Source organism: Cupressus sempervirens, chromosome 6, assembly GCF_028749045.1.
Source record: "Cupressus sempervirens isolate cs-2001-9-10 chromosome 6, ASM2874904v1, whole genome shotgun sequence".
NCBI classification, from domain to species: Eukaryota; Viridiplantae; Streptophyta; class Pinopsida; order Cupressales; family Cupressaceae; genus Cupressus; species Cupressus sempervirens.
This window is the reverse complement of record NC_143123.1, coordinates 639,480,158-639,552,246: the sequence shown is the minus strand read 5'-3', so window position 1 is coordinate 639,552,246 and position 72,089 is coordinate 639,480,158.

Sequence of the window (72,089 nt, the reverse complement as noted above, 5' to 3'; positions counted from 1 at the left end):
ATATTCTGAACTTAGCTTAGAGAGAATACTAAGAATCTTTCTTTTCAATTCCACATTGCTTTAACTGCAGCCTTAGTGATTTCAATTTGGTGAAGAAATCTTGGATTGTGTTGAAATTCCCTGGACTCAAACTAATTAATTCATTTTCAAACATATGACCCCTCATTGAATCTTGTGTGCCAAATAGTGTTTCTAGCTTTTTCCATACTTCATTTGGTGTATCCAAAGACTCAATGTGAAATAGCAAGTCAGGAGAAATAGACAAACACAATGTTCCAAATGCCTTATCACATTTGTTAAACCACTTAGGCTTATCTTCATCTTTAGCAGGTTCAGTTTCAAGTCCCATAGTTATCCTATTTAATCCAGCTTTCCTTAAGTGAATTGTCATGCATGATTTCCACTCAAAGTAATTGTATGGAGTTAGGATGGGCATATTTGTTTGATCCATGATGAAGAAATGCAGAGAAGAAATGCTAGAAAGAAGAGAACCCAACCACGACAATGCCCCACCCCTCTTTACTCACTCAAAGAACCCCCCCCCCGCCCCCCCCAAAGAAATATGATTTGGCACTTTATTTTAGTGCATTTACAACTACCACTAGAAAGAAATACTTAGTGGTCTTGATTTCAATGCATTACAAACCCTCATGAAGAGCATATGCTAAAAGTGAAACTTGGGCACAATAATCAAAGAAACAAATAGCACCAATGCGATTTACTTGAAAAATTATGCACTTTCAAAAAAATAATCACCTCAATACGAGGTCGTATGAGAAAGTTATGATCCTCTGAAGTTTCCAAAACGAGAACTGTGCACAGTCACGGCTGAGAATCTGCAATTTCTGAATAATTCATGCATGAAAATCAAAAACCAACTCCGCTAGTGGATAGAGCACTAAAAAATAGCTAAGTTCATAACAAGATTCATCAAAATTGAAGTCCGTATGATCAAGAACGAGACATTTGAAAATTGCGTTCAAATCTGCGACTGCCAATGGAGAGGGGTATGGCTATAGCTTTGCATGCTCGATTCTACAAAATATCCAAATTTTATGCAAAATCTAAAAGCTACCCAGATGGTTTTTTGGGGCTGCAAACAAAACCCATAAACCGTTTTTCTTGCTGATGTACAGAAGATGTTATTGTAGTGTAAATCAGATGCCTTTAACAGTAAAAATTGGCTCCAAAAATCAAAAAATGACCCTAGCAACCAAAATATGACATGCAAATGCTGGATCAGCTTCTTAAGTCCATCAATGGCATGTTGGAACCTGCAAAACTAATTGAAAACTCCAAATATACCAGTTGGTTGTCAGATTTGAGATTGAAACCCCAGAGAAAAACTATTTTTGTCAAAACTTTTCTAATTCTCAGGATCATCCAAAGATGCAAGAGAAGAGCATACTTCATTTTTCAAAAAACTACAATAAATTTTATTTGCGCCCCCCCCCAAATAAGGAAACTAAAATCTACTCTTGCACATAGAAAAGCTCTGATACCATGTTAGAATCTGAAAAGATTAATAACCCAAAAAACTAGTGCAAAGAGTAAATATCTAAACTATGAATGCAAATGATACAAAATCAAACTAGCATCATAGAGTTAGTCTCTAGAGAGTAATGCAAATGCTGGAAGCAAAATAACATTAAGAGGATGCAAAAATAAGAGATACAAATATAAGCCAGGTAGCATGCTTATATAGGCTAGGAAGAGGGAGGAGGTGGCAACACCAACCAATAAGGAGCAACCATCTATCGGACTAAAGATAGCAAAGTATCTTCCCAAGATAGCTAATTGATGCTCACATGTAGGAAGGTGACACCTCACAACCATTCACCTAATAAGACATGCTTTATTAACCTAAGCGAGATTATTAAAAATGTAGGAAAAACCTAGCAAAATAGGAAAAATAAAAAACTACACTAACATAAATAAGATACATGCCAACCTTAGATAGTTATACTTTTGGGCAGGGATGAGGTGCAATGTTGCTAATTTTGTTTCTCAATGTATTGGTTGCTAGAGAGTGAAGGCAAAGCATCAGCATCTAGTGGGTCTTTTGTAGTTGCATACCATTCTAGAGTGGAAGTGGGATACTATATCTATTGATTTTTTCATAGGTTTCCCTATCTCATCATGATGACATGATTGTATCATGGTGATAGTGGACAAGTTGTCCAAGGTAGCACACTTTTCACCCATAAGAGCATCCTACACAGCTTCTTATGTAGCACATGTTTTCTTGGAGGACATTTTTTAGTTGCATGGAATCCCTCGATGGATTATCTTGAATAGAGATCTAGTATTTATTCATCACTATGGATATATCTCTAGCATGCTTTGGGTGTGTAGCTCTATTTTATTTTAGCTTACCACCTAGAGATTGATAGTGAGATAGAGAGGGCGAACCAAGTTCTAGAAGACATGCTTCACATGTATGTGATGGACAAGAAGGTGAAGTAGGAGGACTATTTGTACCTTACTAATTTTTCTTATAACAATGGGTACTATAGTTCTCTTGGCATGTCATCTTTTCAAGCCTTGTAGGGTAGACCATAGTGTACCCCTTTGAGTTGGGATTGTTTAGAGGATTGAGTGATTTTAAGTCTAGATATGCTTCAAGATATGGAGTAGCAAGTTGTTAGTATTAGAGAGCATTTGATTACTACTCAGGATAGGTAGAAGACATATGTTGATGCCTATAGGTTGGATCATCACTTTTCAGTTGGTGGCAGGATGTTTTTGAGAGTGCATATGAGGAAGAGCCAATTTGTTATGGGAAAGGCTCCAAATTCACACCACATTTTGTCAAACTATTTGAGATCCTCAAGAGGATCAGTCCTATTGCTTATCGACTAGAATTTCCACCTAGCTTATCACGCATCCATGATGTTTTCCATGTTTTTGTTTTGAGGTAGTAGATATTCCCAATGTGACCCATCTTCTTTATTGGGATACTTTGTAGGTGGAGGATGGACAGCTTTCTTTGGAGCCCATATGTATCCTTCAGCATTAGAGGCTGACCATTAGAGGTCAGAACATAAAGCAAGTAAGGGTTCAGTGGGACCTGAGTGATGAGACTTTTGCTACTTGGGAAGATGCTACCTAGTTGAGAGATTTTTACCCTTATCTATTTGTGAGCTTCCAGCAGTAATCCTATGCCTAATGGGGGAGGATGTAGTGCCTCCTGTGTTTCCATTTTGTACCTTATTAATTTGGTTTTGAGAGATACTTTAAAAATCATGTTTGAGGACATTTGAGATGACCTGATGGTCAAATACTTTATTTTGATTTAGTAGTATCATATATGTTAGATGTTATGTTGTTTAATTTGATCATATCTACATGATGATTCTTATTAATGTGACATGATACTTTATGATAATATCTGGTTATTTTTTATTTACACATATACTTTGTCTATGATTTTATGATGTACTTATTAGATTTTGGATACTTTGATTTGTTGTTATGGCTACTTCTTCATTTTTTCTTTGAGATGTTTTATGATGTAGTGAGTTATTTAAATAGATGGTTTTAATGTAATTTAATGCATTGATCACTTCAACTATATTATTATATGCAATTACACTTGATCATGTTGTTCAGTGTGTAGGATTTATATCCTTAGTAGTGGTACATGGAGATAGTGATTTGGTTGTACTTACCTAGCCAATTTCATCCTTGTATGGTCGATGTATCATGTTTAATTGATTAATTAAACCCTTTGGTGATTTAATAAATACAAACTCATTTGCATTATGTGTTTAAACTTGTGAGCATGGTTGTGCATTTAGAGGTTCGTATTTGTTGCAAAAGTTATTAAGGAGTTTTTTTATTTAATAGTTTAAGGGAATTTTGGACTTTATCTTATTTAATTTAATTCCTAGAAGCCTTGTCGTAGCTGAATTCCAATCACTTGGAATAGCCTAATTTTGTTTGGGTTGTTTTAGGGTTTAAATAGGTGATCTAGTTAATTACTCTAATCCTTCTATTCACTTGAAAAGTGAATATATATCCAAAAAGGAATTTTATTCCTCACTTATCACTTTTTGGAATAGAATTTTGAGTGAAAATTTCAAATCCTATTCAAAAGGAAATACTGTTATGTTCACTATAGGAGCTACGGGCATGGAATCATCATGAGGTTAGTTTTGTTGGATCCATCTTGGGGAGACCTTAGATTTTTGTGACTTTCAGTAGTTTCTACAAGGTTTTTATTTTACTATTTGAGTTCCCATATTTGCTACTACAGTGGCAGACCAGACAAATTCTACTACAAGAACTAACATGGTTAAATATGTTATAGGAAGTTATGAAGAAAGTTAACGTAATTTTTTAAGTGTGTTTTCAATTTTAAATTTTTTTAATAAAGTCATATGTTGTGGTGGCATAAAGGGAGGAGTGATTTGATAAACTCTCCAATTATAGCCACTTAGAACAAAGTGTTTTTCATTTTGATGTTAAGTCAATTTTCTTTAAGTTTGTTTTATGTGTTTGATAATTAAGCCAACTAGACAATCAACAACTATAGGAAGTTGGCGGCAATTTTCTAATTCCTTGTGATTCAAAAAATTGTTCTTGATTTTGGGACGATGTTTCATCTTCCTACATTAGAGATAGGAAAGTATTGAAAAGGCAGATTTTTGAATGTAACTAAGGAGAATACAACATAATGGAATAGAAAGTTTTGAGTTTTTTTTTTTAATGGATTTGTGATTCGAACGTATGAGTTTCCTTATTTTATTTGTTAAATCAAAAACCCTAATTTTTGAGAATATGCTATTGATATATTCATAGCTGAAAAAGTATTCATCTAGCTATGAATTCAAATTAAAGCTTTCATATTTGGAATTTGTCAACGAAAACCCAATTTCTAAATAGTGAATGTAAATTTGAGTTTTTTGAGAGTCGTATCAGTTGATAAAAATTCATTAAACTCTCTAAAATCTATTATGAGATCCTAGAAGAGTATGTATCATAGTGTTTTATTTTCTTTTGCTTTTGTTACTTTTGTTATCATTACATGCAGCCATGTGGAATCAAATCTATGAATCAAATGAATATCTTATGTATTCACCGATATGTTTTAATTGCATGGTTGTTATGAGATGGTGAGAAGAATAGAATTGAACCATAAAATGATAGTTTTGATTTATATATGGAATGTCATGTTCGATAACTAGTTCGAGTTTGAGTTTTGTATTTCACATGTAGACATATAGTGTGGATTTGAACACGATTTATTGTTGATTGTGAGTCAGTATGAATTTACTCAATTTTACTTTTGAAAGGAATCAATTTGTCCATGTGTTTCAATTCTAATGTGGAGGAGTCTAGTTGGTCTATGTTAAATTGGTGCTGAAAACAATTTTTTCTACAGGAGGTCAAGACAGTTTCTGTCACAAGACAATATATGTATTGGTATTAAGTAAAGTAAGTTGGTTAACAATTTGAGTAAGTTTATAATCATTCCTGAAGGTGTATGTACCCCTTGATGCAACTTATTTGAGTGCTTGATTTCCTCCTAAGTTATCCAAAGTGAGGCTTTGCATCATTATTGGTATCAGAGCTAAAGTTTGTAGATCCTTATTAATTTAATTCTTTAGATTGGAAAAATGAGAGTTGGAAACATTATGGAAGAAGAAGAAAAGAAAAAAAACTACAACCAAAGACATTCCATATTTCGAAAAAAGTGCAAGTGCAAGAACAAGTATGCAAAGTTATAGTTGACAATGGTTCCTTTGAAAATATAATCTAAGTAGAAATAGTTGAGAAAGTGAATCTTCCAAGAGTGCCTCATGATTTACTTTATAGAGCATATGGGTTAGGAGATGAACAATGGATTGATGTCCTTGAAAAGTCATATGTTTCTTTTAATATTGGACCATATTTCGATATTATTGAATGTGATATTATGCCTTTAAAAGATTGTCAATTGATTTTGAGAAGAGCTTGGCAATATGATAGGTCAACCATATATGATTGTAGAGAGAAAACATATACCATCAACAAGGATGGAAAAAATATGGTGTTGTATCCATTGAAGGATGATGAAACATAGAAGGAATCAAGAAGTTTAGGTCTTATTAATAGGATAGCATCCCCAATGCATGATGAAGTGAAAGAGGAAGTGTAATGAAACTATGGAGAAGGCATCCATAAACAATGTAGATGTATGTGAAGTTGGGAGAGAAATCTCAACAATGATAGATGTAAGTTTTCCTTTCGAAGGGAAAGAACATGAAGCACAAAAAGAACATAAATTGCAGCAAGAAGAAGTGCAACCAGTAAATGCTAATGAGAGGAGTAAAGAGGCAAGTCCTATGGGATTTGAGTTTGATAAAGTTGTGGTTGGAATAGTATTGTGTCCTTTGAAATTATAGAAGAGTACAATCTTGAAAGGTATTCCTATGAAAAAAATTGGAGGCAAATGATGAAGTCTTAGAATTGCATGGTGAGATGAAATTCCAAGAGGAATGACATGAGGATGAAGATAAAGAATGTGTAGCATCAACTCATAAGGAAGAATCTAATTTATGGGAAGAGTTTGTAGCCATCATAGGAGAACAGAAAAATCATGGTGGTAGTATGGAGACTCAGCATGAAGAAGTTTCCAAAGAAGAGATGTCTAATGATGTTATGGAAAAAAAGATGAGGTTGAATATGTTTATGACAAGGTAATAAATTCTTATTATGTTTATGACAAGGCTGAAGAAATTTAGATTGAGAAATCTGATTTGGTTCCAAGAGAAGAGACTATAGAAAATTTGGTTATGAGTTATGAAAGGGATCAAGTATTCTCTATGTATGGAGATATGGTATGTTTGTAACGACAAGAGAGAGGAATTCCATTGGAAAGTGTATTTGGTGGAGTTACAAATGTATGCAGTTGTAGAGGTGCTACATGTGATAAAGTTGTTATTGAAAATTAATGGTCAACAAAAAATAATTTTCATGTTACGAAAAAGAGACAAACCAAAGATTAAGATGAAGAAGGAAAGACAAATACAAATGAGTCAAGGCCAAAAAAATAAAAGATTGCAACAGGAAAATGATTATAAGCCTATGTAGACACCTAAATCTAATTACATCACTAGATAATTGTATTTAGTCATCTCCTAGGACAATACTGATTAAATATTTATTATTTAATTAATTAATTGTAATACCCTACTTAATTAATTAATTTAATTAATTATAGTCCAATTGATAAAATCAAATGATAACCCAAAATCATCTAATCAATTAAATCCCTATTCCTCTATTAAATTAAATATATTTAATTTAATCTCATATCCCCATTTTATTAAATAAATCATTTAATAAAATATCTAAACCCTTAAAACATCCATAAAACCTACCTTTATCCCTAATCCAACCCATTCACCCATACTAACCTCACTTAGCCTCCTAACTAACCCATCCCATCAAAACTAAGCCACTTGCCCCCTAACCCCCTTCCTAAGCTAATCCTAATCCCCCTCCTAAACATGTGCACAACTTTAAGCAAGGGTTAAGACTTGCTAACCCAAGCCAAAGTCAACAAGTCTTCATTATCCTCTTCCATCCCTATCCAAGAGCATTAATGGCTCTTACATGCCATTAATGTATCTTGCATTCCCCTTTATGACTCTTACATCCCTCTTACACACTCATCCTCCCTGATTACTCCCTTTGACCAACCCTTATCCCATCCCCTCACACTCATTCTCCTTCTAAACAAGCACAATCCATGTGCTTCCCTTTGAAAGCATCCTAACCCTCCCTCACCATTCTTCCATCCTTGCATCTTGACCCTCCATTTCACTACCACTTAGCCTATAAATAAAGCCCTTTCCTCTCACAATCCATCAACCACCTTCATGCAAACTTATAATGCTATTTTGAGAGCCTAAAACTACCAAAATACCATCATAATGCTTAAATCTCTCCATACCTCCATTGTTGAAACCTTCATCCATATGCACACTTGATAATCACCCATCCATTTGAAGCTTGAGCACACATCTCCATCCATCAAGGATATATCCACTTCATCATGGGTTATACCATAAGGAGCCTACCATTCTTGGTTTACCTTCTTGCTTGGCGATAACCTTAGTCCTATCACAAGTGTTGACTTATTTAGTATTGTTAATGATTTCATTATTAGTTAGTATTGAATTTACACTACTAGATTAGGTGATACATTTTGGAACACCTGGTGGGACCCCACACTTGAGTCATCATAATTATGCTTGTTTCTTGTTTGTTCTTGTTTTTGTTAAACTAACCCACCTAATATTTTGTGCTTGTTTGTGAAGACAGTTGGTGTTCTAACATTTCTTACAGGCACCAAAATCTCTTATCAGGAATCGCACTCCCAACCATAGGAGAAAATTCCAACTTAAGTAGCCTTTTCAAACCTTTTGTTTGTGATCTTGCAAGCACAAAATCATGAACCCACAATTGCGGGATCACTTACCAAACCAGCGAGAACACGTACCCACAAAGGCAGGAACGCTCTTTGTTCTACCACATGCCATTAAAATATATCTTTCATTCTCACTAACCTTATTCCTACAAGAACGCTAACTTCTCTCTGTGGGATCACTATTAGAAACCTACAGGAATGCCTAGAGTTTTTGTTTGATCATTATTCCCAAATTCTTCACTCCTCTGTCAAACCCGCAAGCAAATACTTCCTTGGGAACACTCCCTCATAGACCTACAGGATTGCATATTTCACAGGATTGCTCTATCTTTTTTTACCCACGGCCCATTTTTTTGTGGTTTCACCAGTTCTCCTTGTTGCAATCCTATTGCCCCTCAGCCTTGTTCCTACACCACAGGAATGAGTTCTAAACCCACAAAATCATTTTTTATGTCTGTCGGATCGTAGGTTTGACTTTATTTTTTGCAAGTATCTATTGGAGCATAACACTAATAAGTTTTTGTAGGTTTCCTTAAATGTTTTCTATAAAATGCATCTCTTAATGCTCTAAAATAAACAATTTTAGCTTTTTTGTGGAATGCATGCCTAGATTTTAGAATACTTTTTCATTGGAATGCTTGGATAGTTTAATAAAACAAATATGATCTTCAATTCCAAGTACTTAAAATTCAACCAATGTGATGAAAACTTAATTTAAAGGCATAAATGAACATTATGTGAAAACATCTTGAATTCAGTGCTTAAAATAAACTCATCAAATCTTGAATGCCTTAAAGATAGAACTCGCTCTTATTCCCTTCCTTTCAAAGCTTTCACGTGTGATTTACCTTTTGTTGACTTGATTTCTATTTTTTGACCATTGTTGTAAAGTTGGAATGAACAATTGAATGCTATGCTCACGTGTGTCTTCAAAAACTAGCTTGTTAGAATACATTAAGGTGTCCAATTAGAAATGAATCAAGTGTCTTGCATGTTTTGAGATTGTGCCCTCTAGCACATCTTGGTCTTCTCTCTTTTTGCATCTTAAGACCTTTAAAGTACATGAAGCATGTACCAACAGTTGTTAGCAAGATCATCTGCAACAACCTAGGTGTGCTTCTAGTGAGTTCAGCCACCTCTGGGAAGTGCATTCCCTTTGGTGAGAAGCTCAAACTAGTAAAAAGTCTTGCTAGTAGATAAATGAGAGGAAAGGTAAACTTTCTCACTCTATCACCCAAGTTCAGGCGGTCTATTTTTGGGGATAGCCTAAGGTGGGAAAACTTTCCCATGATTTTAGCATGTTTGAAATAGATTCTTAAGTGGATCACATACGTAACAACTATTTGGTAAGATTCCATAGACCCATTTACAACCCTTTTTAGTCAAAATTCTTAATTTTTTCCATACTATGTTCATTCATGGTGTAAGGAAAATGGCATCCCTCAAGATTACTCACCATTGTGCTCCCCTAGTAGAGGCATAAGGCCACTTGGGTTTCATCTCCAATAGTCATTATTCTTACAGAAGGGGAACTTATATTTGTCATGCCTTGAAGATTCTTTGATGCGTATCATTTGTTGATCGACTCTCGTATCGACTCACCTCTTCAATTAGAGGGACATATTGCACTAGAATCAAGAGACACCAAATTGTGGGCTATTAAATAAAATATTGCAACCAAAAATTTGACCTTAGGGATAAAGAGTGTGTTTTAATTGTCTTACTTGTGCTCAAGACCCATGAAAAACATTTGTAAAAACATACACAATTCTATGGTTATTATCAAATCCTTTTGCTAAAGAGATAATTTGTTTGTCTTTCTCAAAGTTGCTTTGTCCTTTGAGAAACTATTTGCTCATAAATCCTTGACATCAAAAAGATCCCATCTTTTGATATTTCAAAGAAAATAGTTGTTAGCAAGTCCATTCACAATAACTTTTGTCTTGTTGGTTCAACTTTCCCTTTCCCAAAATTATATTTGTTCCCTCAACAACAAACTACTAGGCAAGATCTAGTTACAAATCTTTTTTTCCTTAGTCCAAAGTTTGTCCCTTTCAAAATATCCTTGTTACTTATCCTACTTGATTGAAAATAACACATTTGTCTTCAAAAAATCCCATCCTTGTTATTTCACAAATAGTTGTTAGCAAGCCCATTTCCAACAACTTTTGTCTCATTGGTTCAACTTTACCTTTTCCAAAACTATACTTATTATCTCAAAAACAACTAGTAACAAAATCCAATTGCAAGCAAACCCTTTTCTCCTTAGCCCAAATTTGTCTCTTATAAACTATCCTTGTTACACTATCCTAATTGACCGAAAATAACACATTTTTCTTCAAAGTAGGTGCTCCTTACTTTTGTCCAATAGGATTGTTACCAAGTTCATTCACAACAAATCCTAAGCCTAGTTTTCCCCACTTCACTACTTTACCATTTCTAGAAACTTAGCTATTCCTCAATTGATTTATGTTTCCAACCCAAGGTTAAAAGGTATACTTAGCATAATCACTACCTATAAAACCCCATAGTTCAGATCAAATCCTTTAGAATTATCTCATGTTAGGCCAAACCAATACTAAATTCAAAAAGGCTAAACTTCCACAAATATTAGTTTACAACAGAAAAATATGCCAACCCAAAGATTTCCAAACAAGACCAAATTGAGAAAGACGGTGTAGACATTGCACTACAAACTGAGTGGGATTACAAAATTAGAAACCTAACTCTCCGAAGAGGTGTCAACTATAGCCTTATCAACAACTCTAGTGTTATGCACTCTTATTAGGTCCTTCTTTTTCCATACAAACTTGTGCACTTATCTCTTCATAGGTTTAGTCTTTCACATAAAACCACTATCCCATACAAGAATTTAAAATAGAATCACCTCCTCCCATTTTCACATCAACCTTAGGTTTCAAGAATCCTCCACATGCATCATTAAGACCTAGCACCCTACACCATTTACTCACCTACTTGGAAGCATTTAGCATCACTTCATTAAGCTTTGTTTCACTAAAAATAGCTTCTTTCCATCTCACCATCATAATTATCCTTGAAACTAAGCATTATCTAGGATAGGCTATCACTTGTGTCCTACATCACCTTGAGTCAAAGGTTGGGTTACACACTTGATCCTTCTTTATCATTCAAAAATAGACATTAGGCTACCTTAGGGCTTAATATCACCATCACATTTTAAGGTTCACACTTAAGGGAAACACAATATCCTTCACTTAGTACCATATCATTTAGGTCCCTAAACACATCATTAAACACACTTGCACCTACTCTTTGTATTTTAGGGAATCAATCCACCCTAGTCACACTTAGGAGAATCACCTTTTCACACATACTTGGCATCATCCTTCTTGCATTTCATCCTTAGGGAAGTTATCCTTTCATGCCACCCACCACACATTTTGGTAAGAACATATGGAAAAACAAAGACATGTATCCTAGTCATAGTAGTAGCATAGCTTGAGCTTAGCCATACCCCATAATTTACATGACGCCACCAGACCCACCATTGCAAACCCCAGAAGAGACAAGTTCTTCTATAAATATTGATTCTTTCATGAACCAATCTTGCCATGTAACCATTGTTAATGCCATCATAGATTGAAATAAGGCAACCATCATGGCAAATTTCTTAAGGGAAAATGTTGGTATCTTTGAGTTTGGATACCCACCACCTACCAACATGATAGATCTTGCACATCCTCTATTTGGGTGGAAACAACCATTTGTAGGGTCATCTATACCTCATGATCCTTTCTCTTCACCCAATAGTGGGTACCAACCACCACAGATAGAACTAGTAAACCCAAATATACCCTCAACCTAGGTGACTACTCCCATTCTACAAAACACCCATCACATCCTCACTCAACCCTTAGTACATACCACATCTCAACCAACCACAAGTGTATCATGTAATGCCCTGCCCGAAGATCCTCGGAACAAGGATGAAAAACAAGCCAGAATATTTTTATTTTTTTTTCCAAGTGTAAGTGCACATGACAACAACATACAGGGATCATACAGATCGCAACAGAAGACATAACGACCATCCTGACACCCAACGGATCTCCAAACGTCACCACTAACCAAAACACAACCAAGAAAACATAAGAGATTGACCAAGCTAAAAGATCAAAACAAACTCCTAAAAAATGGCTAAGTCTGAATTCTGAAGCCCTGAAATTTCCTAGAATCTTAATCTTAGCCCGTTGAGGTCTGAAACCCATCTCAAATGAATCATTGCATATATTAAAATATATCTTAAGTATATATTTCTTATACTTAAATGATTTATTTTAAACCCTGAAGGACTACAACAAAAACCCAAAAATTGAATTTCAAAAGAAACCTCCTGCATTCAAAATGCAACAACATAGGCTTGAAGAATGCCCAAAAGGGTATCCAGATCAACTCTCAAAATGATCAGAACACTAAAAAAAGTGACTGCTGGTGGCACGCGCAGGTTTTATCCAAAGGGCGTGTGACACTTTTTACTAAGGGAGGGTGACACTTCTCCCTTAGTGCGTGCAACACTTCTCAAGAAGGCGTGCGATACTAGAAAAGTATCGCATGACATTTCTCATGAAGTCGTGCGACACTCTTCCAGTGTCGTGCGATACTTCTCCAGTAATGCATGTGATACTTTACAATATCATACGACATTCTTTATATGGGCATGCAATACTTTAACAATGTCGCACAATGTTGAACAAATGTTGCCCATACAAAACCAAAAACACTACCAAAACTCAAAAATGGGGAAAAATGACAAAAGAACCTCCACACCGGGGAGTACCGGATCCACATCTCGAGGCCAGAACACTCGAACTAGAATTGAGTAACTAAAATACAGAAAATGAAATCTAACCATCTATCAAACAAAGAAGGGAAAGTACAGAAAGGAAACATCACAACAACTGAAATAACATCGCAATGAATAGAATAACCAAGTATGTACGCGGTTCCTCCCAACCATCAATGGCATCATAAGACCATCTTGGGCCCTAGCCATCCCCCGTGCATAAATCCCAAGTCACTGATCAGATTATTGATACTATCATGATAGGGACATCACTACTAAACATGCTACAATATAAGTAAATGAAATCTAACATGCTAATAGTAACATAAGATAACCCTGTAATCAGATAACATCATCTACTATATGCTAAACATCATAACAAGGAATGCATAAAGCCAACATCATGTAAACATGGAACACAACATCCCAATGAAAGCATAAATCACTAGAAAGCATACTCCACAAATCGAACTACCAAGTGACACATCCAGCAACGATCACGCTAGAACAATAGACAGTCTTTGTACATCGGTCCCTAGCAGTGGTGAAGGTAGCTATGCCTCCCAACCACGTGGCACCCGTAGGTCCACACCCATCGTGCTGATGGAGATAATGATCCAACCACACACACACAAAATAACAACCATGGCTAACACACATGCTAAGCAATATGATGACTGAATCCAAGACAAAGACAATGCATAAACTACAGGTCCTAGTCAAACACCTCAATGGGCTACTATTTAGGGACTGACATCATGGAGAGTCACTTGGCATCAAAAGCCCAAGCTCGGATCTGTGTAGCTCAACTACCTCAACGGAAGGCCAATACACAAAAGTAACATTTATTATCTTTAATGTTATTACCACCCCAAGTTTTAATTTAATTATCACTTATATAAAACTTCCTCTGCCAATTGGGAAGTAGTCACTAAGTTGCAGGATAGAAGCCCCCTCCATATGCTACCCTACCCTACCCATGCTCATCCAACAATGAGTGCTCGAAGGCATGCAAACTCCCAATTCAACCCCAATGATCACAAATTTCAAAAGTACCACGGAAGGTCAGGCCTCGCAAGTCACCTAACAATGTACACATGTATGGCGCACCACCATCATAGAGATCATACACAAGGACAGGATGAGAATGCAAATAGAAGTCAATCAACCGAACCAAAATCGAGATGACGGATGCTACACACATCCCAAAGTAATGAAAGATGCAAAAGTGTTTTGACTGGTATCCAAACAAATCATCTAGGTCCACAAACAACAATGTGCTGAGAAACTCGAGAAAACAGGGTGGCAACCAAAATGAGGTAAAAACCCCAAATTTTGGAAAAATTCCAAAATTAAAACCCATTTGGCCTTTGGGTTCAAAAGCCCCAAAAATCCAAAAATAATTGAAAATAGACACCGTATGCAAAAACGGCCAGCATAACGGCCTAAAAACCCAAACCCCCATTTCAAAAATAGGTAAAATGTTCATACCTGACCAACCGGGCAGAACTAGCATCCAGAAATGGAGGGGAACACTAGTTCATAGCCTCCTAACATAATGCTACAAGAAACGGAAGTAGAAACAGAGTAAAAACATTAAAACGGGAAGGCCCTACCTGACAGCAAAAGGGCTCGAACCTGAAACCCGTAGAATAAAATAAATACTACGCTGAAACTGCTGAAACTGTTGACAACGTGAGAACTCCTCGAGCTGAATCCAACGAGACCAACCTTGTAAAGATCCCATGCTCATAGCTCCCGCAACGAGCAAAACAATAATCCTTTAGAAAAAGATTTCCAAATTTGCTCTCCAAACTCAATTTTCCAAAATGTGGGAAGTGAATAATGAATTCACTTTTCCAATATTTATTCATTTTGAGTGAATAGTTGATAATGGAAAATAGCTAGCTGGAGTAGTTAAACTCCAAAACAACCCAAACGAAAATAGGTTATTATCCGTAATGGAAATTCACCTAAGGCAAAGCTGCCAGAAATTAAATCCAAAAGATTAAAACCCCAAAAACCCAAAATTAAAGAAAATCACTTAACACTTTCGTGATGAATGCGAACTTCTAAATGCATAGACATGTTCACTAGTCTAATCACATAATTCAACTGAGTTTGAATTTGCTAATCACTAAAAGGTTTTAATATAAAACAACTAAATAAGGATACGTCGACCATATAGGAGCGACATTGGCAAAATATGAACAGTTGGATCACTAACTCCATAGGCCACTACCAGGGATATAATTCCTGCACACTAAAACACACAATCAAGTGCAATTGTATATAACATAATAGTTGAAGCAATTAAAGCATTAAATAACTCATTAATCCATTTACACCACTCACGTTCGCATTAATCATAAAAGACGAGAATGAAGTAAATAACCATAGCATAGAATCCATCTCATAACATAGTCAAAAAATAGGTCCAATACATCATATAACCAGATAATCAGTTATCATAGATCTATTGTCATCTCAAAATAACATCAACATGAAAATATGATAAATTGAACAGCATAGAAACAAAGCATCTATGGTACGGAAATCAAAATATAACATTCGACCCTTAGGTCGTCTCAAGGTACAAATATCAAAAGAGTATCAAGTATCTCTCGAATAAAAAATAGACAAGGTACAGATTGCAAACACGAGAGGCACTACATATCATCCACATCTACTTCCACCACCCACTTCCACACTTCACAAAATCCCCCTTTTATAGAAAAGAGCACTGCATTTTCCCTTCCATCTCAAAGCACATCAAATACATTCACTACTAGAATACCTCCACTATAGTCAAAGACCTCATCTTCCATCCCACCCAACATCACTATCAATCCATTTGTTACTAGCCAAAGTACTTTAGCCTCATTCCCTTTAGGGCCTTGGAGTATTGGTATGACACAAGGGCCTACCACTAGCATCCCTTCAATGATGCATCCATGTCCATACCTTAGTTGCTTTCATCCTCCACTCCTCAAGTCTATTCATTACACCCATGAACCACTATTTTTCTATGCCACCCTTAGGAAATAGCCAAATCACCTCTCTGCTACAATATCCTACTATGAACACTTTTCCTCACATTAATTACCTTGCCCCTATTTAATACTCAATTTCTCTCTCAGGAAGGAGCACAAACAAAATATATTGGGCAAAGTATACATTCCCAAAGCATGGCGCAAGCATTGTCGACGCTACCATGTTTTCAGCTACAATCATCACACCAGCAGTATGCCTAGATATCTACATAGAATTATCTAGTAGGGAAACAACCTCGTACTTACCCTCCCCATCAACAGTCTACCTAGAAGATGCAGCAATATGCACAAACTACATTCCAACAACCCATAGCATCCATCCCACTAGTTGTGCAACCTATTTTTCCACAACCACCATATGACAATCAAGGTTTCTCGTATCAACCTTCAACATCTACTACATATCCCACAATGGGGGCACCTACACTAGGGTCACTCATTACCCTGCCTATAAACTCTAAATGGGAAGAGATGAAAAATTCTCTCAAAGCCCTCAAGGATGGGATAGAATCCAAAACTTTTAAATTCAAAAATGATTGTCCATATCTATTTGACAAAACCATCACAATGACACCTTTTCCTAAACACTTTGAGATCCCCAAGTTTGATAAATTTAGAGGCAAAAGTGATCCAGTCAAACATGTCAAGGAATTCTATATGTATTTCCAAGAAGTGGCTTATAATGATGTAGTCCTCATGCAACTTTTTTTGAAAAGCTTGGGGGGCCTACCCTCAAATGGTATCATCATATACCCCAGGGTACCATTAAAACCTTCACTAATCTATTTGAAGCCTTTGTGGCTCAATATGTTCATCTCATTAAGACTAAGTTATCTGTAGTAGACCTAGTCCATACCAAGAAAAAAAGAGGAGAAAGACTTGCAGAATACTTACAATGTTGGTAAACTCTCACAACTAGAATCTCATGTACTATCCCCGAATGCTACCTTGTCAAAATGTTCATTAACAATGCACATCCTAGTATTTCCCATCACATGGTTATGAACTATTTACAAACATATAAATACATCAAGGAAAAGGGGATGGGACTTGAGCAAGGTCTCATCAAGGATGGTGTCATCAAAATTTACAAAGAAAACACATAGGACCAAGGTCCAAGCAATGACAAACTATGATATTGGAATAAAAATAAGAATATCATTATCAATGGTGTTACTGACACTCGACATATTCATGTCATTGGAGTAGCCACTCACATGCCTACCACATTTTTTCAATAAAAATCTTATCAGCAACAACCACCAATCTATCAGTAACTGCCTATGTAGAACAATCAACACAATATCCAAATACCTAGCCATCACAATCAAAATAATGCTATCACACTTTTAGCTCAACCTAAACTATGTGTTTAGAAACAGCCTCATGTATATACCCTATTGGGGTAGCCCCTTGATGCTATATTTGAAAAACTAGTCAAGGATATCCACAAACACAACCATTGGAACCAAATCAATCTAGGGCATCTTGGTATAAGGATAATAAGTTTTGAAAATTCCATCGTGTCAAAGGACATACCACCCTCAAATGCACACAACTTAAAGACTATGTCCAAGACCTTATTGATCAAAAAGAGATTATAGTGGGAACACAAGCCTCACCAAATGCCAGATTACTAATATACCAAAATGTTTTTCCTCCCCATAACATGAACAAAAGTAAAGGACCTACAAACACTCCTATCAACAAACCCAACAATACTCAAGACAAACAAGGGGATAACCGAGACAAGTCTCAAAACTATACTTTAGTGTACTTGGACTATGGAAGCCTTATTGGGTGCATAATCAAAGTTGATCCTTCTATCAATGTTATAAACATCAAAGACCTAGATGCCCAATGTGTGGTTGGCTCATCAATATAGTTGGCTCATCTATATCTACACCATCCCAACCACCTCAATCAAGACCATCTTCATCAGGACCACCCCCATTAGGACCACAATATAATTTCTTGGAGCACCTTGGAAACACGCTAGCTTAGACTTCCATTCTAGATCTCTTATGAACAAGCCCACTTTATCAAGAGATCCTCAACAATACTCTCCATGAGTCACATGTCCCCACTAACATAAATGCCACCAAGTTTCACAACTTGGTCAATCACCTTTTTGCATCATTTTCTTTGTCCTTCAAGACCTATAACATCCTAGTAGTTGAACTTGATCATATACTTCCACTTTGCATAGCTATCATGGTTTCTAACTTTGCAATTAAATGGGTCATGATAGATAATGGATCGGCTTTAAATCTATGTACTTTAAAATTCATCAAATAGGCAGGATACACTGAGGTAGATATTATTAATGAGGTATTTACCATCAAAGCATATGACAACTTGGAGTGCACCACTGAAGGAACCATCTTGCTTCCTCTTAGAGTTGGCCCAGCCACTTAAGAAATAGTTTATCACATAGTTGATCTTCACCTTCTAGACAACATCATCCTTGGCCAACCATGGATTCATGTCATGAAGGCCATTCCATCCACATAACATCAACGCATCAAATTTTTGCATAATGGCACTAAGGCAACCATCCATTAAAATCCTGAACCCTTTTCTTATTGCAATGTGGTTGAAGCTTCATACACCAACCATTGTCCTAGAATCAAATTTGGCCACACCACAGCTAGTTCCTCTAGTACTTGCCATGATCTGAATACCATTTTAGCCTCCACTCTTTCATGGTTAAGATCAACTACCAAGGTTGTGGCAAGTACAGTCTCACAAATGCTTTTGTTTTCAGTGCTCCACCACTTGATCTGCATACTCAAGGGTTCCCAACACATCAAGGGCCAAGGCCAACTACCACCTCTCAACTAGGCTCTACCACATTTATTACCAAAGGTATCCTTGATGGAGAGGAAACCAGTCTAGACATTAGCACATGGCTATATAAAGAGCCACCTCCAAAAAGTGAAGAACTTCTTAATCACTTTAAACAAAAATATCCCTCGTCACATCACCTTGCCATTGAGCAATGGGATTATCAAGGAGGTGGTATGGGCCATCTAGAATCAAGCATTAGGTAGCTTGTAGAAGAATACCAAGGAAATAAAAATAAAGGCTTAGGCTATGAACTCCCCATAACTAGGGGCACTATAAAATAAAGCCATGCCTTCACAAACATCAAAAATAGTCCCATTGAGGTTGAAGACATTCTTGAGGAGGTAGAAAAGAAATCCTACAATGATATTTTCCTTGACAAAATTATCCTAGGAGCCTCTATGCTCTACCAATTATCCTTAAATCTCATAGACCTACCACTCACTCACTCCAAACTCATTGATTGGGACCAACCAAGTGTTGTCCATGTTGACAAATTCTCTATAGAGCACGGACTCCTTAAATTCATGGGGGTAGGAACACTACATAAATAGCCACCACCACCATCAACATATGTCTACAAACTAGATCTAGTAGGTTACTTTAGGGAGGAGGAAATCTCCAATTACAAAATTGAGTTGAAAAATCAAATAAAAAAGGAAAAAAGAAAAAGAAAACCATCCTCTAGTGAAAACTCCTCTGGAGCACCATCGAATGATTCAAAAAATGAAAATAAAATAAAGGACACATCCAATGGTGAAAACATCTTAGAGGCACCCAAAGATGGAGATTTCATCCTCCCCCCATAGGATCATAGCTTAGGCCTACCATATCATCAATCTTAACAGAAGAAACTAGACCGATCAATATCACTTTGACTAAGATACCACAGATCATATATATTGTCGCATATCTACCACCTAAATATGCAGACCTTCTCATCGAAGTCCTCCATGAAAATGTTGGTCACTTTGCAAGGTCCTATTAAGACATGTCAAGGTTGGACCCCAAGCTAGTAGTACACCATTTGGCTATGGATCCAAAGGCTAAGCCTATCAAGAAAAAGCTCTGAAAGATGCACCCCAAAGTTGCTTTATTGGTTAAAGTAGATATAGAAAAATTGCTAGAGGCAAAGATCATTCACCCAATTGACTATTCTGAATGGATCTCTAACATGGTGCCTATCACGAAACCTTCTAGTGATATTTGGATTTGCACAAACTTTAGAGATCTCAACAAGGCTTGTCTAAAGGATGATTTCCCATTACCAAACATAGATAGGATTGTTCATCTCACTATAGACCATGAGCTCTTATCACTCATGGATGGTTTCTCTAGATTCAATAAAATCTAGATAGCAGAGGTAGACCAACATAAAACATTATTTACTAGCCCTTGGGGGACATTTTGTTAGAAAATGATGCCATTCAGTTTAAAGAATGCCAGGGTAACATATCAATGTGCCATGTTGGTTATCTTCCATGACCTCATCCATGAAACTCTTGAGGATTATGTGGATGATATTTTAGTCAAATCTCTTAATGCCCTTGATCACTTGTCTCATCTCAAGGAGGTGTTTGATTGATTGGCTAAATATTGTCTCATGCTCAATCCTAAGAAATGTGTCTTTAGCGTTACCTCAGGAAAGCTCCTAGGATTCATTTTATTATAGTGTGGTATTGAGATTGATCCTAAGAAATTCAAGGCCATCATGGATATGGCTCCTCCTAGGACACTTAGATAGCTTTGCTCTCTTCAAGCCAAACTACAATCAGTCAAATGGTTCATCTCGCAGCTCATTGACAAGTGCCAACCATTTACACATCTACTCAAGGATCAAAATTTCAAGTGGGACCCCATTTTCCAATGCAACTTTGAACTAATCAAGCAATATTTGGCTCATCCACATATTTTGGTTCCTCCAATTGTAGGTCATTTTCTCATACTCTACATCATAGCTACCCCAATAGCACTAGGTGCTCTTCTAGCACAACTTGATGATGTAGGCAAGGAAAGGGTTGTTTACTACATTAGTCATACTCTAGTGGGATATGAGCTCAATTATACACCAATGGAAAAGGCTTTCTTAATTGTAGTCTTTTCTTCTCAAAAGTTGCATAATTACATGTTAAGCCACACTATGCAACTCATATCCAAAATTGATCCTTTAAAATATATGTTGTCACGTGTGATGCTTATAGGTCATCTGGCTAAATGGTCATGCATCTTAGCAAATTTGATATCTAATATATCAATCAAAAGGCTCTCAAAGGATAAGCTATAGTAGATAACTTGGCAAATGCACCATTAGTTGTAGATCACCCCCTCATTATGGGATTTTCAGATGAGCAACTCTACTTAATAGATGAAAAATGCTCCTAGAAGTTATACTTTGATGGATATTACACATCCCATGGATTTAGAGCTGGCATACTCTTTGTCAGACCTCAGGGAGACTACATTCCTAAATCTTTTAAACTATAGTTTTAGTGTACCTACAACATCTCAAAGTATGAGGCCCTTATTATAGGACTCAAAATAGTAGTCGAATGGAACATCACAAAGTTACAGGTCTTTAGAGACACACAACTCATCATCAAATAGGTTCTAGATGAATATCGAACCAAAGATGACAAGCTACAACCTTACAAAGAGTTGGTAGATCAATTGATGGAACATTTTACTCAAATACAGTTCATACGAATACCCCAGTAGCAAAACAAAGCTAGAGATGCCATTGCCACTATTGGTTCACTTTTAGAGATCCCACAAGAGGCTACATAGTATGAATTCTTAGTTGAGGAATGATGAATCAACATGGGTGTGCATATTTGTTGGCCCCAAATCCCCATGGTACCATGAAATTCACACTTACCTACAAAATGGTATCATATCTCCCCACCGCACACAAACCCAATGCCAGAACCTTATTCATAGAGCTTCCCATTATACTATCATCACTCAAACCTTATATCATCATGGTTATCATGATACTCTCTCTTGATGTTTAGACCAAAATGAGGCCACAAATGCTCTCAAGGAGGTACATGCGAGGCTTTGTGATGCTCAAATGAGTGAACTAGTTCTAGCTAAGCAAATCCTTTAGGTTGGGTATTATAGGCCTACTCTAGAGCATGATGCATGTAACTTTGTGAAATGATGTCTACCTTGTCAACAACATGCTAATCTCATCTGAGCCCCAACTTAGGATCTACAACCTATTGCACCACCATGGTCATTTTCCTATTGGGGGTTTGATCTTGTTGGTGTTATCGCACCTCTCTCTTTAGAAGCACACAAGTGGATAATCATCGCCACTAATTATTTCACTAAGTGGGTAGAAGTATTCCCCCTTGTCACTGCCATAGGCTTTCAAGTGTCCAAATTTATCCTATATCATATCATATGTTGCTTCAACATCCAAGCTACCATTTTCACTGACCATGGAGGTAATTTTGAAAATCTCAATATAGAGGAATTGTGCACTTCCCTTCATATCCATCACTATTTTTTCTAGCCCATACTTCCCACAAGGTAATAGTCAAGTAGGGACAACTAATAAAACCCTACTCAAAATCCTAAAGAAAGTTGTTAATGACTAAAGCTATGATTGGCATTTATAGATTAACCCTGCCCTATGGGCCTATCACACCTCATTCCATACATTCACAGGCACAACTCCATACTCCCTAGTTTATGGTGTTGAAGTAGTATTACCTATTGAGGTTGAACTCCTATCCCTTCATATTTCTTTATAGGGCCAAATATCAGATGAAGATTACAAAGTGGCTAGACTTAACTAGCTCAATTTACTTGATGAAATAAGGCAACAAGCCTATGACCACCTCATGGTCTACCAAAATCACCTCAAGTGTAACTTCAATAGGAAGGTCCATCTACACCACTTCCAAGAAGGATACATGGTCCTCAAGGAAAATGTGAAGGTCCAAGGTAATTGAGAAAAGAAAGGCAAGTTGGAGCCCATGTGGCTTGGTCCTTATGTGGTTACAGCATCTTTTGTCTCAGGGGCCTATTAGCTATCCACACTTGAAGGTGAAATCCTGAATGATCCCACCAACATCATTCACCTCAAGAAATTCTATGCCTAAAGAATCCTCAATGTATCGTACCCCCTTTTAAGAAAAAAATTAGGTAAAGAAAAATGAGCATCCAATGGTGAAAACTTGGCAATTCAAGCACCTTGGATAGGTACCCTAGTGAAAACCTAGAAATTAGGCACCAAGTGTACTTAGCCTTTTTATTATCTATCCATGGAATACATCTACCTCATCACCCCTTCACACCTTATCACCCATCTCCCCATTTTTCCAAGGTGTTCCCCATAGTATCACTTTTACACTTCCACATGCCTCATGGTATCACCTTTCAGCATCCATCAGTTTGAACACCCTACCTAGATCCTATATTATATATGTAATTCATATATCTATCCTATCCTTGTATTCTGCCATATGTATCATATACTTGTAACAATAGCAATATCATATGTATCATATCCTTGTAACAATATAAATATCCATTGTATCATATCCTTGTAATAATAGTACCCTATGTATCATATTCTTGTACCAATGATAGTCCTTTATGTACCATACCCATGCAACAATAATTGTATTATAGTAACGTTATCTCCTCCTCCTAAGCTTTCCCCCATCATACACATACCCACTACTATATTATATCATATGTTCCCAAGTCACCCATTGTATAGTCATGCCTATACATTTTTGAGTCTTATATCAAGACCTCACATCCTTGGCCAAGTCATCTGTAGGAAAGTATCATTGCCAATTTGTGTTACCATCCTAACCATATTGTTGCTAAATCCTTACAGAATGCTTCCTTCCTTGTCCCAAATATTGGCCCATCAATATCTATTTCTCCTAATCTCTTTGGAAAAAGGTTACTTTATTTTGGATTTTGTTCTTTCTTCTATTTTTTGGTTTTTTCTTGTATATTTTGGTAGGTCATGTCCAAGTGATTTAGTTGTTCCATCCTCATGGTCACCATGGTCTTCCATATCATGGTATGCTTTGACTGGGGCAACTCAAAAGCATGGTTTTGACCATAGTCTTTTTATGCCTATGAGTGAGTTGGATATCATCCTTGCATATTCCAAAAATGTTTTCATTTATGATCACATGATGTAGGTGGGAAATATTATTTTCTTGTGGATCACCTAGCATCATTTCCATGCTAATTTCTTTGGAACTCGTGTGTGATGTTGGGGCAATCCTTCCATGCTTGTATGGGTCAGTCCTATGTAATGTTGGGGAAAAGGCCTTGATGTTCTTAGTAACCTTGGCAGATCCCTAATATTCCTATATCAAATAAATTTCTCACACTACATGGTGGTACTTCTTTATGAAGTACCCCACTCTCAATCTTCTAGTATATCCCCTCACTCTCACCATTTTGCCCCATATAAAGAATTACATGTTCATATCACACCTATGCACATATGTACTGACCCCCTCCTACACATTATCTTAGCCTCCTATCCTCTCTACCCCTACTCCCTTGCAATTCTTATCCTCCATGACCTAACCTTTCCCTGCCATCTTGATCTCCTACTCATTCTCATCCCCTTGAGTCTTCTACACATGTCCTATTTAAAGTTGTGCATATTGTTGCTATCCCCTAACCAAGGTCATGACTGATCAATGATATGCTACACCATTCCCCTATCCCCCACATCTATTTTCCCATCACCCTACTTACCTTTTATATCATAACCCCTCATCATTCCTACCTTATCATCTTCTAATCCCAATCCATTCCATCATTAGAATCTAACATTGAGCTATCTTCATTATCATACTCTTACAAATTTTTAATCCCTAAGCTAAGGTTTCACCATCATATTACATTCTTTATCATAGTTCACTATCCTAGCTCTAAGTTCAGCTATCCTATTTCCTATCATCCTGACTATGAGTTTGTTGGTTAATCATTTTCCAATATCATATTCTTAAGATTCAATATCTCTTATATTTTAAAATTCATTCTTTATCATAGATCATTATCCTAGATCAAGTTTTGTTTATACTTTCCCACCATCATAAATTTTCTTGTATCTTATTTTTAACCATCATTACTTATATCTATTTGTTATCTCCTCACATCCTAGTGTTTAATTTATTTAGCCTGTTGTATTATCATAGATTGAGTTCATTTTCCCTTATCATAATTTGGCTTTATCTTATCATACTTCCCCATCATAGGTTTATTTCTTTCATCACATGTTAGATATATTTCTCATGTTTTATCATCATAATCTTTAGTTCACTTCTCACATGTTCTCCTCAAAATGTTGGGTTTAGTTATCACATTTTTTTGGTGTTCATTTTTAATTTATGCCATCATCATAAAACTCACATTTATTTTATCTTTGTTTGTGTTCATTTTTAATATGTGCCATCATCATAAAAACTCATAGTAATTTTATCTTTGTTTGTGTTCATTTTTTATTTGTCATCATCATAAAACTCACATTCCTTTTATCTTCATTTTTGTTCCTTTTAAATTCTATGCCATCATCATAAAACTCACATCCATTTTATCTTAGTTTGTGTTCATTTAGCTCATAAGTTATTATCCTAGTTTATATTCATTTTATCATCTTTTTATCATAGTTTAACATTTCTTTTTAACATACTCATTATCATAAGTTTTCATCTGTACTATCAGAAAAAATCAAATCATCAAATAACATCATATCCTGCACTATCAAAAAAAATCTCATCATCAAACCACATCATATCCTGCATCATAAATATATCAGCACTATCAAACCAAATCTCATCATCACAGCACATCATATCCTGCACCACAAACTGTCAACAAAATATCATATCTCTCATCACACATCACATCCTACATACAAACACATCTCACTCTCATCTACATCTAATCATATATAAACATCCAAATCATCAACATAATTGTAACATCATAAGTCCATACATCCATATCCAACCCCAAAGAATGATCCAATCTATACCTCTCATCCACAAAGAATAATAAATAAATCACCCCCCTGCAAAAATCCTAAAGTCAATCATAGTCCATATATCTAGTATCCATATCATACATATAAATACATCATATATGTGTCTGCAAAAATACATCCAAAAGAATAATAATAAATCACAAAAATACCCAACATAACACTGGTCTCCCTCATTAGTTTCTTCCTCATCTTGGCCCTCATCTATGTCCCTCTCTACCCCTGGCGCTACTAGTGGTGGAGGTGGTAGCCTCATCCATCCTCCTCCCATACCTGAGCTCTCTACCTCATCCCTCCTCCAACCCATCCCTGTGTCCCACCTTTGGCTCTACCCTATCCTGGGGCTCTACCCTATGCACTGGGACCCACCTTTCCTCTCTAATCCCCCCATGCTCCATCCACTTCCCCCCTCCTCCCTACATCTTGGTGTAGGTCCCAACTATCCCTAATCATGTTGGCAACCTATAATGTGCAATCTGATCTACTAGGACCACTACATGATACCTCCCCCAATAAAACTTGGCTCTCTCTCTCAACTCCTCCACCTCTCCTCACAACCTCCTCAACTCCTCCATCCCTCCATAGACTTTCACCTATGCTCTCAGGGTTGCCACCTCCACCACCAGTCTATCCTACTCCTACTATATGGCATCTAGCCTCACCTATACTACCTACCTCTCTAGGCTCACCACATCTAACCTCCCCTTCATCTACCCAACCTCCACCCATAGTGTCCCCACCTCTATCCCTACTCTAGTTGCATGTCCTTGTGCCATATTACACTCTTATCATAGTTGATCCCTCTCTATCCTACATTGATCTCTCTCCTACTACGTGTCATGCAGCAACTAGCTGGTAGCGTCATGTGTCTGCTGCAGGGATGTGTATCAGGTTGCCCATCCATCATCCCCTCCTCCTATGGATGAGCCACCTCCACCACTCCCATCTCCCCCACCTAGGAGCCTATGTGGCCTTTGCTTCTCCTCTGCCCACTATACCCTCTTCATCTCTAGCCTCTCCTCTTGCCACTCTTGTCTCCTTCGCCTTTGCCTAACCAACCCCTCCTCCTGTGCCACCACCTTGGTCCACTATCATAACCCTCTTGCCACATCTTTGGCTTCTCTAACTACTTGGGTTATCTCCCTTGCCACCACCATAGCTCTAGTCATCTATGCTCAACCTACCAGCCTTGGCTACTAGAATCAAATTTGATACTCCTATGTGGAGCCTACATCTATTGTCCTACCAAACCAACTCCACTACTATCGGTCTAACTCCCACCAAGCCTTAAGTAACCCATCTCTTTGTAGTTCTAGCCCAAACATTGATATTGGCTTGCATGTGACTCACTAATACTAGTTTGGCTCTCTGGGAGCCACCTACCTCCATCTAAATTATCACAACACCCTATCTAGTTGATACTGCTTAGCTATGTACTCCCACCACCCAAAAATAAAACATGGTGAGATATTATATGGTAGATACTATCCCTCCTCCACCCATGTATGGTCTCCATACCCCTTCCCTAATCTCATCTACATGGACTCGCCAGTAGTCCACATCCTTCATGTGGTGATATGTCAAGGGCTCTCCCCAACTATACGCGACTGGCTCCTCTACCTACCTTGCCCTTTGTCCAATCAACCTGAATGTCACAATGTGGTCCCATGCCCAAACCTATAGTAATGTGGGGAATCCTATGCTCCTCCCCTATCGTTTGGCTCCCTGATAAACAATCTAATGCAGATCCTGATATAGCTCTACTAGCATCAAAGATCTCCAACCTACTAGTACTCCCACATCCACTATCCACATAATCATTGGTATCAGTGCCAAAGTGACTCCTATCCCACCTATATCTAGGGCAACATACCCTAATACTAGACCACATACATAAAAATAGATTTTCCTCTCTACGGCTACCCAATATAGATGTTCATCCAATGCAATCTGCCCCTGACAGATCTGATACACTACTCCTAGCCCTACTAGCCTTTGCACTACTACCTTCCTAGTCATCTCCCTCATCACCATCATTGTCATCCCTATCATAGGTAATCTAAAGATCTTGTACACATCCTTTAGTGTAACTTTCATCTTCCCTATAAGTAAGTGAAATGTCCAAATCTCACTGTGTCATCACTTGCATAAGGTCATCACCATCACCATATATGTATGTGTGTGAGGTAGTCTCACTAGGTACCCTAAGCCACTGGCATCTACCCTCACCCAGTCCATTAGTGTAAGCTGCTCTCTAGTGTGTAGTACAGCCACTCGTCACTCATGTGATAGCAACACATCTAGGGACCACTGTACACAAACTAGCCACATGTTAGGTTTTTTTTTTCATATTTTCATTGCATAACTTCTAGTCAACCCCCCCCCCCCCCCCCCCCACCCCCCTTTTGCCTATGCCTTTTTACCTAAATCCATGTTCTTGCTAACACATTCTTGTAAGCCTATGAAACTTATGATCCCATTGACACATGTTACTACAGGATTGATGTTTGACATATTGTCTCACTCACAACCCTAATTTTTTTCCTTCTAGTGTGTTCATACATGCATAGGTAACTCACAATCCTACTAAAATAGAATCTCACAAGATCACTATTTGACCCTTTGACATTCCTCGGACCTGAATCTACATCACTGTGCACATGTTCCCACACAACTAAATCCTAGCAATCTCATTGACACATCTCACTGTAAGATCGCATCTGACTTACCTCTCCCGATCAACCCCAACCTATTCCCACATTGACCCAAGTTATTTAGCACGATCATGCCACCAAGCTAAGTGCATTCTTCCTCACAAGATCATGATCCCACTACCCTATCATCACTCCTACGAATAATGTCTACCAAAATTTGTGATCTCACAAACTATTTTTTAGGGCCTATTTTTAAACCCTACAACAAGCCATTTTTATAGGATCACAATCCCACTGGACCCATGTCCACAAGATTGTGTTTTAGTCATTATGGGAACACTAAAATAGACATAAAGTAAAATTGGAAAGTTGGTTTTTGACCCTACCAATCAATCTGATTTCCACCACACTCGTACTCACTTTACCACATCTACTCGATGCTTTGGTTGTCTAAGCACAGCCATCATATCTTCCAACTTAGAGCTCCCAACAACAATATTTCCTCATCTATATGAAACTAAATAATCCTACTTAGCCCCCCTTAGGCCCCTTATAGGCCCCCTTAGAGTGGCCTATCTTCTTTTGTACTTCCTCCCATGCCCTCCTTGTCCCCCAGCATTATTTCATTTTCCTTTTATCCCCCTTTTTCCACCCATTTTTTATCCTTCTATGTCCTCCTATTCCCCTTGGCTCACTGCAACTTTTCAAGAAGTCATCAGGCCTTGCCTTCTTTCCTCATTGCCTTGTTAAGGGGGCATCACCTAGTCCATTCTATCCTATTCTAATCAAAACTTGGGCAACCATGTTGCTTCAAAAAGTCTTCTTCGCATTGTTTATATCTGAACTTCTCTGAAATAGTGTTATTTTCAACACTATGTCAAAGAAGGGAAAAATGTAGACACCTAAATCTGATTACATCACTAGGTAATCATATTTAATCATGTCCTAAGACATTAATGATTAAATATTTATTATTTAATTAATTAATTGTCATCCCCTAGTTAATTAACTCATTTAATTAATTATAGTCAAATTGATAAAATCAAATGATAACCCAAAATCAACTTATCAATTAAATTTCTATTCCTCTATTAAATTAAATAAATTCTCAAATCTATTTAATTTAATCCCACATTACCATTTTATTAAATAAATCATTTAATAAAATATCTAAACTTTTAAAACCTACATTTATCCCTAATCCAACCCATTCACCCATACTAACCTCACAAAGTCCCCTAACTAACCCATCCCATCAAAGTTAAGCCACTTGCCCCCAAACCCCCTTCTTAAGCTAATCCTAATCCCCCTCCTAAACATGTGCACAACTTTAAGCAAGGGTTAAGACTTTCTAACCTAAGCCAAAGTCAACAAATCTTCCTTATCCTCTTCCATCCCTATCCAAGAGAAAAAATGGCTCTTAAATGCCATTAATGTCTCTTACATTCCCCTTTATGACTCTTACATCCCTCTTACACACTCATCCTCCCTTATTACTCTCTTTGACTAACCCTTATCTCATCCTCACACACGCATCCTCCTTGTGACAAGTGTCACTTCCCTATTGGATCTAAACAAGCACAATCCATGTGCTTCTCTTTGAAAGCATCCTAGCCCTCCCTCACCATTCTTCCATCCTTGCATCCTAACCCTCCATTTCACTACCACTTAGCCTATAAATGAATCCCTTCCCTCGCACAATCTGTCAACCACATTCATGCAAACTTATAATGCTATTTTGAGAGCCTAAAAACTATCGAAATACCATCATAATGTTGAAATCCTCCATACCTCCATTGTTGAAACCTTCATCCATATGCACACTTGATAATCACCCATCCATTTGAAGCTTGAGCACACCATGAGCACACATCTTCATCCATCAGGGACATATCCATTTCATCATAGGTTATACCATAAGGAGCCTACCATTCTTAGTTTCCCTTCTTGCTTGGTGATAACCTTAGTCCTATCACAAGTGTTGGCTTATTTAGTATTTTTAATGCTTTCATTATTAGTTAATATTGAATTTACACTACTAGACTAGGTGATACAGCCTAAAGTAAAGATGAAGAAATATTTTTCTTTTCTAATATTTATTTTTGCAGATGTTTCTAAGAAGACTTGAAGGAGACAATATACTTAGTATCTATTAAAATGGAAGAACAAACCCGTAACAAAAGATATTCAAATAGATGAGAAACAAATCAAAAAGCATGGTTCATCACTACAACATCTAATCTCAAGAGGACTTGAGATTCATTCTACAAGTGAGTATGTTGCAATGGCAGACCAAACAAATTCTGGTACAAGAACTAATATAGTTAAATATGCTACAAGAAGTTATCAAGAAACTTAATGTAATGTTTTAAGTGTGTTTTCAATTTTAAATGTTTGTAATAAATTCCTATGTTGTGGTGGCATACAAGGAGGAGTGATTCAATAAACTCTCCAATTATAGCCACTTAGGACAAAGTGTGTTTTATTTTGATGTTGAGTCAGTTTTCTTTAAGTTTGTTTTGTGTGTTTAATAATTAAGCCAACTAAATAATCAACAGCTATAGGAAGTTGGTGGGAATTTTCTTATTCCTCATGATTTTAAAAATTGTTCTTGATTTTGGGATGACGTTTCATCTTCCTACATTAGAAATAGAATAGTATTGAAAAGGTAGATTTTTTAATGTAACTAACGAGAATACAACATAATGGAATAGAAATTCTTGAGTTTTTTCCTAATTTTGTGGATTTATGATTCAAACATATGCTTTTCCTTATTTTCTATATTAATCTAAAACTATAATTGTTGAGAATATGTTACTAATATATTCATAGCTAAAAAAGTATTTATTTAGTTTTAAATTCAAATTAGAGATTTCAAATTTTGAATTTTTCAAGGAAAACCAAATTTCTAAATAGTGAATGTAAATTTTAGTTTTTTGAGAGTCATATCAGTTGATTAAAATTCATTAAACTCTTTGCAATCTATTCCGAGATCATAGAAGAGTATGTATCATAGTGTTTTATTTTCTTTTTCTTTAGTTACTTTTGTTATCATTGCATGCAGCAATGTGGAATCAAATCTATGAATTAGGTGAATACCTGATGTATTAACTCATATATTTTAATTGCATAGTTGTTATGAGATGGGGAGAAGAATAGAACTGGACCATGAAATGATAGTTTTGATTCATGTTTGGAATGTTATTTTGATAACTAGTTTGGGTTCAAGTTTTGTGATTCACATATAGACATATAGTGTGGATTTGAACATGATTTATTGTTGATTATGAGTTAGTTTAAATTTACTCAATTTTACTTTTGAAAGGAATCAAGTTTTCCATGTGCTTTGATTCCAATGTGGATGAATTTGGTTGGTCTATGTTAAATTGGTGCAAAAAAAATGTATCTACAATAGGTCAAGAAAGTTCTTGTCATAGGTCAGGTTATGTATTAGTATTAAATAAAGTCAGTTGGTTAACAATCTAGGGAAGTTTATAATTGTTCCTGAAGGTGTATGTTCCTCTTGATGCAACTTAATCGAGTGCTTGATTTCCTCCTAAGTTTTCCAAGGTGAGGCTTTGCATCATTTGCCCTTATGGTTGTCATGTAAAGCTCTCCTGTTTTACTATTTTAACTCTATTTCTACTTTTATTTTTAGTAGTTGTTTGCTATGAGTTTGAGAACTTCTAGTTGCTAGTTCTACCCAGTTAGGCAGGCATGAGCATTTCCCTATTTTTTAGGATGAGGGCTTTGGGTTTTGCACTGTTATGCTAGTCATTTTTTTCTTGCAGACTCTAAACCCAAATTTTATTGGATTTTTTTGGCTTTTGTACCCATAAAAAAAAGGTTTTAATATCAAATTATTGACTTTTCAAGTTTTCACCTTGATTTTTGTGTTGACTAATTTCTTGGGTTTTCTTGTCATTGTAATTGGTTGTGAATCTAGATTATCCATAATGATATCTTTCTAATCCATGTTTTATTTTATTACATTAGGATTCATGCTAAATCCAAACTCCTAAATATAGGCTAGTTAAGGATTTTTTTTTCTTCTGTCTTTTTGTTTCTTATCCAACCCTTTTTATTTTGATCATTGGGTGTGCCCACAAATGAGAATTTGAGAATACACTTTTCAACTTCTTGTGAAACTTGAGCTCCTAGTTGTTGTCAGTTGAGTTATGTTCATTGGGGTTGGGTTGGAAAATTGCATGTCTACAAATACGTATCATGTGATAGGCATGGGTATGTAGGGTAGGCTAGTGTGGAGGGGCTTCTCTTGCAACCCCCAGGTCATGTTCTCAATAAGGTTTACATGGAGAAGTTTCTAACTAAGTGATAACTATAATAAGATAAGAAAAATACCATATTGTCTGCATGGTTCATGTGGGGATGCATCATGTTGGCCTCCTGAGAGGTAAGGTCTATAATGATATTGAACTTGTTGGTACTAAGAAACCTACTCTCCACCTAAGTCCCTACATAGCAGACCCATAGAGTGTCTAGCCATGACCTATTGTATTGCAATATCCCATAATCTTGGTTTCATTCCTTTGTACTATTTGGCATGAATGTTAGCCATGGATGATTGTCTTATGTGTGTTTGAGGTTGGATCACTCTCCACTAGTAATATAGGAGTGAACCTATAGGTTCTATGTGGTTGGGAGGTGTGTTGTGATTTGGAGCCTATTCAGACTTGGAGGTTTATTTGGTAGGGTTTTCTTCCCATATTATTCTCTTAGGGATTTTCAAGGGCATCACCCTTGAAGTGAAAAAATGACCTTATATTGTAAAAGGCATCAGCTACTATTTTCCTATTATACAACTTATTCTAGCCCTAATTTTGTAAGTAGCAAAGGCTTGTATAAAAAAAGGTTAAGGGTTAGGGATTTCATAATGTAATTGTGATATTGTAGCTTCTTGTAGTGGTATTGAGCTATAAGGGATTGCAGATTGTAATAAATAGATAATAATAATATTGGACTTATTGTTGATGGACATAATCCAGGGATTGAGTGAACTACATTAAATCTTGATGTCTTGTGTTCTCTTCTTTGTAGTCTATTATTTTTTGATATTGGTTATATTTTCATGTAACTATTATTTTCATCTGAGGTTAACCCTAACAAGTGGTATCAAAGCTAGATGGTCATCATTTTTTTTAGCCAGACGATTTTCATTTTTTTTAGTGATCCTCTCCAAGAAGGTCTCACAGTTGAGTGGGAGTCTCATGGTTAAGTGGGAGTGATGGCAGATGAGGGTAAGCTAAAGGTGGAGAATTTTAATGTGCAGAACTTTTAGTTATGAATAATTCAAATGGAGGACTATATCTATCAAAAGGATTTATGGAAATCATTGGAAGGAAAAATAAAGAAACAAGGAACTATGATAGATGAGGACTGGGAATTTTAGACAAAAAGGCACTTGGAAGCATTCAATTAGGCTTCATACCATTGGTGACATTTAACATTGCAAAAGTGAAGATGACAGAAGAGTTGATTAAAACCCTAGCGAAACTATATGAAAAGCCCTCCACTTCAAACAAGGTATTTCTCATGCTACATTTATTCAATATGAAGATAACAAAAGGTGGATCTATTGTAGATCATTTAAATGAGTTTAATACTATTACTAGTCAGATATCTTCTATGGGTATTAATTTTCATAAATAAATTAGGGCTCTCTTGATTTTGTGTTATTTGCCAAAAAGTTGGAATGACATGGTAACAGCTGTGAGTAATTTTGTTTTTGGATCTAATACCCTAATATTTGATGATGTGATTGGTGTTATTCTAAGTGAGGAAACTTGTAAGAAAACCTCAGGTGGATCTACATCAGGAAGTGTTTTGAATGCAAAAAGAAAAGGCAGAATGACTAAGAGAGGAAATAATTATGAAAATCATGAGAAATCAAGAGGAATAGGTCTCAATCCAGAGGACCAAGAGATTGTTGGTACTGTGAGAAACTAGGGCATAAAAAGGAATATTTTTGGACTCGATGTTGAAAATAAATTGATACAAGTATGATAAATGTATTTTGATCATTGTTTTGCCACTAATGTCAAACCTGCTACTTGTTGGTAAGACAATTTCTTATATGATTTAAGTACTATCATTTGTTTGATTGATGAAGAGGATTTGATAAAATGAGGTAAAAATAGCACCTAGAGGAAAGGTTGAGTTATGATATGAAAAGAAATACAAGAATCAGTTAAGACAGTGATATTATAGTGCATTGATAATCTACTTAAGGTTGCAAAGGTTGGTTACACTGAATAAGTTTAGAAGAACAAGTTAAACAAAGTTTTTTTCCAAGACTAACATTTGTTATAGGAGGTGCCAAGAAAATTTAGTGCAATCCAAGCAAAAAATTAGTTGGAACTGAGAAAATTCAATTTCATTGTATGCTAAGTGAAATAGTGTAAGCTGAGTAAAGTTTAGTTGATGTCGAGCACCAATAAACTTTAGTTCATGTCAAGTGATTTGATAGAGGATTTTGAAAAATATAGTAGTTGTTGATAGAGGGAGAGATTTCAATACAAGGAATTATTTTCTTTTTGGTATTTTGTTGGTTGTACTAATTAAGTCTAGTCAGTTTGGATTGCCATCAATGCTAAAGAGGGAGATTGTTGAAAATGGATTGACACAAGTATTATAAATACATTTCAATCATTGTTTTGTCACTGACATAAAACTTGCTACTTTTTGGTAAGATAATTTCTTATATGATTTAAGTATTATAATATATTTGATTGATAAAGAGGATTTGATCAAATAAGGTAACAATAGCACCCACAGGAATGGTTGAGTTGTGATATGAATAGGAGTACAAGAATCAATTAAGACAATGATATTATAGTGCATTGATATTATACTTAAGATTACAAAGGTTGGTTACACTGAGTAAATATAGAAGAACAAGTTAAATGAAGTTTGTCTTCCAAGCTTGACCGAGTGGATAGTAGGTGCTGAGAAAAGTTAGTACATGTTGAATAAAAAATCAGTTGGAGCAAAGCAAAGTCAATTTTAGTATAAGCCAAGTAAATTTTAGTTGATGTCAAGCACTAGTAAACTTTAGTTCATGTTGAGTGTTTTTATAGTGGATGTCAAGAAATGTAGTATGTGTCAAGCACTGGAAGCCAGTTAATAACGAATGTCAGCATTATGAGAAAGAAATATAATTCGATGAATCTGAGCCAACAAGTTTGATTTCTTAGATTGTGTGAATCATGTAGAAGATAAGATTGATAAGTTGGTGGCATAGAATTCATGGTGAACCATTTTAAGGAAAATTCAAAGAGGATTAAAGGAGAAGTTTCTAGAAGGGAAGAAAATAAAATGAGGGGTAGATTCATTGAATCCTACCTAATCTAACCTAACCCTAAAATGTACAATGGAGGTTGAATGATAAAATCTTAATTCTCTATTTATAGAGATGGTTGGTCAAAAGCAAGGGTTGTCATGTGTGAGAACCTAAGGAAGACAAGGAGTCTAGGGTATTGCTTCATTCAGTAACCTAAGAGAAGAGGTTGTATTGGAAACCAAAGTAAGAAGGCTTAAGGGTATGGATGCTTGAAGGGTGAAGAAGCTATCAAAGTTGAAGTGTATGAAAGGAAAGAAGAATGATGGACTAAAGCAAAGATCTGTAATCTACAAATGAAGTTGTAAGTTATTGTCAAATCAAGCCTTATTGTTACTCTCTAATCATTGTATTAGTCTAGGGTAAATCCTTTGGATTAAGGTTGACCTAATAGTCATTTGTAAATCCTTTAACCAAGTGGCATTCTAAGTGAATCACCTAAATTCCTCTAACAAAGCTCACTCCTAACAGGGTGATTGAAATCCTTTAACCTGTTCACATTTAATAGTGTGCATTATAACCTTTAACACGGTTGGCCTTTCACAAGGCATCACTTCATAAAAGTGAGAATGAGTAGCATGTTACTGGTGTCTTTTTCCCAAATTTGGTTTCCATGTTAAATCATTGTGTCATATTATTGAATCTGTTGTGTTTCATGTTTATAGTTTTACAAATTGATTTGATAGTAACCTACAAGTTTAAGTGATTGCATAATCTTATGGATGCATGCATGATGAAAATATTTTATGGATATGATTTCACTAAGCTATGAAAAGTTTTATTTGTACGTCTAGACCTCAAATAACTAATTTACCCCCCCCCCCCCTCCCCACTCTTAGTTATTCTAAATAATTTCAACACTTGGTATTAGAGCCATCTGCTTAAGAGGACTAGTTTGAAGGTACTAGAAGCACAAAGATCAAGATGTCAAAAAGAGAAGTACCCAAGCTTAATAGAGATAACTTCCCTACATGGAAAAGTTTGATAAAGCTAAACCTCAAGGAGATCATGCACAATCTATCATTTTTTTGAGAAATTCATCCATCTAAAGCCCTAACTACTGAAGCTATGAAAAAGAAGAAAGAACACAACTAGGAAATGTTGGAGATTTCCTCTACCCCTAGCTATGTCGAGTTTGATGATATCAAAATTCTTGACAATGTAAACAAAATGTGGAATGCTCTACACATTATCTATGGAGGTGATAAGAATGTTCTAAGAGCCAAAGTTAAAAGTATGAGAGGTAATTTTGATGACATGAGAATGCAAGAAGGTGAGAATCTTGCTCAATATTGCTCTAGGATAAAATATGTTGTTAATGTAATAAGAGGAGCTACTGGTAAAATAGATCAAGATACTATACTAAGAAAAGCTTTCAAAGCATTGTTACTCATTTATGATATTAAAGTTTCTACAATACAAGAACTGAGATGTATTCCAAGGAATGATCTAACTCTTGAAGGTCTGGTAGGTAGGCTCACTACTTTTGAGCTATCTAACTTTGATATTTATAGACCTAAAAATATTGAATCTACTTTCAAAGCTAAGTTTTCATTAAAGGAACCTAATGAGAAGAAGAAGAAAAAGAGACAAAATATGTGTCTAGTGATAGTAATACTAATGAGGAAGATGTAGATCAACTTCAAGCACTATTAGTAAGGAGATTTCATAGAGGTAAAGGAAATTTTAAAGGTAAGTTACCTATCATGTGTTTCAATTGCAATGAGGTTGGTCATATTTTTGCTAGATGTCCAGAGAAGAAGAATTATAGAGGTTGTGACAAATACAAGATTAGAAGAGACAAAGACAACAAAGACTACAAAGACAAAGGCAAGAAGTCTTGCTATATTGCTAAAGAGGAAACAAAAGATGGATCTAAAGATCATGATGATGAAGTGGTGTATGTTACAATGAAGGATGAATCTGAAAAGGATGATGCAACTGCACTAGTGTCTTCTGTGAACAAGAATGATAGTTGAATCAATAACATTGGGAGTTCACATCATATGACTAGAGATAAAAGTAAGTTCATTACCTTGAAATATTATGATGGGAATAGTGTAAGGTTTGGTAATGATGCACCATGTTTGATAAAAGGAAAAGAATCTATCAAGCTCATAGAAAAGATTTCATGTGACAATACTTATTATGTTAAAGGACTTAATTATAAATTTTTGAGTATGTTACAACTAAATAATTTGGGTTGTAAGGTTGATTTTGAGAACAATATTGCTAAGATATATGATATTGATGGAAAACTAATTGGAAAAGGTGATCAAACTAGAGGTAATCTATTCTACCTTGATATAGAGGATGCTACTTGTTTAGTCATAGAATTGATGATGTATGGTTATGGAAAAAGAGGTTATGTCATGTTAATTTTGATAAATTGGTTAGTATCAGTAACATGAGAAGAGTCATAGGTTTTCCTAAGTTGAAAAAGCCTGAAAATATAATTTTCAAACAATATCAGTTAGGAAAAATGACAAAGTCAAGTTTCAAGAGTAAGACTCATACCTCTAAAGAAATATTAGAGATTGTTCATATTGACTTGTGTGGACCAATTGAAGTGCAAAGCTACCAAGGGGATAAGTATATTATGTTTTTTGTTGATGATTATTCTAGAATGATGATTATTATGTTTCTAAAATAGAAATCTAATGGTTTCCAAATGTTTAAGTGGTACTTAGTAAGAGTTGAGAAGGAAATGGGTAAAAGTCAAAAATGTTTGAGATCTGACAGAGGAAGAGAATTTACATCAAATGAATTTGAGATGTTTTGTAATGAGAAAGGAATCAAAAGACACACGTCTACTCCTAGAACCCCTCCACACATCTGCTCCTAGAACCCCTCTACAAAATGGAATTGTTGAAAGGAGTAATAGGTCTATAATAGACTATGCTAGGACACTCATGATGGAATAAAAATATTGCTTTGAAATACTAGAGAGAAGTTGTAAGTACAATTGTCTATACCTTGAACTATGTACAAGTCAAGAAAGGTACTCATTCAACACCTTTTAAACTATGGTATGGATACTCACCTAATGTAAAATCTTTTAAGGTATTTGGAAACAAGTGTTACATTCTTGAAGATTTTAGTAATGGTAAACTAGATGCAAAAAGTGAAGAAGGTATATTTCTTAGTTATTCTACAAGAAGTAAAGCTTATAAGTGTTTAAATACTAACACTAACAAAGTTGTGGAAAGTGCAAATATAAAATTTGATGAATACATAGAAGTATATGAGGTTGAAAATATGAAAGAAATAGAAGAATACAAATCATTTGTATACTTTTATGAAGGTATGCCTGCTGAAGAAGATATTGTAAATCAAGTTGCAAACCAACAACAAGTTTTAGTGAGTATTGGGTCACATATTATGAATGTCAAGTTGCATTCAGGAACTGAGCTACATTCATGTGTTGAGTTATAGAATGAAGATGAGATACATTGTGATTATGAAATTAGTGTACATGAAATAGATGTTGAACTACCTAACAGGGAAATACATAGTGATTAAGAAGTTGAGAGACCAAATGTAGTAGCCAGAGCTAAACCAAGATTGTCTAAGTATGTCAAGAGACATCATCCTACTACATAAATCATTGGCGATAAAGATGCTAGACAAATGACAAAAAAAAAGGTTGAGAAATGACACATGTTTGATGAGCATGCAAGTTAGATGAAAATGGTGAAGTTGCAAGGAACAAGACAAGACTAGTCTGTAAAGGATATGCACAAGAAGAAGGGATGGACTATGGAGAGACATTCACTCCTATTGCAAGACTAGAAGGAGTAAGAACTTTTCTTGCTTACTCTGCATACAAAGGTTTCAAAGTTTATCAAATGGATGTTAAGTCTATATTTTCGAATAATATATTGGAGAAAGAGGTTTATGGAGAACAGTCGACAAGATTTGCTGATGCTAACAACAAAAACATAGTATGTGGACTACACAAAGCTCTTTATGGTTTGAAGCAAGCACAAGGAGCATGATATGAGAGACTTCATAATTATCTTGTGAAGATTGGATTTGAGTGGACTGACGCTAATAGAAATATGTACTTAAAGATAGAGAAAGGAAAAGGTATTTTGTTATATGAATTTTTTTTTGATGATATCATTTTTGGAGGTCAAGGTACTTTATGTAATGCTTTTGCAAATGAAATGAAGCAAGAATTTGAGATGTCTATGTTTGGGGAGATCAAGTTCTTTGTGGGTTTGCAAGTACATTAGATGAAATATGGTATATACATCACTTAGTAAAATTATGTTAAGGAGATACTAAAAACTTTTGGGTTGGAAGATTCCAAACTAATAAGTACACCTATGGTGATAGGACATAAATTGTCAAAGAATGATGATTCTTTTGAGGTAAATCAAACATTATATAGGTGTATGATTGGTAAATTATAATATGTAGTACATAGCAAACCTAATATTGCATTATTTGTAGGGATAGTTTTAATATTCTCTACTACTCCCAGCGAGAATCACTTGATGATAGTAAAGAGAATAATGAGACATCAAAAAGGAACAGAGGATTATTGTCTATACTACAAGAAAGATGAGATATTTGAATTGAGAGCCTATGTTGATGCTAATTAGGTTGGAAATATTGATGACAAAAAGAGCACCAATGGAGGAGAATTTTTCTTAGGCAAAAGGTTGGCTACATGGACTAGCAAGAAACAAAACTGCATTTCTCAATTAACTATTGAAATTGAATATGTTTCCACTGCAATAAATTGTACAACCATTGTATGGATCAAATAGCTACTCAAAGGAATGAAGAAATAAATCACTGAACCTATGATACTTTATTGTGATAATACAAATGTTATAAATATATCAAAGAATCTTGTGATGCATACAAAGACTAAGCACATTATAATCAAGTATCATTACTTGAGAGAATTAGTTCAAGATAAAGAGGTGAAGATGGAATATGTCAACACAAAAGAGCAAATAGTTAATATCTTCACAAAAGTATTACCTAAGGATGCTCATGAATATCTAAGAGGTAAACTAGACATGATACCCCTATCAAAGAATATCTAAAAAGCATGAGGAGTGCAATGCATCAAACAAGTTGATTGACATATGTTACATATTGATGCAGTGCATCTTACTTTAAGAGTTGTATAAAGTAATCAAAGAGCTAGAACTACAAAGCATTGTTTTGTCACTAATGTCAAACTTGCTACTTGCTAGTAAGACAATTGCTTTTATGATTTAAGTACTATCATTTGTTTGATTGATGAAGAGGATTTGATAAAATGAGGTAACAATAGCACTTAGAGGAAAGGTTGAGTTATGATATGAAAAGGAGTACAAGAATCAATTAGGAAAATGATATTATAGTGCATTGATAATCTACTTAAGGTTGCAAAGTTTGGTTACACTAAGTAAGTTTAGAAGAACAATTTTTAAAAAAATTGCCTACAAAGCTTGACTAAATGGACTCTAGGTGCTAAGAAAAGCTAGTGCAAGATGAGCAAAAAATTAGTTGGAGCCGAGAAAAGTTAATTGCAGTGCAAGCCAAGTGAAATAGTCTAAGCCAAGTAAAGTTTGGTTGATGCAAGAACCAGTAAACTTTAGTTCATACAAATTTTTTTTATAGTGTATATTGAGCAACGCAATATTTAGCAAGCATCAAAAGCCAATTAATGTTGAGTATTAGTATTATGAGAAAGATTGAGAATTTGATGAATCTGAGCTAACAAATTTGATTTTTTGGATTGTGTAAACCATGTGAAGGATAAGATTGATGAGTTGGTGGCACAAAATTCATGGTGAACCATTTTGAGGAAAATTCAAAGAGGATTGAAGAAGAAGTTTTTAGAAGGGAATGTCAAAATAAAATGAGGGGTGGATTCATTGAATCCTACCTAATATGACCTAACCTTAAAATGGATGATGGAGGTTGAGTGGAAAAATATCTTAATTTTCTATTTATAGAGATGGCTAGTCAAAAGCAAGGGTTGACATATGTAAGAACCTAAGGAAAACAAGGAGTCTAGGGTATTGCTTCATTCAGTGACCTAAGAGAAGAGGTTGAATTGGCAAGCAAAGAAAGAAGGCTTAAGGGTATGGATGCTTGAAGGGTGAGCAAGTGATTAGAGTTGAAGTGTATGAAAACCAAGTAGAATAGAGAATTGAAATAGATATCAATAATCTACAAATGAAGTTGTAAGTTGTTGTCAGATCAAGCCTTACTATTACTCTCTAATCATTGTATTAGTCCAGGGTAAATCTTTTGGATTAAGGTTGACCTAATAGTCATTTGTAAATCCTTTAATCAGGTGGCATTTGAAGTGAATGATCTAAAGTCCTCTAAAAAGGCTCACTCCTAATAGGGTGATTGAAATCTTTTAATCCGATCACATTTAACAGTGTGTATTGCAACCTTTAACAATGTTGGCCTTTCATAGGGCATCACTTTAGAAGAGTGAGAATGAGTAGCATGTTAGTGGTCATTTTTCACAAAGTGGGTTTCCACGTTAAATCATTGTGTCAAATGTGTTATTGAATCTATTATGTTTCATTTTTACATTTTTGAAAATTGATTTGATAGTAACCTACAAGTTAAGGTGATTGTATAACCTAATGGATGTATTCATGATGAAACTTTTTATGGATATGGGTTCACTAAGCTATGAAAAGTTGTATTTGTACATCTAGACCTTGGATAACTAATTCACCTCCCCTCTCAGTTATTCTAAAGAATTCAAACACTTGAAAGAACAATGAAGAAGATAAACCAAAAGGGAACAAGGAGGAAAATGCAGTAAGTAACAAATCCAAAGACAATTCTTTGCTTCTTTCTTTAGAAAGTATTGATGATTCGTGGGTTTTAGATTATGGTGCTTCATTTCATGCTACACCTCATAAAGGTTATTTCATTTATTATGTCCAAGTGGATTTTGGATTTGTTTATTTGGGGGATAATGAACCCTATCAAATTGTATGAATCGGAAAAGTTAATATTAAGTTGCAGAATGGGAATCATTGGCTAGTACATGAGGTAAGACATATTCCAAGGCTGAGTAGGAATTTAATTTTAGCAGGGTAACTCGGTGATGATGGTTGTGTAGTTACTTTTAATGATAAAAATTGGAAGGTTTCAAAAAGTTTCCTTTTAGTAGCAAAAGGTGTGAAAGTAGGCACCTTATATCTTTGTATAGGTCATATTGTTCCATCTACTTTGATTGTTTCAAAGAAAGATGAATGTTCAGGAATAGTTGCTACAATTGAATAGGGTGAACAAAAAATTGTTGTAGATTCTAATATAGTTCTATGGCACCACAGACTTGGGCACATGAGTGAGAAAGGTATGAAAGTACTTTATTCAAAAAAAAAATTGCTAGATCTAAAAATGTGTTAATATAGATTTCTATGAAAGTTGTGTGTATGGAAAATGTGTGTGTGTGTGTGTGTGTGTGAGAGAGAGAGAGAGAGAGAGTTTTGTGATGAGTGGGAAAGAAATGAAAAGTGAGAGATTAGAGTTGTGCATATAGATGTATGGGGACCAGCTTAGGTATCTTCCCTTGGTGGCTCTCATTAATATGTTAGATTTATTGATGATGCAACTAGAAAAGTATGAGTTTATATCCTTAAATAGAAATCTAATGTATTTCAAACTTTTAAGAAATACAAATTCTTAGTTGAAAATGAGACTAGAAAGAAATTAGAATGTCTCAAATTTGATAATGGTGGTGAGTATTGCAGTCATGAATTTGAAGATTACTTCTCCATTAATGGTATTCATAGATAGAAAACTATACCAAGGACTCCACATGAAAATGGAGTGGTTGAACACATGAACAAGACTATAATGGAGTGTGTAAGAAGCATGAGGTTGAATGTAGGGTTACCCTTAAATATGTAGGCATAGGTTATCAATAGTGTTGTATATTTGATTAATAGAGGTCCCTCTACTCCTTCGGGTGATGGTATTCCAAAGGAAGTATGGACTAGTAAGAAGGTGAGTTACTCTTTTCTCAAAACCTTTGGTTGTCAAGCATTTTCTCATAAAGATTCTAAAATAGAACCAAGCTGGAAGCTAAGTCAAAGAAATGTGTATTTATTGGATATGGCATCAATGAAATTGGTTATAGGCTTTGAGATTTTAAAAATCATAAAATTGTAAGAAATAGGGATGTCATATTCAATGAGAAAGTGTTGTACAAAGATCTATTGTAGCAACATGAGAAGAACTAAAATGATTATGTAGTGTTGGATGATACTCCAAAAGATGATGTTGTAGCAATTCCTCATGATCTGCAACAACAAATACCACACACTCCAATGAATGTTAAATAGTCAGCATGGCTAAGTAGACCTCTAGAAAGATTTTATTCTTCCTTGTATTCTATTTTACTTACTAATGTTGATGAACCTAAATGATATGATGAAGTTATGCAAGTATATACAAAGATTCAGGGGGAGTCTACAATGAAAGAAGAAATGGAATCTTTGCTAAAAAATAAGACATTGAATTTATGCAAGTTTCCTATAGGAAAAAGGGCTTTATAGAATAAATGGGTTTACAAGTTGAAAGAAGAGGATGGAGCTAAGAAACAATTTAAAGCTAGGTTAGTGGTAAAAGGATTTGCATAGAAAAAGGGCATTGATTTTGATGAGATATTTTCTTTTGTTGTTAAAATGACTTCTATTTGCATTGTTTTAATTATTGTGGCTACCAAAGATTTTTATTTGGAGTAGCTTGATGTTAAAACAACCTTTCTTCATGGTGATTTGGATGATAAGATATATATGGCACAAGCATAGGGATTTGAGGTCAAAGGTAAAGAGAACTTAGTGTGCATATTGAAGAAAGGTTTATATGGCTTGAAGCAAGCACCTCGATAATGGTATATGAAGTTTGATAGGTTTATGCATGAAAATGGATATACCAGGTGTCATTTAGATCATTATGTTTATTATAAGAGATTGGATGATGACAGCTACATTATTTTATGTTTATATGTTGATGATATGCTTGTAGCTAGGTTTAACATGGATCACATTAAGGGGTTAAAGGAATAGTTAGCACTTCCTTTTATATGAAGAATATGTGAAGATAAAAATTATTCCTCTGACTACACAACAAGTGAAAAGAAAGAAAAAACACAATCATGCAATGTTGGAGATTTCTTTAGCCCTAAGCTATGTCAAGTTTGATCATATAAAAGAATGTGATAGTACAAAATAGATGTGGGACAAATTGAAGACCATATATGGAGGAGATGACAATATCCTAAGAGCTAAATTAGAGAGCCTAAGAGGAAAATTTGATGAAATTAAAATGATGGAAGGTTAGAACATATTACACTATTGCACAAGAATCAAGGAAGTTGTCAATGTTATTAGAGGTGCAAATGGAACAATTGAAGATGAAATAACAATAAGCAAGGTATCGAGAACTCTATTTCCTATATATTCCATTAGGGTTTCCACAATGCAAGAGTTGAGATGTATTCCAAGTAACACTTTTACTTTGGAAGGTGTAATTGGTAGACTTGCTACTTTTAAAATGTCAAATTTTTATAACTACAAACCTACTACTATTGAATCTACTTTTAAGTCGCAATCGGTTCTTAGCAAAAGAAAAGGAAAATATTGAAAAGTGACAGTGACACTTCTGATGATGAGCTTGATGAAATTGAAGTGCTTATTGAAAAAATATTTGGAAGAGGTAGAGGTAAATACAAAAGTAAATTACCTATAAGAAACAATTCATGCAACAAGGTCAATCATATAGTTGCAAGGTGTCCTGATAGAGAAGAGTATGACGAGAGAAAGGAAAGAAAGTATAAAGGAGAGATGACTAAGACTACAAGAAGAAGAAAAATGAAAAAGGTAAGAAATCATGTTATATTGTTGAAGAAGAAACTGAAACTGAATCTAAAAGTAACAATGATGAAGTTCTCTATATTGCTACAAAAGAAGATTATGATAAAGATGAGAAAATTGCTTTAATTTTATATGTGAACAAAAGTGACAGATGGATAATTGATAGTGGTTGCCCTAATCATATAGCTAGTGATAAAAACAAATTTTAAAACATTGGACCATACAAGGGTGGTTGTGTTAAGTTTGGTAATGATATTCCATGTGTTGTGAAAGGTAAAGGTATAATTCAATTAACTAACAATTTTCAAGTGTGACAATGTTTACTAGGTGGGAGGACTTAACTGTAATCTATTGAGTGGTTCACAGTTAAACAAATCAAGATATAAAGTTTAATTCCATCATATAAAGGTCAAGATATGTGATGTTGATGATAAGTTGATAGGAAGTGGTGATCAAACAAGAGATAACTTGTTCTATCTAGATTTATCTAATGAGACATGTTTGTTTGGCAACAAGAAGATGTTTGGTTATGGCACAAAAGGTTATGTCATGTAAATTTTGACAATTTTTTGAAAATTAGTAAAATGAAGAAAGTAAGAGGGTTTTAAAAACTAAATAAGCTTGATAATGCTATGTGTAAAATTTTTCAATCGGAAAAAATGAAAAAGTCTAGTTTCAAGAGAAAAACATATGCACGTAGTGATATATTGGAATTGGTTTATACTAACCATTGTGGACCTATTGATGTTCAAAGCTATTGTGTAGATAAGTATTTCATTCTATTTATTGATGACTATTCTAGGATGATGACTCTAATATTTCCTAAAGCTAAATTTGATGCTCTTCAGATATTTAAGTGGTATTTGGCTAGAGTTGAAAAAGAAATAGGGAAGAGTCTAAAATGTTTGAGATGTAACAAAGGTGATGAATACATTTCCAATGAGCTCAACACATTCTACAATGATAGGGGAATTAAAAGATAGATGTCAACACCAAGGATCCCTCCTCAAAATGGGAGAGTCGAAAGAAGAAACAAATCAATAATGGATTGTGCAAAAAATTGGTGATGAAAAAGAAAGTATCATAGAAGTATTGGAGAGAAGATTTTAGTATTATTTTCTATACCTTAAATAGAGTACAAGTCAAGAAAGGTAAAAATGCCACACCTTTTGAATTATGGTATGGATATGCTCCTACTATGAAATATTTCAAAAAAATTGGAAGAAAATGCTATATATTCAAAGACAATGTTGGAAGATTTGGAAGATTGGTTGGAAGCATGAATGCTAATGATATTCCTATAGGGGAGTACTACTATGATGATATGTTACATTCATGACTGAGTTTTCCATTGATGTCAACATAGAAGTTTTCTAATAGAAGAATAGTGAAAAGATCAAGTTGGTACAGACAACTAATTGAGCATTATAACCACTTGAAGTTATGGGAGATACTTTTGAGTATCTGGTATATTAGCTAATTTCAAAATAAGAAAGGATAAGTCTAGAAGAAGTTATGTAAGCTTTGGTGATGTTTATCTTGAGATAAAGTTTATAGAGGCATGTTCTAGTAAACTCATTATATCTCTTAGTAGAGTTAATATCTTGAGGATTGAGGTTGAGGACATGAAGAAGGCATGTTGAGGATGATGTGTCTAAGCTCTCTCACTATAATATTGTGCATACAAAAAGTTATTCAATTTTCAAGGTGGAAGATTAATGTTATCGCTAAGTGTAACATGTTCTTAATGTGGTCCTATAATAATTGATTGAGAAGGTCTAACAGCCAACTTAAGGAATTATTTTATGGACTCGGTATAAAGAAAGGACATTTTCCTTTATCATGGTATGTGACAATATGACTTTATGATCAATGATAAGCAGTAGAGAGTGTGGAATGTGATGTTGAGTAGAGTAGTGTGAAAGTAAAGGTAACTTCATTGCTGAGGTTTTTTTGAGTGATCTGAGGTTTGGTTTTTGGATCTAAGGTTTGTGATCTAGTCTACAAGGTCTAATGCTGATTGGTCTAGTTGACAAGATAGAGGAAAGGATAGAGAAAAAAGTAACATAATAGTAAATTACTTGTTTGAGCAGTGAGCTCTTCTTGTAGTTGAAATTACATGTTTGAGCAGTGGGCTCTCCTTGCATATATTGTTCTACAACTCTTAACAGGGTTGGCACAACTCCTAATAGGGTTGGAATCTCCTAATAGGGATTCAAAGTCTCCTAATAGGGACTCATTGTACTAAACATTTTAATAGACTCCTAACAAGGTCCATCCTCTAACAAGGAACATTTATATTAGTACGTCATCTTGTGGGCATCATTCCCACTAGGATTTTTCCTCTTATCAATGGTTTCCCTAGTCAACATATCTAGTGTAATTATCTATGTGCACTTTATTATGGTTGTTGTTTATTTTGGTTGAATAGTTAAGTTTGTTTAAGGAAGATAAATATTTTAATTGTTGGATAAATGATTCACCACCACCACCCCCCCCCCCCCCCTCCCCAAAGTTATCTTGGTGGACTATTGTTTCTAACAATTGGTATCAAAGCATCAGGTCCTTGAAGAAAAAGTATAATAACTTTGGGAGATCCATGGAAAACATGTTCAAGAAAGATAGTCTAAAGTTAAATGGAATAAATTATGATAGCTAGAAAGAAAAGATGAAGACACATTTTTTGTGTATGGGTCTGGGATATTGGATCTTGACAAAATTAGTGAATATGATCATTGAAGAAAAGGATTTGGAAATATGCATCAAAGCACAAAGAGATATTTTTCATGTGTCACATGAGAGCTAGAGAAGCACTATTGATTACACTTCCTAAAATTGAGTACAATCAAGTAAAATCACATGCTACTTCACATTTGATTTGGAAAGCTTTGGAAAATAGTTTTGAAGGTGATGCACATTCTAAGAAGTTCAGGCGACAAAGTTAGATTTGTGCATTTCAAGATGCTAAAATGATGGAAGATGAATTTGTAAGAACATATATAGGAAGGATATCAGAAATCATTATAGGTATTAAAGCTCAAGGAGGAACCAAAGAAGATGATGAGGTTATATGGAAGATATTGAAGACTCTAACACCACCGTTCAAGTCAATAATTCAGATGATACAATTGTTGATATCCTATACCAAAGATTTCACAAAGGAGACATTTCTTGGAAGACTTGAAGTAGTTGAGAATAAACTTAGATAGTCCGAAGAATTGACCAGAACAAAGATAGCTTTTAGTGCCTTGAATATTCAACCTAACTTATTGAGGAGAAAAAGAGCTAGAGGAGATTTTGCTACCAATAGTAGATTTGAGGAAGACAAAAAGATTGAAGGAGTAGCGCTTTTGGTAAGAAGAGAAAAAGGAGGTAAGAAAATCATTAAATGTTGGACTTGTGATGAATATGGTCATTATGCATCTAAGTGTCCTAAAAGGGAGAAAAATTATAAGGGAAATCATAAGCCTAGAAAAGATAGAGAATGTTTGTATGCAAATGAAGATAATGATTTTGATGAACAAGCATTAATTGCTAGTGATGATGAAATTAGATTTGTGGAAATTAAGAAATAAAGTCTAGAGAAGGTAGCTTTGGTATCATAGGTTGAGAAGAAATCTAATTGGATAATTGACAATTTTTTCACATCATATGACTAGTGACATGAACAAGTTTGTTGACTTCAAAAGTCAAGATGGAGGAATTTTCAGAGTTGAAAACAATGCAACATGCCAAGTAAAAGGTATTGGATCTATAACTCTTGATGGTAAAACTAATACTGAGGATGTATACTTTTTTTATGGTTAAAGCACAATATTTTGAGTGTTGGACAACTAGTAGACAAAGGTTATCAGTTACAGTTCACAAAAAAGACATGCATGATCAAAGATAAAGATGGAAAGGTAATTGAAATAGGAACCAAATCTAGCAGTAATGTATTTCAATTGAATCCTATTGAAATGACATGTTTGGTTGCAAAGATAGATGACAATTGGCTATGGCATAAGAGATCTTAACATATAAACTTTGACAATATTGTGAGGACTAGTAGAATGTTTGTAATTAGAGAGTTGCTAAAGATTGTAAAGCCTACTAATACAATTTGCAAGGAAAGCATTTTGGCAAAGCATAACAGAACTTCTTTTCCCAACAAGAAGTTTACTACTATAGCAAAGTTGGATATTGTACACAGAGATCTTAGTGGTCCTACAAAGACTAAAGGATTCTATAGTGAAAGGTATTTTATGATTCTAGTTGATGATTATTTTAGAATGATGGGGTTGCATTTCTTAAAGAGAAATATGAGGCATTTGACAAGTTCAAGATATTCAAGAATAGAGTTGAGAATGAATCTGGTATGAAGATTAAATATTTAAGATTAGATAGAGGAGAATTTACTTCAAATGAGTTGAACATTTTTTGTGAAGAAAATGGAATTAAAAGATAGCTATCAGCTCTAAGAACCCCTGAATAGAATGGTGGTTCTGAGAGAAGGAACAAGTCTATTATGGAAGCTACAAGAGCTATGTTAGCAAAAAATGTTGTATCTATGACATTTTGGAGAGAATCTATGAATACAATAGTCTACACTATGAATAGAGTACAAGTCAAGAAGGACACAAACAAGACACCTTATGAACTATGGTTTGGTCACTCACCTACAATTAAGTATTTCAAAATATTTGAAAGTAAGTTTTACATAAAGAGAGATGATGACATTGGTAAGTTTGATGCTAGACAAGAATGTGATAGGAACTAAATGGGTATTCAAGAACAAGATGAATGAGGAAGAAGAAGTTGTAGGAAACAAAGCAAGATTGATATGTAAAGGTTACTCACAACAAGAAGGAATAGATCATGAGAAGACTTATGCCCCAGTGGCTAGAATAGAAGAAATAAGATTATTCTTAGCCTATGCAGCATAGAAGAAATTCAAATTATATCAGACGGATGTCAAATCAGCATTTTTGAATAGAGAACTTGAAGAAGAGGTATACATTGAGCAGCCTGAAGGATGTCCTTTGACAGATGACAAGGACATAGCATGCAGACTAAGGAAAGCATTGTATGGATTGAAGCAAGCACCCAAAACTTGGTATGCAAGGTTAGACAAACATTTGACAAAATTTGGGTATAGCAAAGGTATGGCAAATAGTAATTTGTATTGGAAAGAAACTGATGAGGGTTTGATGATTTTGGTAGTATTTGTGATAATATCATATTCGGAGGAAATGATGAAGAAAGTGAGAAGTTTGTAGAAGAAATGAAGAAAGAATTTAAAATGAGTATGATAGGAGAGATGAAATATTTCCTAGGATTTCATATTGTACACCTATGGTAACACCTATGGTAACTATACACAAGTTATCTACAAAGGATGAGACACCTATTCTTGAGCAGAAGAAGAATGATCAAAGGATTGCAATGTCTGACTCACACAAGGCCAAATATAGCAAATGTAGTTGGAACTGTTGCAAGATTCTAGGTTGATCCCAGAGAAGTAGATTATATAGCACTAAAAAGGATATTTAGATATCTAAAGGGAACATTTGACTTTGGATTATGGTATGATAGATCTAGTGATTTAACTCTAAGTACTTATACTAATGTAGATTGGGTAGGTAGTATGGATGACAGAAAGAGCACTAGTGGAGGAGCTTTCTTTCTTGGAGGAAGATTGATCTCTTGGTTAAGCAAGAAGCATGATTATACATCTCAAAGTACAGAAAAAGTAGAATATGTTACAGTAGAAAATAATTGCAAAAAAGTTATTTGGATAAAGTAGATGCTGAAGGGTATCAGGATAAAAATTAGTGAACATGTTGTTATAAATTGTGACAACACAAGCACGGTAAATATGTCTAAGAATCTAGTGCCACATTCGAGAGCTAAGCACATTTCTATTAAGTATCATATGTTGAGAGAAAAAGATGTAGAAAAGGAAATTAGATTGGAGTATGTGAGCATTAAAGAGAATATTGTAGATATATTCACTAAGCTTCTTCCCACAGAGACTTTTGAGTATTTGTGAGGTATGCTTGGGGTTATGCCCCTTCCTACATCAAAGTAGAAGATGCAAGAGTGCATCAATCCAGGGTAATAGAGCACCATAATTTGTCTGGACTAAATGCTAATGCTTCCTAAATGGGAGAGTATCTGTGATGGAAAGAGTCATCTAGGACTCTTGTTGATATTGTTTTGAACAGTGTCTTTTGACACTCGAGCTAGTAAGTTGTTGTAGAGTTTGATGTAGTAGAGTTGGTTACCTTTGACATTGATGTCAATGGGGGAGAAGTTTGGCATGAAAAATATTATGCAAAGGAAAGATCTTCAACATAATCACAATATGTAGAATGATAGGTTGGTATAGAGCACATTAAGGTATATCAATGGGGGAGTGATGGAGACACAACCCAAGTATAGAATGGACACAATAGGAAAGGGAAAACTTTATTAACTATGAAATATGCTAATACACTTAGTGCAGAGAAAAAAGACTCCAAAACATGCCCTATGGGCTTACAATAGTATAAATCGGGAGATAATTTCTTCTCCCAATACCTTCTCTCAAACTCCACTCCGAACTGCCTTTTACAATGCCAGAAATGTTCTTAAATAGACCCCAAAGGGTTAAGGATTAGGAATACATTATAGAAAGTGTTAGTTGGCATCCACCACCAAAATGGAAGGCTCCACAAGTTGAATTAGAAGTTGGTGCAAAATTAGAAGAATCCAAAAATGGTAGCCGAACTTTCGGGAGGCATAACTTTTGAACCGTAGCTCCAATTGACGAACCGTTTACATTTTTGGAAAGCTATTGGAGTGCTCTATAGCCCTATAGAAAATTTTTTCTTTTCCCCCATTTTTAGGCCCATACAAGGTCTTTTAGTGCCTCGAACTTGACTTTCAAGCATTCTTAGGAGGTCTCCAAAAATAAAAAACTGTGATAACTTTCAAACCGTGCAGCCTTTTGACCTAATTCTTTTTTTGGAATGTTCTAAATTACAATTTTAATCATCCCTCCAATTTACACCTTCTAACTCACCATAATTATGACTTTATTACATAGTCCTTATTTTTTGGCATTTCATGTATCCCAAGGTGCTTAAAAACTCTACCCCAGAACATTGATAGTGGAACTGTGAGAGTTGGAACCTTTACTTGACCCAAATGGGTATCCAAAAATGAAAACACATGAAATAGAAACTATGTATAGATATATTTTTTTTGGTGACATAGGATTTCCCTTATACCTCTGGATGCTCCTACATCAGGGAGAATGATTGATGAAGAAGATTTGAAGATGAATAGTCTTTTGTTGGTATTCTTGGAACTAGATGTTTTTCATCTATTTTTCCATCAATGCCAAAGTAGGAGATTGTTGGAAGATTTGGAAGATTGGTTGGAAGCATGAATGCTAATGATATTCCTATAGGGGAGTACTACTATGATGATATGTTACATTCATGACTGAGTTTGTCATTGATGTCAGCATAGAAGTTTTCTATGATATTTGAGAGAAGAACAGTAGAAAGATTAAGTTGGTATAGATGACTACTTGAGAATTATAACCACTCGAGGTTATGGGAGATACTTCTAAGTATCTGGTATATGTAGTTAATGTTGGAAGAAGAAAGGATAAGTCTAGAAGAATTTATGTAATTTTTGGTGATGTTTGTCCTAAGATAGAGTTTATAGAGGCATGTTCTAGTAAACTTGTTATATCTCTTAGCAGATCTAATATCTTGAGGATTGATGTTGAGGACATGAAGAAGACATTTTGAGGATGATGTGGCTAAGCTCACTCATCATAATATTGTGCATACAGAAAGTTATTCAACTTGCAAGGCAGAAGATTAATGTTATCGCTAAGTGTAACGAGTTCTTGATGTGGTCCTATAATAATTAATTGAGAAGGTCTAACAGTTGACTCAAGGAATTATATTATGGACTTGGTATAAAGGAGGGACATTTTCCTTTATCATGGTATGTGATGATATGACTTTATGATTGATGACAAGTAGCAGAGAGTGTGAAATGTGAAGTTGAGCATAGCTGTGCAAAAGTAAAGGGAACTTCATTGTTGAGGTTTTGCTAAGCGATCTAAGGTTTGGTTTTTGGATCTAAGGTTCATGACTTGGTCTACAAGGTTTGACAGTGATTGGTCCAATTGACAAGATAGAGGAAAAAGGAAGATAACAATAAATTACTTGTTTTGCAGTGAACTCTTCTTGTAGTTGAAATTGCATGTTTGGGTAGTGGGCTCTTCTTGCATACATTGTACTACAACTCCTAGTAGGGTTTGCACAACTCCTAATAGGGTTGTAATCTCTTAACAAGGATTCAAAGTCTCTTAATAGGGACTCATTGTACTAAATTTTTTAATAGACTCCTAACAAGGTCCATCCTCTAACAAGGAACATTTATATTAGTACATCATCTTGTAAGCATCATTCCCACTGGGGTTTTCCCTCTAATCAAGGGTTTCCCTAGTCAAAATATCTAGTATATTTTCTATGTGCACTTTATTATTATTTTTATTTACTTTGGTTGAATGGTTAAATTTATTTAAGGAAGATAAATATTTTAATTGTTGGATAATTGATTCACCCCCCATCCCCCCCAGTTATCTTCATGGACTATTGTTTCTAACGGATAATAGGAATGGAAAATTTGATGCAAAGAGTGATGAAGAAATATTCCTAGGATATTCTACCAAGAGTAAAGCTTAAAAGTGTTTAAACTCTAACACTAGAAAATCTATGGAAATTGCAAATGTGAAAGTTGATGAATTTGTAGAAAGAAATGATGTTGAATGTACTTGAAGATTACAATACATTCATATATGTGGATGATGGTTGATGCAGCACTCATACTAAATAAGCAAACCACAAACTAAGTTGTAGTTTTAGTAGCTAGGAAATGATGAATTGCAACAATAGGTTGTTGAGTAGTAGATAGTGGGTGTCAAGCAATGGGCACAAGATGTTGAGTCACAGATAGGCAATGTTGACCATCAGACAGACAATGTTGAGCATGCAAAAATAGAACCTAAACCTAAATAAGAGAGAGTTATTGAGCCTGAGATTATTTTTTAAGATGAGCTTTTTGAAGAATAGAGAAGGAGACCACTTGTACTAGCCAATTATGTAAGAAGACATCATAAACCTGAACAAATGATTGGAGATGTAGAATCAAGTGTTATGATAAGAAGAAGACTCAGAGATTATACATGCTTAATTTGTGAATTTGAGCCCAAATCAATGAAGGATGCTCTAGATAATGAAGATTGGATCTAGGAAATGAACAAAGAAATTAAACAAATTGAGAAGAATAACACTTGGACCCTAGTACCAAGACTAAAAGACAAAAATATAATTGAACAAAATAGGTTTTCAAGAATAACCTAAATGAAAAAGGTGAAGTTACAAGGAACAAGGCAAGACTGGTATGCAAAGGATATGCTCAAGAAGAAGGAGTTGATAGTTGCAAGACTAGAAGGAGTTAGAACTATGATTGCATATTCATCCTACAAGAATTTCAAGGTATATCAGATGGATGTCAAATCTACATTTTTAAATGGTTTACTTGAAGAAGTGTACATAGAACAACTTGAAGGATTTGTGGACCCAGAAAAGAAGAATATGGTATGTCAACTAAAAAAGCTCCAAAAGCATGGTATGAAAGACTACACAATTACTTGGTGAAGATTGATTTTGAAAGGACAAATGATGACAGTAATCTATACTTGAAGGTTAGTAAGAACAATGTGTCGGAAACAATTCTTCAATTGTATATTGTCATTGATGTTTACACAAATATCAATATTAATTGAGCAATATAGAGTTTGCAGTATTAACCTTGTATATCTTAGTATTAACCAAGTAGTCAGGTAATGAAGACTTTCTAGTATTAACCAAGCAGTTGGTTTATAAATGGGTTCCTACTTGTAGTATTTATTGAGTGGTCGAGCATCAAAAGCATGCAATATTGATCGAGTGGTCAAGCATTGAAGGAGTCACAATGCCAACCGAGTGTTCAGTTCTAATGTTGATTGGGTGACAACAAAATATAATTTTCACATATTTTATTAACTGAGGTTGACTATTTGGATGTTTATTGATCTTTTGGAAGGGTATTCAAGCTAAATTTTTCTAGCTTATGATATATAAGAAAGGTCAAGTTGAGAAGACAAGAAGCGAGAAGTTGAATATGAAAAAGATGGATATGTGAGTGAAGACAAAAGGCAGTGAAGGAAAGTGTGGAAGATAAACTATAGGATCCAGAGGTGAAGCCAGAATAGAGATCTAAGTCTCCAAAGAAATTTGCTTCATAAATTAGGTCAAATTATTGTTTCTTTCTAACCATTGTAGTAGTAAAGAAATCTCTTAACAAAGTTGACTTATCATTCATTTTGTAAATCTTCTAGCAAGGTGATATTTCAAGATTGAAGTGTTTGAAGACCTCTAACCATGCCACTCCTAACAGGGTGGTCCAAATCCTTTAAAAGGGTCATACTTAATAGTATGTTTTGTAACCTTTAACAAGGTTCACTCCTAACATGGCTCACCTTAGAAGAGTGAAAATTATTGTGACTAGTTGCAAGGTGGTTTTTCTCAAATTGGGTTTCCACGTTAAATCTTGGTGTCATCTATGGTCATGTTATTTTCTTATGCTTTATATTTCTACAACTAAGTTACCAAAGGAAAATAATAGATTAATTAATCTTAAGATTACTTTGGTAACTGAGAATCAGTAATATTATAGTGTTAATCAAGCTATTTAGTATCTGATTATTAGTGGAAGTTTTTATTGACATCTAAGGGACACTTGGATTTGTTTCTATAGTAGTTAATTCACCCCTCCCCTCTCAATTACTCTTACATTTCCAACACAATGTATCTGAATTTTTTTTTATGACATTATGTTTGGAGGAAGGGAAGCATCATGCAAATCATTTGCTAATGAAATGAAGAAGGAATTTGAAAATTCAATGTTTGTTCAAATCAAATTCTTTGTTGGTTTGCAAGTATATCAAATGATGTTTGGTATTTTCATTACTCAGTCCAAATATATCATGGACATACTAATTTATTTTGGAATGAAGGAATCAAAACTAGTGAGAACACTTATGTCTACATAACATAAATTATCTAAAAGTGATGAATTTATTGCTATGAAGTAGACACTATACAAATTAATGATTGGAAAATTGCAATATGTTGTTCATAGAAAACCTTATATTGAATTAGTTGTTGGATTTTCAAAAAATCCTAAGGAGAATCTGTAATGTCCACCAATAGTTTGCTTTTCTATTATATTTAACAAACTCTTTTATGCCTATTTCATGCATGTGTTAGTTTCAAGGATATTGGATTTATAATTATGACATTATTTCATGACTTGGATTACATGTATATCAATAAAGAATTACTTTGTTAATTATATTTTACATGTTGATTGATGATTATGATTACTAGCACATTAATGATGGTTTAATGGTTCTTATTTAGTAAATGTGGTTGCTTTCATGATAATAGCAAATGATGAGTATTTTATATTCATAATGATTAGTTTCCATGTTTGAATGTGTGATGATGTGTACTCAAAACTTATTATAGTACTTAACCCATACTTGCATGTGTATGGTGTGCATGTTTTTTTAATTTTTATGTTTGACATGTTTGATTAGGATCTACACAATGTATCACTCCCTGAAATGCCTTATTCAGCTTAGGCATATATGTATATGTATATGTTCATTGTTTATGTTGAATGCAAGTACTGTAATACCTCAAAATTGGCACATTGCCATATTAACCAAGTCTACTCTATTCAACCATTCCTAAGTCCTATTTCACTAGGAAATTTTAATTCTAATTATCGCTACTTGACCTAGGTGTCAAATGCAAAAAATATTAATCACACTATTTATTTAATTCTTATGTATCAACTCAAATTAGCTACATAAACCTATTGATTTAATTTTATTTAATTATAAGTGTTATACTTTAATTTAATTAAAATTACCTTTTTATCTAATGTACAAAGGAATTAAATACATTTAATTTAATAAGATATCTCCTCTTTTTTATTATTGAATTTAATTATTCAATTAATTAATGTTATTCATTTATAAGAACATGTTCTATTTTATTAAATTAAATATTCTCGAAAAGGGATTAACTCCTTATATCACTCAAAAGAAATCAGTAAAATCCTTTTATCACTCAAAAAGGAATCAATTAACTCCCTTTTATCACTCAAGAGGTAGTCAATTAACTCCTTTTATCACTCAAAAAGGAATCAATTAACTCCTTTTATCACTCAAAAGGTAATTAGTTGACTCATTTTATCACTCAAAGGCAACTAGTTTCTCCTCTTCAATCTTGATTGTCCATTCTAATTAATCTTGACCATCAATCATCTCTTAGATTCTATAAAAGAAGCTCTCCATTCCTCATTATAAAGGTAGAAGTGTCAAACTTATGTTGAAATGTCCACTCATTTGCTCTTACATTCTTAGCTTAAAATTTTACATTGCAATCTCATATTAGCTTAAAATGCATTCATTTAGCATAATATGTTTCTTTATTTCTTAGCTTAACAATGCATTCTCATCTAGATTAATCTTGCATATCTCATATAGCTTAAAATCCTTCGTTCTAGAGGTTTGGTTGTCCGCTTCTCATTCTAAGAGCAAAGGCATAATCCTTCTAGTTAGAAGGCAATAGGTTGCACTGTTGGATTTTCTCGGATGAATAATCTCATATTCATTCTGGGAAGATCTCTCAGGTAATGACCATGTTGAAGTGTATGTGAGGATCTGAGGCCCGCATTCCACACACATAGGTACCAGGCATCAACTTCCCTGAATTGCCAAGATAAGTGTGCCTTGTCGCAATAACTCAATAGTAAGAATGGGAAGCTAATGTTTAGGTCTACTACTAGCCATAGCCTAATTACTTGTCTTCAGAAGGAGGACATGTATTTGACTTTCGAACCTTTTTAAACCCATGAATTTATCTTTACATGTGTTGTTTGATTTTAAGCTTTGGTCAATTTTGGTAATGTTGCTTTAATGTGGATTTGGCTATGTGATTTATTTGGTAAATAATTTAACTAAAATATTTGGGTTAATCATATAATATTGATAATTAATAAATATTATTTAATTAAAAAGAAAATATTAAAATGTGAGAATATTTAATTAATTAAAAATGTACTTCAGTTTAAAAGATTTTATTTAAAAGTCTAATTTAAGAAGTTGGATAAAATGAGAATTAGAATCTTAAAAGATTAAAGACTTAATATTATTTTATTATAATTATCTGATTAGTAATAATTTAATTAGAGTTGTATTTAGATAATTAGCTTTAAATAAATATTAATTTAAATAATAAACTACATTTTAAATAATCCTTGTACTAATTAATAAAGTGGAGGAAAAGAAAATATAAAAGAATATTTTAATTAAAAAGTTCTTTCAGTGTGCATGAAAAGATTAAATAATAAAAATTTATTTTTAAGGAGAGGCCTTTGCATGTTTGAAAATTGGAAACCCTGGGTAGAGTTAAACTCTTTATTAAGAGATTTGAGCACATTTCTACACACACAAGTTTTGCAGAGAAAAAATTGGAATTGAAGCAAAAGAATTGTCGAAAGACTCAAAGGGTTTGGGTTGGCATGCATTTATCAGATTATCCAAAATTTCAACTATCAGATTGAGGAAGAGTCTAAGAACTCATTTGTTGAAATTTATTTGTTAAAATTTATAGGATAAAATATGAAAGAGAATTTTGATTTGCAATTAAGAAATAGAATTGATTCATGTGTTGTTTGAAAACCGCAATTAGATGTAAACTGTAGAATCATGTTGTTGAAAATTAATCTAGAAAACTCAAGATCTGAGCAACCAAAGAAAATTCAACATTAAATTTTAAAGAATAATGATTATTATTAGTTAGGGTTTGAAAGAGAATTATCTGAAAACTTCAATAGAAACACTCGTAAATATTCATCAAGCAAAACGTATAATTGCCTGTAATTTAAACAAAATTACTAGCTAATGATCTTTCTAGAAAACAAATGCATTTAAGATAGAAAATTAATATTAAAAAATTGTTATTGTAAGTTTTAGAAGATCTTAACCATGTGAAAAAGGATAATTACATAATTCTATTCTTTTAAGAAAAATTCAATTTTTGAAATTATTGTTTTAAAAAAAAAAAAAAAATTTTAGAATTATTTATTAATTCTGAAAATTAAGAAAATAATAATTAAAATAAAGGTTAATATTATTTATTAATTTTGAAAATTAAATTAATACTACTCATTTAGTTATAAAGTGGATGTTGGTATTATAGAATCTTTGAGTTTAGTTAAACTATTAGTTGTATATAAAAGATTTTATATTTATTAATGCAAGTGGAAAATTAATAAATATTTTAGTTATATTTTAAGAAGATCTTGTGTTCAATTCCCAAAATGGGATGTTAAATAAGCTTAATATTAAATATTTTGGTTATATTTTAAGAGAAGATATAGTGGAGTTCATTATATAATCTTCTAATTATGAATATTTATTATTATGAGAAAAATTGTAAATAACTTAATTATAATTATAATTTCAAGTTTTAGTTATCTCTAGTTGCACCATGAACTAAAGGAAAAGTAAATATTGATATTGGACTTAAATACAGGTCAAATTAATATTTTAGAAATAAAATTGATATTAATATTTAATCTAATAATATACACTTATGTTATTAATTAAATCATTCATGATTTAAGATTATCTAAATTAAAAACATGATAATGTTGTATGATTTTTTATATGCACAAAGAGTTTTGACATTTAAACACTTATTGATTTAAATAAGTATATTAGCATAACAATTTATTTATTATTTATTTTCAGTAAATGGCCAAAGCTTTTTGATTGTGTGGTTGAAAACTATGTGTTTATAGTCTTGTGATGTTTATTTTCATGATGGTTTTTCTTTCTGGGTTGTTTAGTTGGCCAAGTTAGGATGTGCACTAGAGATATTTTTAAGATTTCTTTTATGATTATTTGACCAGATGTCATGATGAACTTTATGGTTGAATTGAGATTTATGTTTTATGAGCTTTATGGTATTGAGTACTTATGAAAACTTGGGTTATGAGAACCAATATTTATTTTTGGGTTGTCTATTAAAGAACCAAATTCGATCAATATTACTTTTGTGGTATGAGATACAATTGTGGTTTGTGAGTTTTAGGTAGTCTAGGTGCATGTCTATGGGAGTGGCTTGCAATGGGGATCTAGGCCCAATGTGGCTGCCAAGGTAACTCATTGTAAGTTGTGTAACAAATTATAACATAGTAATTAAACTATTTTCCTCCTCGATGCCTTGAGATAAATTAAAAATATAAGTTAGAGAGTTTTCCTTGTTTATGCCTTGAGTGCTTGTATAGACTAAGGATGAGAATGAGATTATACCTTGAGAGGTATGGCTAGTCTCCTCATCTTTACAAAAGGGTATTTTGGTTCCACATAGAGTCACTAGGGGGTCGGGGTCCTGAGAGATTGTCAAGGTACCCTTAGAGTTGGCTCATGTGATAACACTCCACAGTATGTAGCTTGAGTCTCCTTCATAATTTTTTTATAATTGCCTCTAGTGGTGTACTTGTTGTATAGTAATTTTGATGGTGTATTTATTGTGAGTTGTTACTTATTGATTGCATGTCATTTATTGTTGACAATTGACTTTTATTAATTAATGATCAGTTATTCATTTGTGGTGTTTTTATTATTGGAGTTAGTGATTGTTGGTTTACTTTTATTGATGAAAATTATTATTTTTTGGTTACTATTGTGCTTATGATAGTTGACATTTTGGTTTTTATATTTGATTTGTACTTGGTATTTGTATGTTTTTTTGGTATGTGGTGATGGTATTAGAATGACTGTCCTTTGGATTTTGATTATCTCTTCTTCTTGCATAATTTGTGCTACCCTTGAGGTAGTTTGGCTATCATGATTCATTGCCTAGGATTATTCTATGATTTGATTATATGTTTATGGATCATACATTATCCTCTTGCACAATGGGAATAGGAGCTTGATTAGGTGACCACACTGTCAGGAGGTAGTTTCTTCTTACCATTTTGGTCCCCCCCTTACATTTCTAGTTGTTGGATGCTTGTTGATATAGTGGTACCATTATCATTCCTATTCTTATCTTGGAGACTTCTATTCATTAGTATTGATGTACTTGTATTTGTTTTCACATACCCTGTGACATGTGTAGTGGATATTATTCATTACACGTGCTTTCATATTATTAGTTGTATTTATGCATGTTCTTATGAGATGGTGTATATGTTATTTCTTTATGATTCATGAACATGTGTTGAAGACTTAAAAAAAATATTATAAACTCCTTAAATGTGACTCAACGTGAAGAAACCCTTGAGGAATCAAAACTATATTTGTAATTTTCTTATATGTACTTGATGTGTATGTATATATATTGCTTCCACATTATTGTTACTTTGATGTTATTTAAACTTATTGTAAATAAAAAATAGTTCAGTAAACATTGTAACATGTTAGGTTTATTTATCTTGGGTTCCTGAGTGACGCATTATAGAATTACATGATGACAGTGAAAAGGATATTAAGATATATGAAAGGTATAGGATATTATGGATTGTATTACAAGAGAAGTGACAGATTTGAGCTAAAGGAATTCACTAACTCTTATTGGGAAAGAAATATTAATGACATAAAAATCACTAGTAGAGGTGCATTCTTTCTAGGAAAGAGATTGTTGTCATGGACAAGCAAGAAATGAAACTATATTTCCCAATCAATAGCTGATTTCAAGTATGTGGCAGCTATAGTGAATTGATAAGTAGGAGATAATTTCCACAAGTCAAATTGTGGTATTGCTATCAAGATTTAACTGTGTGATTTTGAGTCAAACTCATTGACCCATGTTTCATGAGTAGTGATTCAACATAAATCCATCTCTCATGAGAATAAATGGAACACTTAGCAGTCATTGGATCTAGGTGATGCTCACAAAGGTGAAGCATCGAGACTTCCTGGGAGGTCACCCATCCTAGTACTACTCCAGCCTGAGCACACTTAACTATGGAGTTTCATCCATAGTTAAATCCAAAGATTGCAACCCCATTTTCAAAACCTTCACCAAGTGTTGTTCCTTATAAACCATTCATTAGAAAGCCCCTTAAGCTCATCAATTGATAAGTAGGAGATAATTTCCACAGTAAGTCAAATTGTGATATTGCTATCAGGATTTAATTGTGTGATTTTGAGTCAAACTCATTGACCCATGTTTCATGAGTAGTGATTCAACATGAATCCATCTCTCATGAGAATAAATGGAACACTTAGCACTCATTGGATCTTGGCGATGCTCACAGGGGTGAAGCACCAGGACTTCCTGGGAGGTCACCCATTCTAGTACTACTCCAACCTGAGTGTGCTTAACTATGGAGTTTCCTCCATGGTTAAACCCAAAGCTTGCAAACCCATTTTCAAAACCTTCACCAAGTGTTGTGTCTTATGAACCATTCATTAGAAATCCCCTTAAGCTCATCAACTGATAAGTAGGAGATAATTTCCACAACAAGTCAAATTGTGATATTGCTATTAGGATTTAACTATGTGATTTTGAGTCAAACTCATTGACCCATGTTTCATGAGTATTGATTCAACATGAATCCATCTCTCATGAGAATAAAAGGAATGAAAGAATGTGGATCAAACAAGTTTTAAAAGGAATGAAAGAACAAATTATAGATCCAATGGTTATCTATTGTGATAACACAAGTGCTATTAACATATTAAAGAATCTAATGATGCACACCAAAATAAAGCACATTGCTATCAAGTATCACTACTTGAGAGAACTAGTTCAAGACAAATAAGTGAAGTTAGAATATGTCCACACCAAAGAACAAATTGCAAACATATTCGCTAAAGCAACTTAAGGAAAGATGGTTCTATACATCAAAAGTGTTAATCATTATACCTTACACATTGATGTAGATAGTTGTACTTTAAGAGATGCCTAAGGTAGTCAAGTCAAGTAAAGAAGGAGGACATCATAACAAATGTATTTCCATTGATGTCAAATATACTATGAAACATGTTGCTTCTAATTTGAATGTCATATCTATTTGATTGATGAAGAGAATTTGAGAAGTTGCTCATAAAAAAAGTACCTAGAAGAAAGGTTGACTTATGAACAAGAAGCTACAATGGACATTTGATTAGTTAGACTTTGAAAAAAAAAAGTGATTGTTTATATCATGTTGATTCTCAAGCCTTGATAGTTCAAGTAAAGATAGATCACTTATGTAAAGCTTGACCGGGCAATAGAGTAAAAGATCAAGGAACTTTGGACTTAATGCCAAGTGATACTAGTGTTAACCGAGCCATAATAAGTGCCAAGCAAATTCAGTGTTGACTGAGCATCAGTATTGACTGAGAAAACAAGTTGATGTCAAGCTTGAAGTTCTACAGTGACTGAGCAATTCAATGATGACTGAGTGTCAAATCTTAGTGATGTTCGAGTGATAGTATTTTGAATGTGTATGAGAGATTGTGAATTCTAGCTTACTCAGTTGATTTCTTGGGATGTGGAAAGCGTGTTGAAGATAAGATTGATGAGTTGGATCATTCAATTTAAGGGAAGGATTAGGTATCATACCTAATGAATGAATTCGATGAGAAGTTTCTAGAAAAGAAGGAAGATGGACAAATAGAATGAAACTATTAGATCATATCATAAAACCTAAGATCTACGGTGATCATGAAAATGGAAAAGGACTAGAATTGCCTATTTGAGGAGGTGCAGAGTTAAACTTTAGAGAGTGTGAGATAGATTATATAAATTGAGTGATAAGAGAGTGAATGAAATATACAAAGAAGAGAATAAAGAAAGAAATATGTGTGTGTTTCTAGTAAAAGGGAACAAAGTTACTGAGGTTGATAAGAGAATCTAAGCAAAAGGCTTAAGTTTGATGTGAAGAGAAGGATGATTGCTTGAAGGGTTACCAAGTGAATCAAGGATAGAGGTGACAAGGAAGGCTTATCAAGGAATCAACACATGAACTGAACAGAGATCTAAAATTGCAAAGTGAGTTGTAATCATACAGATCAAACCCTACTATTTTCTTTCTAATCATTGTAAATAGTGTGTATTAAAATCATTTTAATCAAAGGTTGACATAAAAATCATTGAAGGACTTAATAGTCTATATAAATCCTTTAGCAAGGTGACATTCTAATGGAATGATCAAAGTCCTATGACAAGGCCACTCCTAATAGAGTAACTAAATCCTCTAACTAGGTCACATTTAATAGTGTGTATTTTAATCTTTAACAGGGTTAGCTCCTAATAGAGCTCACTTCAAGAGAGTGAAAAAGTGGTGACATGTTGCTAGTGGTTTTCCCAAATTAGGTTTCCACATTAAATCCTAGTGTCAAACTTGTGTTAAATATTTTATGGTGTTTTAAATTTTAATGTTTACATTCAAAAAATTTTATTATCATAGGATAATGAACTACTTGTAATTTTTTTAGCAGTATACAGTAGAGACCAAGTTATAGCAAGATAAGAAGAATATATATTTTTTATTATTTGATTGTTCAAATGGTACTTATGGACCTTGATGAGTAACTGATTCACCACCCCCCCCCCCCCAATTATTCTAAACATTATTATAATCATTTGAATGATGAATAGGATTTGAAGAAAGTATGATGATGTCAGAGTTTATAAGTATTGATATTCATTTGGTACTTGAATGAATTAGACTATGATAATATAATGTTGGTTTTACTATTTTTGCAATCATCTTATGTTGTGATTAAGTTCATAATTAATGAGTCGATGAAAGAAGGACTACAATATTAACCAAGTGACTATAGTTGTCACCAAGCATTTGGAAAAGTAAAGTTAAAGTTGAGTGTTAACTGGGTAGTTCTAGTGTTAACCGAGTAATGTTGCAATGTTAACCGAGTGAAGAACAAAAGAAAAGATTAATTAGAGGTTGACAAATAATGAAAATTGAGAATGCTTGAGAAGAATAAGAGATAAGGACAAAGTTTTTTATGTGATCAACAACTAGAATAATTCAAATATGATTGTATGGAGAATATTTTCTATTCTTAGAATGAGCACAAACTTTGAGGTGAAATAGTATTGATGAAATGACTAGATGTTATGAATCTAAGATCTACGATTGTAATTAAGAGCTAAAATTTGAAAGGAGCTAGAAGGAAGAAATTAACTACTTAATGAGATGAATAAGATCATTTTAAGTTATTGATTGTTACTAATTTTTATTGATAAAGTGTGAAAACAAGTAGAAGAGAGGAATAAAGATCAAGTAGAGGAAGTGCAAGGTGAAAGAGAAAGAGAGTGAATTGACCAAAATGAGATCAAAATGTAGAAACTAAGTAGAGATGAGACCTAAATAAGAAAATTAGTGTCAAACCTAATAGAACATTTGACTCTTACTTTATAACCACTGTAGTAGATAAAATCTCTTAACTGAGTGGACCTAACAAGTCTTTGAGATCATATATGCTAACATCAATTAGTGATGTTTGTAAGTCATTTAGAGTTGACCACTCTTTAGTAATGACAAAGAGTGATAAGATCAAGATGATCTTTGGTTCAAATCCTTAACCAGATTACACTAAAAATTTGCATGTAAACCTTTACCAAGGTTGGAGTTCACTTCAGAAGAGTGAAATTTTTGGGTTGCCAGTTCCTAGGTGGCTTTTCCCCTTATAAGCTTTTCACATTAAATATTTGTATCAAAATGTGTGATTCTTTATGTGTTGCAAGTTGTTTTTCATGTTATTTACATATTTCTACAACTGGATATAAGCTAATTTATTGTTATGATACTTGCTAAAGTAAAGAAAAATGAGAAAATGGTCTAAAGTAGTTTGATTTGAGATGTCAAATGTGATCACTGAATTATTACTATAAAAAATTATGAAGTTTGAATTGGTACTAAATTATTTTAAAGGCATATAAGATAACTAGGTATAATTGCTTCACCCACCACCCTCCTCTTAATTATGTAATATATTATATATTCCATACAAATGACACTCTCACAATGGACTTGAAAGGCATTAAACAACATTTTAAAAGATCATACATATCATAATATCCCAAAAATAATATCATTCACATTTTGACTTCTTCCAAGCTTGAGAGCTTCTGGGAGTTTTGGAACCCTAGTAGCCATGAACAAGTTCAAATGGTGGAATTCTATGAAGAAATAAGGCTCAAAAAGTTGTTGTTTTTGTCATCTGACTATTCCTCAAAAATCAAATGTTGGTTATTCCACTAGGTAGATAGTATGGAGTTGTCATTTATGGCAACATATATTTAGTATTAAGTGAGAAGATTATGAAGATGAAGTTTTGGTAGGACTTAGAAAATTTTCTTAGTGTTATGAAGTTTATCAATCAGCACAATTATAGTTTTGGCTTACAAAGTTGATAGCCAATTTTTTGCCACATGCACACTTGAGGGAAGAAAGAATTGGAAATTTGGATCCTTCAACCAAGAGCATAAGTCATTATGATCAGTATGCATGGAGTTATTAAGGATTTAGTGATTGCAGGTATGCACAAGTAGAATGGATAGTGATAAGGAATTGGATATTTTAAGTTAAGGAATTATTTTGTTTAACAAAATAATTACTTGACTAATTAGGGATTACATCCTAGATGTTAACCCTAAGTGAGTAAAAGTTAGTTTTGCATTTTGGGACACGTGTGAAGGTATAAGGTTAATAGTACATAAAAATATGGTATAAAGGACAATTTTGGAAATACAAAGTTGTGCCCAAGTATTATGAATGTGATGATATTATTTTGTGATGCAAATTTTGTGATCAAAGTAGTGAAAGGTAGTACATGCAAAGATAGTATAGTGAGCTACAAAGGTCTTTCATATATTGAATATATCAACATTTATAAGAGGTTGTAGTATCTATAATTTTTTATACATAATATCATTGTATATTGCATGTTTGGGAAATGGGCTCATCTTACATAATTTTTTTAATTGTAATAATAACTCCTAACAAGGTTGAGCCTTATAATAAGGCCTAGTCATCTAACAAGGACCCAGACACTATACAAGTGTAATAGACTCCTAATAGGACCAATATCTTTCACATTATTTTTTTTATTAGTGGATCATTTTGTGAGTACCATCCCCACTAGAATTTTCCCTTGTTAATGGTTTACCTAGTTTATAAATAATGGTTTTATGCATGAACACAGGTATGGTTAGATAATCAAGGCTGAGGGTACACCTAATAGTCCAAACACCCTACACAATAAACACAACATAAGCAAAAAATATAGAGAACAAAACTAAGGAGAGGAGGGACAAAAATTTGTTTATTAATTCATAAAATTACTTACATACATGCCCAACTATAAAGCCTTCTATGTTACAACTAACAAGATTTATGAAATCCTAGACATAAAAAAATTCATAGATGCTTCACTCTAACTCTTATAGATCCCTTGACTTCACACTCTATTCGAACTCCCCCTCATGTTTAACCTAAGCCTAAAAACCTCTACTTATGCTTGCCAAAATGGTTTATAGAAGATTCTAGATCATTACATAATAGAAGGCTAATGTCAAAATGGTCTGCACACATCCTTGGACAAGATCATTACATTAAATTAATAACCCAAATTAAATGCATAAGTCATCTCACATTGAGAAACAGTCATAAACAAACTCAATCAAAGAAGAAATTGAGCATCAACAATAATAAGGTTCACTCGGCACATGAAGGAACACTCAACCTCCATAGCACTCGATCAAAATTGAGCAACTTGGCCAATAATGAACAACTCGACTAGCACTAAACTCGGCAATCAACTATAGCTCGACAACCACTTGAACTTAGTACTAACTATCAAAACAAATGGACAAAATGAACAAAGATGAGTAGGATAGAAAGGCAGCCCAGGATGCTCCTACATCATGTGTTGCATTGTGTTATGGTTGTGTTTACTATTTAGCTTAATCAGTTTAATTTCCAATACAATTTTTAAGATTGTTAATGATATCCAAAGTTGGGTAAAATATTGTCAAATATTAATTTACCCTACCCCCCTCTCACCTCTCAATATTTCCTATTTCTAACAATTAGTATAAAAAAAAACTACTTAGAGAAGGCCTAACAACTTGAGTAATATCACTAATGGATCAATTATAGAATAACTTCGATGAATATCTTAAGAAACTTGATGTGCTCATAGAGGAAAGAGATTCCTTGAAGGACAAGTATGAAAATATAAGACTACATTTAGAAAGTGAAAGATAAGATTGAACATATCAAATCCAAGAAAGAGTCTAAAGATCGGATCAAGGATAGTGATGAAGTTTCAAGATTGAAGAAAGAGAATGAGATCCCGAAGCATGAGCTAGATATTACAAACTTGAAATTGAGTTTGAAGGATGAATATTGAATTAGATTTGAGATCTAAGAATGCAAATCTGAAATCTAATCTTACAAAGGTGACATTTGAACTTGAAACTACAAAAATGGAATATTCAAAACTTGAGAATTACAATGCTATTATAAAAGTAGAGCTTACACATTCAAATCAACATCTTGAGAATTTGTTTTCAAGTAGTGAGAAACTTGATGAGAATATTATGTCACAAAGACCTTACGATAAGACCGGTCTTGGATACTTTGGAGGAGAATCATTTGAGAGATTTGAAGATACTAAGAAACCAAATCTTGTGATCCAATAGCCTAAACCATAGTAAGAATAAATTAACAAGGTTGATTCAAATCAATCTGAAGATGTACCTAAGATATATGAACTAAATAAATAAGTAAGGAGGCAATTTACTAGAAAATGTTATACATGTAATGAAGTTGGTTATAGAAAGGGGGACTATATAGGTAAGTATACTAATCCTATTTCTAGTTATTGTTAAAAAAATTATGTTTTTGAACGCAGAGCTAGTGATTGTAGGAAACCTAGATATAATAATAATATGTATCAAGGTACTAACCCTACAACTAGTAGACCTTTTAGAGGAACAAAGTTATGATAAATAGAATCATGTGTTATAAGTGTAATATCTTTGGACATATTGCTAGAGATTATAGATTATACATAAATTAGTTAGGACCTAGATATGGAAACAATGTGATATCATGTCAGATTTGTAACAATTTGGGACACACAACAATATTGTGTAGGATGAACATGATAATTCAAAATAACACAAGAGCACCAAACTTTAGGAGGAATATGAACAATGTTAGAAGAAATGAGAATTGTAATAGTAGTCAAAGGAAGTTTTGAAAGAACATGTTGAGAAAAAAAGTGCAATATTTTCGAAGGTCACATATCTAGAAAATTCACAAATTTGGGTAGAAAATAAGCCAAGAAAAATATTTGAAAACAAGTTGAAGTCATTGATTGTTTCTAACTAACCCCTATCTATGTGAGCAACTTATTTTATAGAAAATAAAGGGAAATTAGCATCAAAAATTATCCTTGAATGATTGAGTTAAGGTCTGTACAATTAATATGAGGTATATATGGATGAAAGGAAGCTATGGTTAAGTGTGCATGATTTTTTGAGTTCATATGAGAGTGCAAAAAGAGAAACAAGTTTACTAGTTATTGAGAACAACTTTTTCATTTGTAAGTGCTTGTGTAATTAGTGCAGAAGTTAATTTGAAAGTATTTAAAGGGTTTACTCATTTTATTTTTACATTTGATTATGCAAGAAGTGAAGGAGAAAAAAGGAGAAAATTTGAGAGTGAATTAAAGCGAATTGGAAGGTAAATTCAGTAAGCATGATGAATTTGTGAAGTAGTATTGAGTATTTTATCAATTGAGGTCGAAAGAACAATAATTCATAATGTTGATGATATCCCAAGACCTGATAGTGAGAAAAATTATATTTCACCATTAGAGGATGATCATGCAACTTCTTTCTCACAAATCCCAAAAGAAGTATTGGATTTGGAGGATATTGGTAGTTACATAGGATGAAGATTTGAGATAGTATGTGAAGGAAACATTTCTAGTGAATTTGATAAAGTTTACAAACAAGATATTTCATTCAAAGATGGTTATGAACACTTAGGTCAGAATCATTTAGTGAAGTACATGTTTTACCATGAATAATGAAGACTAGACAAAGATAATTCTTAGTAGAATTCATGATGGGAAGTTTTGGATGGGAGATAATGTAGTTGAAATCACAACAGACATAGTCTATAAAGTAACTAGTTTATTTATTGAAGGTTCTATTCCACTAAATGAGAAAAATGTTAAGAAGGTTGTAATTGAGAACGCTAAATCGTCATAAAATGGTAGGACATAGTTCTAAGCAAGATCAAAAAAATGAAGTGAGGTTTATAAGTAAGATTATGACAACTAAGTTATGTTCAAGTTCTAGAGATGATAAAATAAAAGATGGATTTTTTCATGCAATATACAAACTATGTATTAAGAAAACTAAAGTTAACTTCTGTGAGACTCTAAGAGTTCAGTTGATAGAGAATTTGGAGATAATCAAGAAAATGAGGAATGAACAGTTTAGATTCTAATCTCTGGTCACTTACATTTTTTTCCATCTATTGAAAATATTTCCATTCATTCCCCTTTATTACTGGAATAATAATAAATGCACTATGGATAAGATGATAGACATGCATAGGAGGCATCCTATTGATAAAATTAAAAGTAATGCAATACTTGTTGTATAGACATTTCAAACAGAGATGAAGCAAAGATTCAAAATTCAACTCATTATTGTAAGTAAGTATAAGGATGAAATATGTTTTATGATTGACACAAATTCTACCTACATTAGGTAACTTTACATCTAGAATGTTATATGTTTACCCTCTTGGTTATAAGACAACATAAGAGGAAATTGAAGGGTATACATAAGAAATTCTTAAATCATATTCAAACCTTTAATTTGGAAGG